This window comes from Amphiura filiformis, chromosome 2, assembly GCF_039555335.1.
Source record: "Amphiura filiformis chromosome 2, Afil_fr2py, whole genome shotgun sequence".
Taxonomy (NCBI): domain Eukaryota; kingdom Metazoa; phylum Echinodermata; class Ophiuroidea; order Amphilepidida; family Amphiuridae; genus Amphiura; species Amphiura filiformis.
The window spans coordinates 66,162,086-66,234,174 of record NC_092629.1 but is presented as its reverse complement, the minus strand read 5'-3'; the positions used below and the strand labels follow the sequence as shown (position 1 = coordinate 66,234,174).

General features: G+C 36.2%; 1 protein-coding gene across 3 annotated transcripts; it reads left to right on the top strand.

Moving 5' to 3' along the window:
* Positions 1–16,674: 16,674 nt before the first annotated feature.
* LOC140136598 (monocarboxylate transporter 6-like) lies at positions 16,675–43,923 on the top strand. Of its 3 annotated transcripts, none has more exons than XM_072158292.1 (4): positions 16,675–16,911; positions 40,199–40,339; positions 41,012–41,830; positions 43,089–43,923. In XM_072158292.1, the coding sequence occupies exons 1-4, from the start codon at positions 16,725–16,727 to the stop codon at positions 43,223–43,225; spliced, it is 1,284 nt and encodes a 427-aa protein (XP_072014393.1). In that variant the 5' UTR covers positions 16,675–16,724; the 3' UTR covers positions 43,226–43,923. The 3 variants fall into 3 exon arrangements, with proteins under 3 accessions (XP_072014393.1, XP_072014400.1, XP_072014386.1); XM_072158299.1 differs by lacking the exon at positions 16,675–16,911 and adding an exon at positions 29,763–29,877; XM_072158285.1 differs by lacking the exon at positions 16,675–16,911 and adding an exon at positions 39,559–39,899.
* Positions 43,924–72,089: the final 28,166 nt, after the last annotated feature.

Here is a 72,089-nt window from a genome sequence, read left to right as displayed (position 1 = left end):
TAATCCAATCCTGACCTTAAGCAGTTTGAAGGTCACAAAAACGTTTTTCCTTACTACTTGTCTAACCACAAAATGCATGCACAGGGTTACCTGACTTTTGTAGAGCAGTAGAAATGACCCAGTTGATGGTGACACGTTAAATGCCCGACTAAATGTTAGAATCATAGATTAATAAACACACAGATTGGAATTTCTCATGCCTGTGTCCTCTAAGCGTACTCGAATTCAGCTGACACCGGTACAATGTTCAGACCTCGCGACATCGCTCATCATACGTGAAAGTTACTTTTTTATTTTACTCACGCTTGTACCTGACTTAGCATCAATCTCCATAGGCAACATGCCAGGATTCCCCGGTATGAATGTTATTCAAAAGACCATGCTTGTCATCAGCTTCTGATGATTGATACAAATTATATTACAAGCTACCAGAGTTCTCAAGTATACTTGATTAAGTAAATACCCAATGGGTACATCACCTCACGATAGTCATCCCAAGACAGTGTCGTAATTAGAGAAGACAAGACCTCATAATCCATGAAGGTATCCTGTCTCTACCAAATCGTTTTTATGGTTTTTGTTGTAGTACACACAAAACGCAATGTTTGACTTTTCTTAAGGAAGTCCAGGTGAGAAGTGCGGGGAGAAACAAATCAATTGTATACTTGTAGCTATCTAGCTACTTTATTAAATTTTACATCACAATACATTAGAAGATTCTATAGTATGCAGTAATGCCTAATCATGATGGAAAGATATTGGCTTTGTTTATTTTTGAACGTAATAATCAATTTGTCCAGAGAAGTGAGAGGAGAAACTTAGCTAGCTACTTTATTAACTTTCACATTACATTACACATTAGAAGATTCTATAATATACAGTAATACCTGAACATGATGGACAGATATTGGCTTTGTTTATTTTTGAACCTAATAATCAATTTGTCCAGAGAAGTGAGAGGAGAAACTTAGCTAGCTACTTTATTAACTTTCACATTACATTACACATTAGAAGATTCTATAATATACAGTAATACCTGAACATGATGGACAGATATTGGCTTTGTTTATTTTTGAACCTAATAATCAATTTGTCCAGAGAAGTGAAGGAGAAACTGATCGATTGCAGCTATGTACTTGATTAAAGTAGCTGTCATGATGGACAGATATTGGCTTTGTTTATTTTTGAACATAATAATAAATTTGTCCAGAGAAGTGAAGGAAAAGTAATCGATTGCAGCTATGTACTTGATTAAAGTAGCTGTCATGATGGACAGATATCGGCTTTGTTTATTTTTGAACCTAATGATAAATTTTTGTGTCAGTTCCTGAGAACTGACACCTTCTAATACAGGTTTGACGATCATGTGAGAAATCGAATCTGTATAATATCAATTAGGCTGTTCCAGTTAAATTACATACCGGTACCAATTGGCCATTGGCTGTTCCATTTAATTTACATACTCCCTCTGAAATAGCTGTTCCATTTAATTTACATACTCCCTCTGAAATGGCTGTTCCATTTAATTTACATACTCCCTCTGGAATAGATTTCCCCTAAGCAAATTGCACATTGAGAACTTATCTATAAAATTCAGGTTTGACGATCATGTGACAAATCACATCTGTGACATCAATATAGCATTTGATATCAATTAGGCTGTTCCAGTTAAATTACATACACATTGGCTGTTCCATTTAATTTACATACTCCCTCTGAAATAATGGCCCCAAAATAGCTGTTCTGTTTAATGTACATACTCCCTCTGAAATGGCTGTTCCATTTAATTTACATACTCCCTCTGAAATAACGGCCCCAAAATAGCTGTTCCATTTAATTTACATACTCCCTCTGAAATGGCTGTTCAATTTAATTTACATACTCCCAAATATCAAATTGCATAGCTTCACTGTGAATTTTTTTTAATAACGTATAAGATAAAGTATAAACATTTCAGTTGAAACCCCTACGGTTAAATAAGAAATAAAATAAAAGGAAATGAATGCAAACCAGCCCTTCAATACAAATTCTGCAATACATGTATTTCCATTTAAAGTCTGTTCGTTATCTCACCCAATTGAATAATAATAATAACCGTGTCTGATTGAAATGACACCAATTTTTTTCCGGAATATCTTGTTTCCAGAGAAGTGAGGGGGAAACTAATCAATTGTAGCTATCTACTTGATTAAATTTTACATGACATTACATTAGAAGATTCTATAATTATACAGTAATACCTAATCATGATGGAAAGATATTTTTGAACCTAATAATCAATTTGTCCAGAGAAGTGAAGGGAGAAACTGATCGATTGCAGCTATGTACTTGATTAAATTTTACTTTACATTATATTAGAAGATTCTACAATATACAGTAATACCTGAACATGATGGACAGATATTGACTTTGTTTATTTTTGAAACTAATAATCAATTTGTCCAGAGAAGTGAGAGGAGAAACTTAGCTACAATCTACTGAAAAAGTCCTTGGAACGCTTGGTACACTCTGTCGAAATTCGTGCAGAATTTCATATGATCATGGAAATGACGTATATTTTGCCTGGGAACAAGCATGACATCTACAACAATGATTTACCTTCCCTCTCCCCATCAATCAATGTTGGAACACATTGGGAAACGGCTGAAGACTTTGGTATTTCTCAACATTGCACGGGGGAGAGGGGGTGACAGTTTTCCGTTATTTACACGCAAGCGTTTCAAGACTTTTTTCGTTGATTGTCTCTACCGAATGCAAAATATTTCATCTAAATTTCGTTTTTGTGTCATAACTCAAAAACGGAATGTCGTATGAGCTTCATATTGCACACGATTTGAGAGTGGATTATATGCTTTGAAATCATAACAAAATTGTTAATAAAGAAATTGGTTTATTTAGGGAGTGGTCACTGAAACCACCCCCTATGCTAAACAACACACGTTTCGTAATTATGGCTCTAAACTGCTCTAAAATGTCATTTTTGTCCCATAACTTAAAAACAAAATGTTGTATGATCGTCATATTGCACACGATTTGGGAGTATATAATATCCCTTTGAATCACAATAAAATTGTTGATAAAGATGTTGGATTATTTAGGAATGGTCACTGAAAACACCTCCTATGCTAAATTACACACATTTCGTAATTATGACTAAAATCTCGTGTTTGTCTCATAATTCAAAAACACTACAAATATAGTTTTAAAAAAAATATTACAATGTTTTGCAGCATGTTTTCCAAAATGTTTTTGAATTTTATTAAAACGTTCTGTACCCTTTATAATATAATCCAACATGTAAATGTTTTCTGTAAAACTTATTTGCTGAGTATAGGCTTATCCGAATCTAATCAGAAAGATTGTGATGTAACAATTTGAAACAACTCATTTCTGAATATTATTTATAATAAGATACGCTTTTATGGTGAGAAAAAAAAAAAAAAAAACAACAATTGAATACACTTAAAGAAAAAAAATTCGACCACCACGGGACTCAAACCATTCGCATCAATGAATAGTCAAAAGATTACCAGTCGAAGGATTAAGCCGTTAAGCCCACGCTGCCATTTCGCAATCAAGTAATCAGTTTTGGTCTTTATAGTAGTCAGGTATCGGGGAAAGTGTAAAGCTGCATAGTGCAAATGGCAAAGTGGATCAGTTTACCATAATGACAAAATGGTCCAAAATCCACATTTTATGGTTTTTAGGCAGATCTCATGGAGCCTGACGTTCGTTTACCTTGGCTACACCAATTGAGAATGTTTGAATACAAAAGGAATGACAAATTGATCGCATTTATGACATTTGTTAACAGTTTGCCATTTTGAATTGAAATAAATATCTATACGTATATATTAATATCAATGCAGGGCAAACTGCTCAGTATGCACGCTATTCAATGCAGCAGTTTACCATTACAGATTACCATTATGGGTTTACACTTTACACCCTTTGACTATTCGTGTTTTAATTGCGTGAATCATCGCTAAATTATGCATTCATTATTTTCTATGCTTCTTTTTTTTTCTTTCTTTGTATTAAAAAGAAAGAAAGAAAGAAAGAAAGAAAGAAAGAAAGAAAAAAGAAAAAAGGAAAGACATGTCTCTACCGAATGCAAAATATTTCATCTAAATTTCGTTTTGTGTCATAACTCAAAACGGAATGTCGTATGAGCTTCATATTGCACACGATTTGAGAGTGGATTATATGCTTTGAAATCATTAAAATTGTTAATAAAGAAATTGGTTTATTTAGGGAGTGGTCACTGAAACCACCCCTATGCTAAACAACACACGCTTTAAGTAATTATGGCTCTAAACTGCTCTAAAATGTCATTTTTGTCCCATAACTTAAAAACAAAATGTTGTAGGTATAGGTCTTGTAAACATGAGGTCCTGGGTTCGATTCCCAGGCGGTATTACTTTTCTGTTTCATTTATTATTTGCGACGGTGAACCCGGTGAAAATATTTGTTTATTATAAATACATGAAGTATACATTTTTGATTTATTTTTTCTGTCTTTCTTTCTTCCTTTCTTTCTCTATGTTTGATTAATTAATTAAATTATTTCTTTCTTTCTTTCCCAAAAGCCCCCAAATGAAGTACTTTCCGATTTAAATGTGATCTTATAATAGTCCTACAAACTCCCTCCGCCCTACCTCACATACATCCCACGCCCAACACCTCGCACGCACACACCCCCACATTATACACACACCCCATACACAAAAATGTGAAGCACAAATCTGCTGAAGATAGTTGTTACATCATGTCAAAAACATTTTAGAGCAGTTTAGAGCTATAATTGCGAAATGTGTGTATTTTAGCATAGGGGGTGATTCCAGTGACCACTTCCTAAAGAAACCAATTTCTTTATCAACAATTTTGTTATGATTCCAAAGCATATATATAATCCACTCTCAAATTGTGTGCAATGAGAAGCTCATACGACATTCCATTTTTGAGTTATGAGACAAAAACGAAATTTAGATGAAATATTTTGCATTCGCAGAGACAATCTACTGAAAAAAGTCCTTGGGCGCTTGGTACACTCTGTCGAAATTCCGTGCAGAATTTCACATGATCATGGAAATGACGATATTTTGCCTGGGAACAAGCATGACATCTACAACAATGATTTATTTTCCCTCTCCCCATCAATCAATGTTGGAACACATTGGGAAACCGCTGAAGACTTTGGTATTTCTCAACATTGCACGGGGAGAGGGGGTGACAGTTTTCCGTTATTTACACGCAAGCGTTTCAAGACTTTTTTCGTTGATTGTAGCTACTTTATTAACTTCCACATTACATTACACATTAGAAGATTCTATAGTATACAGTAATACCTGAACATGATGGACAGATATTGGCTTTGTTTAATTTTGAACCTAATAATCAATTTATCCAGAGAAGTGAGGGGGGAAAGTAATCGATTGTAGCTACTCCCTATTCCAGAAAAATACAGCACTAATTTTTTGGGATTAAAAAAATATTATCAAGTTCTGCAAAATGAAACATAGCTCAATCCTAATCCTTTAGTTAGTCCTAACTGGCAATAAAAGAAAAAATTCACTCTTTTACTAATTTCTAGAAAAAAGAGCCAAAAACATGCATTTTCTGCATATTTTCTGACAATCGAGTCACAAAAATCAAAGACTTGGAACAAGTCTAAGCAATCAAAATCTTGAGTATATGCTGAAATTTTGCTATAATTTTCACTTTTTTATGTTTCTTTAATTAAATTATCGGTTATCAGAATGGAACATGTCTTTTCCAACAATTAGACTGCATAAACTGAAATTAGTCTTGATACAAGTCTTTGGGCTTGATTGTCACAGTATACTGAAAAACACCCTAAAAACGCATGTTTTTGGCACTTATAACAAAAATTGACCAAATATTAAAATTTGACTTTTATTGCCAGTTAGGACTAACTAAAGGATTAGGATTTAGCTATGTTTTATTTGGCAAAACAGGATAATATTTTTTAATCCCAAAAAATAGTTCTGTATTTTTCTGGAATAGGAGTACATACTTGTTTAAAGTAGCTGTCATGATGGACAGTTATTGGCTTTGTTTATTTTTGAACATAATAATACATTTTTGCAGAGAAGTGAAGGGAGAAAGTAATCGATTGCAGCTATGTACTTCATTAAAGTAGCTGTCATGATGGACAGATATTGGCTTTGTTTATTTTTGAACATAATAATAACTTTGTCCAGAGAAGGGAGGGGGTAAAGTAATCGATTGCAGCTATGTACTTCATTAAAGTAGCTGTCATGATGGACAGATATTGGCTTTGTTTATTTTTGAACATAATTATATCTTGTTTCCAGAGAAGTGAAGGGGGAATCTAATCAATTGTAGCTATCTACTTGATTAAATTTTACATTACATTCATTAAAGATACATAACAATTCTGGAAATGTGTTAAGTTGATAATATGATAAAGTTTAAATCAGTACCTTTTACAAATGGGACCAAGTTTCAAAAAGTGAGCCAAGGTGGGCTTTTTAAACTTGCTGCTTTCTTTACATTGTCAACGTTTTTGGGTAGATTAGCTATTACTATATACTATAGAATCTTCTACTTGATCTGAAATAATTTTTAACATTCTGGAACGACCAGAAAGGTTATTATCTTGTTTTTGCTTGGTAATTCAATATCCTATAGCCTATATGTTTTGTTTTATAATATTAATTTCATGATTAATGATTGAATTAAACAAATCACTAGTATGCACGTATTGGCAGTGATGCTTTGGTTAAAACGTTATATCTTGTTGGAAATGCTGTATTTTGTTGAATATAAAATAAAAACACCAATTTACTGTTGATGTTAAAAATGGGACCAAGTTTCAAAAAGTGAGCTGAGGTGGGGCTTTTTAAACTTGCTGCTTTCTTTTTACACCACCTCTCCACTCCTGGCATGCCGCTCCATGGTCTGGGAGCGGAGCCAACGCACATAGACGTTGGTACCGCATGGCTGTCCCACCTAGGCGGGCTATGTTGTTCCGTGTGCCGGGTGTGGGGTCAGTGGTCCCCCTTTTTCATTAGATTTTGGTTATTTTCAATTTTCCCTACCCTTGTTGATTTCCCCTTTTTGTGACCTGCTTGGCCTACCATATATTTTTGTGCCTTTCTCCAGTCTTTTGTCCCATTTGGCTCTCCATACTTTGCCTGCTGTTATGGTTTTTCACACCTGTCCCAACCCACTCAAGCCTCCACTGTTATTCAGACTTCTTTAAATTTTTGCTGTTATAATCAATGCTCCAGTCAATGCAGCTTTTTATCTTCATTTTTTGATCAGAGCTGGTCTCCACTATACTGAGAGCAGGTCTCTTATTTTATCCCTTGAGAAAGAAAAGTTTTGTCTTTTCAAACGTCGGTTTTTAACTTTGTTTATATGTCTTATGTTACTCCCCCATTGGATGTTGTGTCATATTTTCCCTGTTTTTAATTTCTTTACATTGTCAACGTTTTTTGGTATATAGATTTCCTTTCTTTTTTATGAATGTAGCCAAGTAGCTCCAAGCGTCGAAGTACTCCATAAAACGAATAAAATGAAAAATAGATGTTTGAAATTATGTTATCCTTGATTTATGACAATAAATAAATAATTAAATAAAACTTTATCAGTTGTTTATTTTTGAAACTTGCTGGTCACAGCTACCGTGTGACTGTAATGTTAAAAGGGATACATATGATCAATATACATTTTAAAATACTTATTATTCAAGACAACTAAGAAAATGTAAATATGGACAATACATACCCAATGTTGACAATGCCAGAGAGACACAGAGTCAGTTTGATTTACTTCAAATTGGAACTGGGAAATACACGTATTATGTAGCATAGGGTATGCAGTATATCTTCATATTTGAAGGGGTGTGAACTTATTTTTGGACACGCCTCTATTATAATGATACCCACACAGTGATCTGTCTATACACAGATTATATTTTAAAAAGACTATGGTGTATCACAGGAATGTATTGAATGGCCAATCATAGGGGATGTAATCAAATTGCAGTGACTGTTTCCTTTGTTACCACACGTCAGTCATCTGATGGTTATTGGACCATGTAAACCTGCCGAAAATGTGATACACTGCTACGCCCTATGCTAGGCTTATACTACGGAAGCATCTAAGTGCCATGACTTGGCAAGATAATTATGTTTTTAAGGTTTGTGGTTCTTTGTAGCTTTGAGGGGCAAACTAGTTGGATATCCAAATTTCATGGTTTGTGGTTCTTTGCAGCCCTGTGGGGCAATCTAGTAGGATATCCCTTTATTGTGGCGGTTGTTGGCGGTCTTTTAATGTTTGTTGTTTTAATTTCCCTAATTTTTCAAGCCCTGCACACTATCGGGGGGCTAATTTATAGCTTAAGCTTCTTGGATATCCAAATTTTGTGGTTTATGGTTCTTTATAGCCGTGAGGGGCAGTCTAGTTGGATATACCTATTGGGCGGCAGTTGTTGGGGGTCTTTTGTGGTTTCAATTTGTTGGATATCCATATTTCCCAGTTTGTGGTTCTTTGTAGGCCTCATGGGTAATCTAGTTGGATATCCAAATTTCACGGTTTCTGGTTCTTTGTTTGTAGCCCTCATGGGCAATCTAGTTGCACATCCCTATTGAGCGGCGGTTGTTGGTGGTCTTTTCGGAGTTTGAGGTTTTAATTTCCCTCATTTTCAAGCCCTGCCCTCTATCGGGGCTAATTTATAGCTTAAGCTTGCTGGATATCCAAATTTTGTGATTTGTGGTTCTTTGTAGCCTTGCAGGCCAGTCTAGTTGGATATCCCTATTGGGCGGCAGTTTTAATTTGTTGGATATCCATATTTGGCATTCATTTTATTGGATATCCATATTTCAAGTTTTGTGGTTCTTTGTAGGCCTCAGGGGCAATCTAGTTGGATACCCAAGTTTCAAGTAGTTTGTGATACTTAAGTTGCACATCCCTATTGAGTGGCGGTTGTTGGCTGTCTTTTTGCGGTTTATGGTTTTGATTATGGCTTTAATTTCCGGCCACCCCCTCCTCTACACCCCCTGGATGCTTTAAGTGTCATTTTTTGAATTAATGAGTTGTTAAAATATTACACTTGGGACAGTAAATAAGTTTTAGCATGGTTTAAGATATATTTTGTACCCAGCGAAAAATATCATAGAACAATAGATCTGAAGTGCTTTAATGTTTCGTTTAAATGTAGTCTCACAGGAGCATCTGTTTATTCTTCTTCTTATCAGTCTTTTTTTTTTTTTTAACTTGTTGGTGTTGGCTACTGCATTACTCAGTCATGATGGAAAGATATTGGCTTTCTTTATTTTAGAACTTAATTAATTTTTCCAGAATGTGAACATTACAATATTCAATGTAGCATAACTATTGCTTCATGTTATTGACCATTTTATATGAATTTGTCCCTGTGAGGTTAAACACAATAAAAGCAAATATTGTTAAATATTTCCTGCATACAAAAGCAGGGTTCTTGAAATGGTTATTAAATGATAAGTCAACTTCAAAAGATGACTAAAGTTAACTTTTTGAAATGGTTATTAAATGATAAGTCAACTTCCAAAGATTACTAAATGATAAGTTAACTTCTTGAAATGGTTATTAAATGATAAGTCAACTTCAAAAGAGGACTAAATGATAAGTTAACTTCTTGAAATGGTTATTAAATGATAAGTCAACTTCAAAAGATGACTAAAGTTAACTTCTTGAAATGGTTATTAAATTCTAGTAAAGTGCTTTGATCAGGTTGGAAAAGAGCTATATTAAGTGCTGTTATTATTATTATTATTATTATTATTATTATTATTATACCGCATGCGAAGCATGGACGGGTATATTGCCATCCTATGGTTATACCCGCATGCGAAGCATGGACGGGTATATTCCCATCCTGTGGTTTCTTCTCCTCCTCCTTCTCCTCCGTCCATCAAACACATCATTCTGTCAAGGCTAGCGCTAAAACTACAAGGGCCACAGGGCCCATATGTGGTACACTTATGGGCCCTACCCGTAGAAGTGCCTTTTGCCCATCTTGGCCCCAGAGGTCAAAGGTCACGGGCCCCAGGGGCCCAAATGTTAAAAATACAAAGCACGCCGTTTCTCATCAAATGAAGCAGCCTCAGGGCCCTGAGTTGGTACACTGATAGCCCTAGGGGTACTCTATAATTAAAAATATACAAGAGCCCCATATGTTATATATTATGGGCCCCATGGGCCCAAATGTTAAAATATGGTGCAACAGATTGACAAGCCTTGCTCTAAAAGTACAAGATCACTAGGACTCATATGTGGCATATGTATGGGCCCTAAGTTGTAGATGTGCCTTTTGCCCATTTTGGCCCCAGATATACAAGGCTAGGGGCCCCAGGGGCCACATTCTTAAAACAAAGGGCCGGCCATTTCTCAGCAAATAAAGTAGCTACAGGGCTCAGATTTGGTACACAGATAGGTCTTCAGTATTATATTGTCATATGTATATATGACCCCCATATGTCACATAATATGGGCCCCAGGGCCCCAAACGCAAAAACATAGGGCCGGCCGTTACTTTGTAAATAAAGCAGCTATACAATGCCCAGCTTGAGTCTACTGATAGAACTAGAGAATTATACTTCAACATATGTACATGAGCCTCATAAGTCAAATATTATGGGCCCCAGGGCCCCAAATGCTAAAACAAAGGGCCGGCCTTTTCTCATCAAATAAAGCAGCTTTAGGGCTCAGAGTTAGTACACAGATTGCACCTGAAAATTACATTGTTATATGTACATGTGAGCCCCATATATTACATAAAAAGGGCCCCAGGGCCCCAAACGCTAAAACATAGGGCCGGCCGTTACTCAGTAAATAAAGCAGCTACAGTGCCCAGCTTGAGTCTACTGATAGCACTAGAGAATTAAACTTCAACATATGTCCATGGGCCTCATAAGTCAAATATTATGGGCCCCAGGGCCCAAATGTTAAAACAAAGGGCCGGCCGTTTCTCATCAAATAAAGCAGCTTCGGGCTCAGAATTTGTGCACAGTAGCACCTGAGAATTATATTGTTACTAACACCCACATACCCACCCACCCCACACACATAGGACTAAACAGACAGATCCAGTATTATAATATAATAATTGGAAATACCAGCGTGAAGCATTAAGGCTGTTCCAGTTAAATTACATACCCATTGGCTGGTCCATTTAATTTACATACTCCCTCTGAAATGGCCCCAAAATAGGCTGTTCCATTTAATTTACATACTCCCTCTGAAATGGCTGTTCCATTTAATTTACATACTCCCTCTGGAATAGTTTTCCCCCTAAATCATATTGCATAGCCTCACTGTGAATAAGAGAGACTGACAACAGCAATCTATGGAGAGACGACTCCCTGGGAGGGACATTTTACAATTTCTTTATTTTAAGTGCTACGAGAGTGCAACCTGCATTAAATTAAAGCTTGTGACTTGGACTTTCACTTTTTACACATTTTCCACCCAATTAGGAGACTTTTTACAATTTCTTTATAATAAGTCCTCAGCAAATAAGGACTGTAAGTTTGGGTACACCGATAACATGCGGGTATAGCCGTATTTGTGTACAAATATATAGCCTTCTAGTTTCTTCTCCTCCTCCTCTTCCTCCTCCTCGTCCTCCTCCTTCTCTCATCAAACACAACATTCTGTCAAGGCTAGCGCTAAAACTACAAGGGCCCCAGGTCCCATATGTGGTACACTTATGGGCCCTACCCCGTAAAAGTGCCTTTTGCCCATCTTGGCTCCAGAGGTCAAGGTCACGGGCCCCAGGGGCCCAAATGTGAAAATACAAAGCATGCCGCTTTCTCATCAAATGAAGCAGCCTCAGGGCCCTGAGTTGGTACACTGATAGCCCTAAGGGTACTCTATATTTACAAATATACAAGAGCCCCATATGTTATATATTATGGGCCCCAGGGCCCAAATGTTAAAATATGGTGCAACAGATTGACAAGCCTAGCTCTATAAGTATAAGATGACTAGGGCTCATATGTGGCATATGTATGGACCCTAAGTTGTAGATGTGCCTTTTGCCCATTTTGGCCCCATATGTACAAAGCTAGGGGCCCAAATCTTAAAACAAAGGGCCGGCTGTTTCTCAGCAAATAAAGTAGCTACAGGGTTCAGATTTGGTACACAGATAGGTCTTTAGTATTATATTGTCATATGTATATATAACCCCCATATGTCACATAATATGGGCCCCAGGGCCCCAAAAGCTAAAACATAGGGCCGGCCGTTACTCAGTAAATAAAGCAGCTACAATGCCCAGCTTGAGTTTTCTGATAGTACTTGAGAATTATACTTCAACATATGTACATGTTAAAACAAAGGGCTGGCCGTTTCTCATCAAAAAAAGCAGCTTCAGGGCTCAGAGTTTGTACACAGATTGCACCTGAGAATTATATAGTTATATGTACATATGAGCCCCATATGTCACATTATATGGGCCCAGGGCCCCAAACGCTAAAACATAGGGCCGGCCGTTACTCAGTAAATAAAGCAGCTACAGTGCCCAGCTTGAGTCTACTGATAGCACTTGAGAATTATACATCAACATAATTATGTACATGGGCCTCATAAGTCAAATATTATGGGCCCCAGGGCCCCAAATGTTAAAACAAAGGGCGGGCCGTTTCTCATCAAAGAAAGCAGCTTCCCGGCTCAGAGTGTGTACACAGATAGCACCGAGAATTATATTGTTACTAATACCCACACACCCATCCACCCCACACACGTGAGACTAAACAGACAGATCATATTATATCATAATTGGAAATACCAGCGTGAAGCGTTAAGGCTGTTCCAGTTAAATTACATACCCATTGGCTGTTCCATTTAATTTACATACTCCCTCTGAAATATCCCCAAAAAGGCTGTTCCGTTTAATTTACATACTCCCTCTGAAATGGCTGTTCCATTTAATTTACATACTCCTTCTGGAATAGTTTCCCCCTAATCATATTGCATAGCCTCACTGTGAGTAAGAGAGACTGACAACAGCAACCTATGGAGAGTAAGAGAGACGACTCCCCTGGGAGGGGACTTTTTACAATTTCTTTATTTTAAGTGCTACGACAGTGCAACCTACATTCAATTAAAAGCTTGTGACTTGGACTTTCACTTTTTACACATTTTCTGCCCAATTGGACGACTTTTTACAATTTCTCTATTTTAAGTCCTCAGCAAATAAGGACTGTAAGTTTGGGTACACCGATAACATGCGGTATAGCCGTATTTGTGTACAAATATATAGCCTTCTAGTTATTATTATTATTATTATTATTATTATTATTATTATTATTATTATTATGATAAGTCAACTCCAAAAGATGACTTAATGATAAGTTAAAGCCATATTATAACATTTGCTGAGGAAGACGCCCTCACTGAATTTTTAAAATTCCTTTTTTACACGATTAAATTGTGCTTTATTAAACCAATATACCCTGCAAAAATCAAGACTCTAGGTGCTGTAGTTTTGTCAAAATCCGAGATTTTGAATAAAGCGCCGGAACCGGCGCCTTATTATTACGATGGAATTATTAGTCGAACGCATACACGATGTTCATAACACACAGACGCCACGGCGTGCGGGACGGTGATATACACAACAAAGGGTCGTACCACAACATGACCGAAGGAGTGGTACGTATTGGCACATATATGTGCGCTGGTAGTAAATTCCAATTTTCTTTGCTTTGCCGTAGTTGTTCGGCTCAAAAATAAAAGGGATATATCTGACAGTAAAAGCTAACATTTTATGGCAAAGAAATGCTAATCTATTATGTTTGAAAATGTTATAATATTGCTTTAACTTCTTGAAATGGTTAGTAAATGATAAGTCAACTTCAAAAGATGACTAAATGATAAGTTAACTTCTTAAAATGGTTATTAAATGATAAGTCAACTTCAAAAGATGACTGACGATAAGTTAACTACTTGAAATGGTTATTAAATGATAAGTCAACTTCAAAAAATGACTAAATGATAAGTTAACTTGTTGAAATGGTTATTAAATGATAAGTCAAGTTCAAAAGATTACTAATGATAAGTCAACTTCTTAAAATGGTTATTAAATGATAAGTCAACTTCAAAAGATGACTAAAGTTAGCTTCTTGAAATGGTTATTAAATGATAAGTCAACTTCAAAAGAGGACTAAATGATAAGTTAACTTCTTGAAATGGTTATTAAATGATAAGTCAACTTCAAAAGATGATTAAATGATAAGTTAACTTCTTGAAATGGTTATTAAATGATAAGTCAACTTCAAAAGATGACTAAATGATAAGTTAATTTCTTGAAATGGTTATTAAATGATAGGTCAACTTCAAAAGATGACTAAAGTTAACTTCTTGAAATGGTTATTAAATGATAAGTCAACTTCAAAAATGATTAAATGATAAGTCAACTTCTTGAAATGGTTATTAAATGATAAATCAACTTCAAAAGATGACTAAATGATAAGTTAACTTCTTGAAATGGTTATTAAATGATAAGTCAACTTCAAAAGATGACTAAATGATAAGTTAACTTCTTGAAATGGTTATTAAATGATAAGTCAACTTCAAAAGATGACTAAAGTTAACTTGTTGAAATGGTTATTAAATATGCATAACATATTTTTTACAACTGTTATTCATTTCATAAACCGTATGATTTTATATAGGAGAAGAAAATATAAGTAAATACGAAAATTTTGTATTTCGTGTCCTCTTAATTACAAACACAACAAAATATACATTTGTCTTCACTAATCTGATCAAAAACCATTCATAAAGTAGCACATTCACAAAGGTTCATTGATCAGAGAACGGGCAAGTTTAGTACAGCAGATTTCGGGAACTATCATGACAAGACTAGCACACTCGTGTTTTTCCCTGTTTTGGTTTTTAAATACTAAGTACAAGATAATTAACAACAAAATTGTAATTGGAAAAATGACAAAGTTATACACTAAAAGTACTTCCTTGTATTATTTTCTATAAATCATCATTTTTGATAAACTATGAAATTTTGGAAATATCAGCACCGCACAGTGTCGTCGACCCTATATCTTCATGGCAGGAATCGCCATGGTAGGTTGAATCCACAGCCACGATTAGCCATTTGGTTCAAACCTTTAAAGCTCTTTAAAACTAATAATTAGTCGAGGGACATAACTAAGGCTACTCACAATAGCCAGGTAATTGATCTTGGTTGTGCGTGAATAAGCTTGTATACACCATTGAGGTCAATGGTCATCGACTTTTATACTGCAGTGAGTGCAGCTGTACTACACGCTGCACGCTGTAGTCCATTACAGGACCAACGCAATATAAAATTGTCAAATTTTGAGTTCAAAGCGCACGGCCAATTTTCAAAGCGCATTCTAGCGACTATCATATCTGTTCAACAGGTATTTTCAAGCGTATGAGACCACATCTGGTTTCTTGAGAAAAATTCATTTGCGGGAGATATTCATCAATTTCTAACCCAGTATCGGAAGATTTTCGTCTGATATCAAAATCGTGCATAGCCATTCACGTGTATCGATCCCGTGTATTCATTTTAGTGTCTCTGCTCCACCAAATAATTATTAGCCAGGCGGTGTCGGTGTGCACCGGTAACATTATTTTCCAACAGCTCTACGTAATTTTAAACAATTCAGAGTTATAACATCATTTTTCTACGATAATTAAGAAACATTATTAAATGTTGACTTTAAAACAGCAATGCTTTTATTTGAACTAAACTGTGGTGGCGTGTCAGGGGGTGGTGCTGGATGATGAAGCCCCCCCCCCAGCACTTTGTTAAAAATCATGTAAATTCAGCCGTTTTTTTGCGATTTTAGCCATTAAGCACCCCGCAAAACTCTGAAAGCCCCTCTGAGCCCAGCCCCCCCCCCATTATAATCTGTTGACCCAAATTAAATGTCTAACTTTCTAATCTTTATTAAACTGTTATTTAGTATGCCAAATATGGAATGTTTATCACCTTTGTCACAAGCGAGCCATGTTTTGCCCTAAACATGCTCTACTACTACGGCTCTTGGTTTTAACAATTTAAAATAGTCACATATCTCCCTCCAATAAACAACCTACCCTAGCAATATGCATGAGGTGTCACAAGATTTGAATTCGCCATAAAAGTGACGTAGATAAGAGGATTAACTACCATAGCAATAGATGAATACAATTTTGAATATATCACCCTGCACTACATCAATCACACAGTACCTGTGCATTGAACCATCGATATCAAAGAAATGCTGATTGCTTGCACCTGTAAGATTAGTATAGCTTTCAAAAGAGCGGTATTGTATTCAATCTATGTTTGCATGCAGACATACACAGGTGATTAATGCAATCTGTTTGTAGTGCAGGGCGATCTATTCAAAATTGTATTCATCTATTGCTATGGTAATGTATTTAATCTGATTATTACATCACTTCTAGACCAATAGATAAATAATAAGTACTTGGTCCCAAAGTGGCATCTCAGTTGACTGTTTGCCTTATAGTCAGAGAATCAGCATTACTAAACCTGTAATTTGGTAGCTCAATTCAATGATTTTTGTTGGACATCTACCACAATTTTGGGCAATTTGTTTTATCTCAAATTATTTTAGTGATTTAGTTGATTTGTTGAGCCTGTCTTCCTGCAAATTTTGGAGCCGGTTATTTTTGTCAAAATTGAAGTAAGCATGATTGCCAAAGATACCAAATGGTCATGGGTCATTCTGGCAGCAGTGACTTTTATCATGTTTCTTGAGGCGGCCATTTTAAAAGCTTTCAGTGTTCTACTTCCTGATCTGAAGGAACAACTTTCAAGTCAGACATGGGTCATTGGATCATTCATATCAATCATAACTGGATGGGGTTATGTACTTGGTGAGTGAACTTATGCATGGGTCATTGGATCATGCATATCGATCATAACTGGATGGGGTTATGTACTTGGTGAGTGAACTTATGCATGGGTCATTGGATCATTGATATATCGATCATAACTGGATGGGGTTATGTACTTGGTGAGTGAATTTATGCATGGGTCATTGGATCATGCATATCGATCATAACTGGATGGGGTTATGTACTTGGTGAGTGAACTTATGCATGGGTCATTGGATCATGCATATCGATCATAACTGGATGGGGTTATGTACTTGGTGAGTGAACTTATGCATGGGTCATTGGATCATGCATATCGATCATAACTGGATGGGGTTATGTACTTGGTGAGTGAACTTATGCATGGATCATTGGATCATTGATATCGATCATAACTGGATGGGGTTATGTAGTTGGTGAGTGAATTTATGCATGGAGGCACTGTCTTAATAATTAACCATAATACGTATATAAGATAGGCCCAGACGTGGTCTAATTCTGCATAAAACCGGGCAACGTTATTTTTATAGATCTGCTGCGCATTCAAATTGCATTGTATTGCATCGTAATTTCATTTGTGTCCATGCTTATTATGTTTACACAACATGAACTCACATATGTTTTCAAGCAAATTACCGATAATAGGTGATCAAAAGCGATCGGAATGTTACAAAAGTACAGATCGCATTCAGTGGCGCATCCGTGGCCGCCCCAACCCGGGGGCGAAGAAGAAACAATTTTGCCGCCTTCCTTAACAGTCCGAAAAGGTTGACCCAATTTTTTTCACGGTCGTTTGAAAAAGTGAAGAGCAAAAAAAAAAAAAAAAAAAAAAAAAAAAGGATTTCAGGCGCTAGCGCCCTAAAAGTAACCTTTTTTCAAAATTTTTTAGGCTTTTTCAATTTTTTTCGCCCTTTTTTCTTTGCTAATTAGTTTTGTCGCCCCCCTTCGTTTTTGCCGCCCCTGTTTTGGCCGCCCTTCTTCTTCCGCCGCCCTTCGCTTTTGCTGCCCCTACTTTGACCCGGGGCTGGCGCTAAAGCCCCCCAAAATACGCCATGGCATTCAGCTTACTTCATATGAGATGATCTTTGGAAAAATACGGCATAATTTGTCATGGTGCTTGCGGAATGCCATCAGGAGGGTGAAAGTACATAGGAACAATGCCGGAAACTACGCCACGCTATTGTTCGACTTACACTACATATTTTTGGCGCATGCGTGTTCGTCAATACAGCTTTAGTCTCCTCCTCCTTCTCAACACGGTACATGAGTGTCTGGAATCACACTGACGGCGGAGGAGAATACTAGCTGGTCAGACAGTTTAATTTTTACAAGCATATAATACCTGAACAATCACCGTCATTTGATCGATTTACTACAGAATATATTGTATATTCAAAATATAATTTTAATATTGTAAACCTGTTAACTTGTATATTTGAAGAGCTTATTTCCAAACCGTGTTAAGTCCACCCACCTTCAAAATTGAGATTTTGATGAAAATGGGTAGTGAGTAACTAGGGCTATCCAGCAATGTGTTTGTTTTTTCCCAAAATTAGTCAAGTTCAAAATTGACACACAAAGTATCAATTTATTTCCAAAACGTGTTAAGTCCAATTCAGTTTTGTAGCAAACTGTGTTAAGTCCACGAACACTGCCCTTGTGGGCAGCTTGTAGGCAAGTAGCACGGCATAGGGCTTCCAATAGTTAATCGCCAACGTTCTTGTTTGGTTCTGAGACTAGTATACATGAATTTGGTCTGCATAAAAAGTTGTTGTTGTTTTTGTTTTATATTAGTAGGCTTAGTTTGTATGGGATTTCTGAAATATTTGATAGATACCTCCAGAAAGACATGAATAGGGTGGAAAGGGGAGAGGGAGAGGCTGTGATGGTAGAATTAATGTTAGAGGATGGTGGTAGAGTTAGTTTTGATATTATTATTTTGTATGATTATCAAAATGTGCTACTAAATTCAAGGTATAATTTTAAAGTTAAAGGTATAAAAAACTTAGGACTTAAAAACTTACGACTGTCAATATGAGATTAGGGTGGCAGCATGGGGAGGGGGAAATATTTGTGATAATGTGTTAAAACAAGTGGATATTTCAGGTCATCACTTATTGTCAGTGAAATGATGTTTATTTAATTCTGAGAAATGCAATTCAACTAAGTTTTGAATTTTGAACTATTTTAAACGTCGAATTTTGGTAAAAAATGGGCATCAGGAGGGGGTTCGAGATGCAATGTGTTTTGTGGCAAAATTGTGTTTTATAGTAGAGAGAAATCACATTTTGTATGTTTCTAATAAATTTGTTATCTTTTAAGACTAGTTTGAGAAAAATATGGTTAGTTCTGTGTTACAGATACTACGTTTTGTGTCAAAATGTGTTAAGTCCATGCCAGAAATTGCGTTTTGTGTCAAAACGTGTTAAGTCCATGCTATTTTTAAAACATATTAATTCATTAAAAAAAATCAAAAGTCTCTAGAGATTTTAACTTAACATGTTTTTATGGTCCTATATATGTCACCTTCACTTCACTGTAATTTTATAGAAATCGAACTTTTTTTCATTGCCATAAAGAAAATTCCTGATTTTCTTCAAAGTGAATCTTGTGGACTTAACACGGTTTGGAAATAAGCTCTTCATTTGTGTACTAGAGTACTCTCTAAATGTGAAAGAGTGAAAAACAGCTCAAAAAGAGTGGTTTTTCCACTCCTCCTTGGAGCTGTATGAGTGACCACTCCTTTTAGAGTGAAATTCACTCTTCAAAAAGAGTGAGGAAATTCACTCGTAAAAAAAGAGTGAATAAAATCACTCTTTAGGGAGAGTGAATTTCACTCCAAAAGGAGTGGTCACTCATACAGCTCCAAAGAGGAGTGGAAAACCACTCTTTTTGAGTTAATAGCTCTGAAATAAAGAAGTGAATGAGACTGACAAAATAATCACAGAAATAGGCACAAAATGTTCATTCATTCATGTATTTTTGTGAGCAAAGAAATTACAACACAATAAGTATTTTTACATTTTAATTAAGATTAAAATGGTAATCTTGGCATGCTTAAACGCTTAGTGACGTAGGACCATAGGCCTAGCATCACACATGCAGGTAGACTGGTCAGACATAGAGGCCTATTAGTCCTCTGTGACTTTTGGCATCACACATGCAGATATAACATGCTGCAGTATATAAACATGATAAATTAGAGACTGGTCAGAGATAACATGCCTATGCTTTGGCCTGGCCCTATGGCCTAAGCCTAGCTAGGTATGGCCTGGCCTTGCTGCATGTGATCCTGTGGCTACTGGTATGTATAGCACGACTAGCGCATCGGACTTGGAGATGTGATCGGGTACATACTAACAATAAAAAGGCTGACGCAGTATAACAAACATTACAATTATTACACAAGTACACTCAATCATTTACAGGTTTATGAAGTAATACATGTACCAGGTATGCATATAGCACTCCATGAGTGTGCCACCGTAATGCCGGACCGACAATGTGAATCAATGTGTTCAACAAATGAAGAAGCTTCATGGGTACAATTATCACCTTTGAGACAGTAACATCAGATTTTAGTTGTCGATTACAATCTGCAATGATTCAACATATAAATAAAATAGTTCAAAGTATACTTACCGACGAAAATATTGGCTATTTCTTCGCCAAACTGCCTCGCCCATTCCTGACTACTGACAACTCCACCGCCATTGCTGCAACGATTAATTTGCCGAATGAATAATCACAATTTTTTCGATGCGAAAATCCGCTTTCTGATTGGCTGTACGAACTGTGGATTCACTCCGCAAAGAGTGATTCTGATTTCACTCTGAAATTGAGCGGTAATTTTGGATCACTCTGTAAGGAGTGAATCTAGATTGACCGAGTAGAAGCTTTTTTCACTCTAAAAGAACGACTAACCACTCGAATAGAGTGAGAATGAAATCACTCCAAGTTCCGAGTGAAATTTTCACTCTTTTACATTTAGAGAGTATAAGGACACATGAATAAAGTCACGTCGAAGACAAAATGGCCGCTAATCCGCCTATTGTCTAGACCTAGGATACATATTTCAACAGAGGGCAGCAGTCTAGGATGCCTATCCCTTTGTCTATTATTCCTGATGCCATGCAGTAAAATACTAAAACGTTGCAGCAATTGATGATTGACAACTAAAAATCAGCGTGTCGTTCAGATCCTCCGCTGTCAATTTCTTATCCACTCACTAGTCCTCACAAAAGCTTTGTGATGATTACGTAATGTGTGGAGGCAAATTGCAATAAGTACAATGAAATAATGAGTAGGGCGGGCTCCTGGGTGGGTTTCTTCTTCGTCTTACGTAACAGTATTGTTCTTCAAAAAAAAAACGGAAGCTTGTTGTCTGGTGCTCTAGCTGAAATGCAGCAAGATAAAGATAGTAAATGTAAACCTGTATTTTAGCTAGAGTATCTCGAGCTAGATAGGCCATAAGGAGTTTATATCATGACAACAAAAATTGTTGCTGCCAAACTGACCTGACCCGTATGCTGAGATGTTTAACAGGTCATTGTGTAACCTGTGCTTACAGGCCAGAGTGCCCACCTCGCTTTCAACAGTCCGGGCAGATTACCTGATTAGGAAATGTGAAAAATCTGGTGATTACCTGATCAGGAAATGGGTCCTTGTGCATGTCTGAAGAATTCAGCAACCTTAGGGGCTGTGCAATAATTATGAGCCCCCGGTAAAATTTCCAAACGGCTTGCCAAAATTGCTTGCCCCCCTCCTCTCGGCCCGCCAAAAATCGCTTGCCCCTCCTTCTCACCTCGCCAAAAATTCTTTGCCCCCCCCCTTTGAACATGCCAAATTTTTGGGATCCCAAATTGCAAACCTTAAATGTTCTAGATGTGTGTTGTGAGCGCAGCGGGCAGGAAAATTTGCATATTTAGCGTTTCCGATCTGTTTTCCTAAGCCTTTTAGAGCGTTTTATTAAAAAGCGCCCCATGAATGCGTGCCACAAATCGCTTGCCCCCCCCTCTTGGCTTGCCAAAATTGCTTGCCCCCCCCCTTTTGGCTCGTCAAATTTCTTGTACCCCCCATTTTACCCTCCCCCACGGCTCATAATTATTGCACAGCCCCTTAGGTAATTTTCTTTGTTCATGGACACTTTATTTTATCTTGGATCATGAATCACGTTTTGGACATTTGTTAAAAATGCAATATCACACAAATCTGTTGTGAGAATTATTTGCTGAGAGGTTTGTATATTAATCAAAATATTTAATTAATTTTCACAAATTTAATTAATAAAAGTCTTCAATCATTGTTTTTACTATAAAATTATTGTTTCAGCATTCCTAGATATTTTCTGTAAAGAAATATTAATAAAAAAATCATACTTTAACAGTCAATTTTAAAGGAGGATTTTGTGATCCTAGCATCCTCTTTTTATGACATTCAGTAGATATCCACGAAAAAAGCTTATTCATGAAATTTCAGTTGATTCTGATTTTGCGTTTTGCGAGTTATGCATGATTATTTGTATTACACTGCTCCATAGGCCACTGTTGTAATTTCGTTCTGGTATACCAGAACGAAATTGAAATTTGACGATATTTTTTCTTAACTAATTAATCTGCAAGAAATATTTGGTACATAAACATTATGTAGCCAGAGGTTTCCAGTGGTCTAAAAATCTCACCTTTATTTGAGAAAAGTGGGGGGGGCAGTGAGGCTGTGGATCACGAAATGCCCTTTTAAGCTATAAATTTGAATTGAGTAAGCCTATGTGCAATGCATTATGGGATCGACATTTCCTGATCAGGTAATGTGTTACCAGATGTGTTTCATTTCCTAATCTGGTAATTTGCCCGGACTATTCAATGTGACTTGGGGCAGATCTCCTCTGTGTTGCTGTAGAAGACCGCACCACTCCTCTCGCACAACAAGTCTGTTATCTTCCCAAAGTATTTTGCATGCCCCTGCAAGGACATGACTTTTTGGCTGCAATGTGATTGGACCCAGCAAACCCTATGATCAGGGACAAATTTTGGAAGTTATTTTTGTCAAAATTGAAGTAAGCATGATTGCCAAAGATATCAAATGGTCATGGGTCATTCTGGCAGCAGTGACTTTTATCATGTTTCTTGAGGCGGCCATTTTGAAAGGTTTTAGTGTTCTACTTCCTGATCTGAAGGAACAACTTTCAAGTCAGACATGGGTCATTGGATCATTGATATCAATCATAACTGGATGGGGTTATGTAGTTGGTGAGTGAATTTATGCAGACAATGTCTTAATATTATCTAAGCTTTAATATAAAGGGCACTAAGGAGTTTATGGTAAAAAAATTGTTGCTGCCAAACTGACCTCGACCCCTACTATGCCGAGATGTTCAACAGGTCATTGTATAAAGGTTGTGTTCAGTGCTATAATGCATCTTTCTTTCAAAGTGACTGGGGCAGATCTCATACATAAGAATGTCTGGTAGTAAGGTCATCTTAATTTAATAGTTCGTCTCAATGCCCATCCCAACTTGAAATTAACCTTATGTGGAATGAGGTTTTTAAGGGCTTTTTTTTTCGGGGTCATCTCGATATTCCGAAGGTCCACCATTCTGAAGGTTTGCTATTCCGAAGGTTCGCTTTTCCGAACGTGCAATTGCAATTTAACTTATTTGCTTTTGACGGGCCCTCCGAGGTCTCTTTTTATGGGTCCATTTAGGTATCCTTTCTTTGCTTACTCACCAAGCTTTATTTTTCCTTTACGGGCCTCATTTCAGAATAAAGAACCTGTTTTAGATTTTGGAATGGAGAACCTTTTTTTCAGATTCAGAATAGAGAACCCTTTTTCATATTCGGAGTAGAGAACATTCACGGTGACTTATTTCAGAATAAAGAACCTTCTTTTGTTTTCGGAATAGAGAACCCATTTTTTCATATTCGGAATAGAGAACCCTTTTTCATATTCGGAATAGAGAACCTTTTCTGTTTTGGGAATAGAGAACCTTCATAATAGAGAACCTTTTTTAATTTTTGGAATAGTGAACCTTCGAATAGCGAACCTTCGAATAGCGAACCTTCGAATAGCGAAGTTTGCCCTTTTTTCCACTTCAATTTTTATTTATCTGTGGCACATGCTTTTTGACAAGAATAGACAACCTTTTTATCTCTCAAGGAGGTTTCACTGTGGTCAAGATGAAGAATTTGATTGAAATTTACGATTTAGGCTATTTTTACATCTGACAATGTCATACATGATATTTTTGTGTGGTGGATTTGGAAAAAAACAGCGGGAAAAAAACCCTGAAATTAATTACTCAACCCAGCGGGAATAATGTGCAAAAGCCGGCGAATTTACTATTTCGTGCAGGGACTTTGAGACAAATTATTAATTTAAGATGACCTAATATGTTATTGATTTTATATTGTCAAACATTCAATAGAAGTTTTAAAAACAATTCTGGAAATAGAATGAGAATAGATTAAACAATAAAAACATATTATATCAAATATTCTACATCCATTAAAAAGTCTGTAGGAGCCTTTAGAGTATGTACTCTATAGTATTATCCCGGGGGGCCACTCATATATGAAAGTTGTGAGCATCCGCGTGAAAGAAAGCACGGATTTAGGGTGGTTTTGAAAAGCAAAACGAGGATCCGCATGGATCCGAGATTAGGGTCTCAAAAAAACTCATTTTAGTAAAAGAAGGGGTGTTTTTTTAAGGATGATCCTTGCTTCGGGTAATTTTGTTTTTTAATTGCCCAATTAATGGACATTAGTGGTGACATATTTATCCAATTATTCGGCACAAACGTGTGGTTTCTGAGCAATTTTACCAACCAGATTTTTAAAAAAATCTGAGCCGATTTCAACAGTGCCAATTTTAAGCTTACTGATATCACTGTACCAACACTAGTCTGTGTTACAGACGTGTACCTATTATCCATAGGGAGAGAATGTCTATTGTTTTAGGGGTAAATTTCAAAACAATTCCTTGCTTAGGATGTTTTTATTTCAGTACAATCCTTCTTTAGGGTTAGTTTGACAATTTTCGACATCCTAGCTTAGGGTCATTTTTGAAAGTCAATTCACCGGATGCTTACAACTTCTATACATGAGTGATCCCCCCGGGAGTATTATACCATTCAATGGACAAAGATATAGTTGTGTGATCAGGCTGTGTAATGACATTGAACAGAAAGTTATTGTGTGATCAAATCAACAATTATTTAATGAATGCTCTGAATGAATGCTATGAATGAATGAATGCTATGAATGAATGCTCTGGGAACTGAACTGTATAGATTGGTACAAGTAATTTTCAGACTTGGGTTATTTAACTCGAGTGAAGGACTATTTACCTTGAGGTAAGTACTCAGTCGTGGTAAGCTAGTGATAATTTTAGGTTGAGATTGTGCCCATCTGGACAATTATAAGAGTCGGGCACCTTATCCCAACCAATTTACCTCTGAAAAAAGTCAGAGGTAAATCCTTAACCTGACCAGACAGAGCGGTCCAGGTAGATCCCGTGTGAATTGCACTAGAGGTAACAGTCTATATAAAAATTTTAAAAATAAATAAAAATAAATAAATTTAAAAAAAAGAAGAAAAAAAAGTTCCAAAGCCTTTATCAATCGAAATTTACAGCTTAAAAAGTAAAAAAAAAAAATCCCAACCTACCTACCCTAAAAATTTTTTTTTATTTTACGCCAATCAAACAATTTTTTAGGCCCTAGATAAAGCAAGGCATAAAATGCATTTTCTTCTTTGCCGATATATGAGTGTAATGAGCACACAATTGCACTCGTCTTGCTGTATTCTCTTCTGCTTCCTGACGGATCGCATTTGTACTAGTTCCACAGTGGCGTAACTAGAGAGGGAAGAGGGTTGGGACCCGGGGGTTGGGAGCCTCCAATTTGAACCCTTGCCTCCTGCTTGCCCCCCCCCCCATGAAAAAGGTAAAGTAGGCCTACTTCTGAAAGATATTATATATTAATTAACCTCATATTTGATCATTTTAACCTAAAAAATCCAATTTTTACATGCTTTTGTATCATATATCACCAATCAGTTCCAACATCATCAGTCCCAGAACAACGCCAAATATGGATTAAAAGACCTTTGACCTTGGATGTACAATAGCATGTTATGATCTAATGGGAAACTGTGCACATCAACAAACACCATTTCTATCAAAAAGGCAACGTCCGATATAATTTGAAACCACATAAATTACTAGAGTTGGTTCTTCTCTTGGATTTGGACCAAGCTTTAGAATATCGAATGTTGCGTTTTGAAATAAAACAAACCAGAAATTTATCACCCATTGTAAAAGATATGGTACATGTACCGAATACATGTACATACATTGGCTGACCTTGTGGATTTCCTAGCCCAGCCATGCTAACCACATAAGGAGATTATACGATTAACCTAGTGCAGCTATTGTCATAGCAGGGTATTATTATGTAATACTCCTGATCCATATTTGGCGTTCTCTTGGACTGATCATAGGCCTAATTATTGGGATTAGATGTTGCTGCTTATTATTTCCATCACCAATTTGTCGATGAAGCAAAAGGAGAAACGAAAGCTTCAAATTTACATTCATTTTTCATTGCGATTTTTACTCACGAAATTTGTTTACGATCAGACTACGGATTTATTTTTAGAACCCACATGCAATATTTTTTAGCACATCATGTTTGTAACCCATATGGTAAAATCAGTTGATTTTTCGGAAAATCTTTCTTTTTTCAGTCACTTTTGCTTTATTGAGTATTAAATTATGAAAAACCGTAAGTGGCGGTACAACGTCTGGATATTATTCCTGGGTACAAAACGGTTGTGGTAAATTCACGCCGGCGGGTTGTTCTAAAAAGTTGGGGTAAAGCTATGGACAATCAGTCAAGTTAGTGTGAAAACATTTGTGGTATTCTATCACGGGTTGTACAAAATTGACTCGAGGAATAATTCAGGTCTGAACGTACCTATAATGTATGACATAAAGTTGTCCACAATGGTAATATTTAACTTCCAAGCAATTTTGCAGTTTGCTATATTTCACAGTGTCATAGCTTTATGTACATTGAACCCAATCATGGGTGAAAAATAATTTTCCCAAACTTTTAGGATTCACAGGTCAGAATTTAACCGTATGAAAATTAAAACCACACCAAAATGTTCAACTATTCATGCAAAGTGCCTGTTAATGTCTATATTGTATTGTAATCAGTGTACTAAACTTGTAATTTGGTAGCTCAATTCAATGATTTTTGAATGTCTACCACAATTTTGGGCAACTTTTAGCTCAAATTACAGCTCAAATCATTGTTAGTGATTTGGTTAATTTTCTGAGCCTGTCTCCCAGTGAATTTTGGAAGTTATATTAGGCAAACTTGAAGTAAGCATGATTGCCAAAGATATCAAATGGTCATGGGTCATTCTGGCAGCAGTGACTTTTATCATGTTTCTTGAGGCGGCCATTTTGAAAGGTTTTAGTGTTCTACTTCCTGATCTGAAGGAACAACTTTCAAGTCAGACATGGGTCATTGGATCATTGATATCGATCATAACTGGATGGGGTTATGTAGTTGGTGAGTGAATTTATGCATGGATCATTGGATCATTGATATCGATCATAACTGGATGGGGCACACCGTCATCATCCCTATATCTTCGTGTTAAAAATTGCCGTGGTAGTACGATAAATCCTCACGTTTTTCAACAACTACGCATGGTGATTTTGTTCGAGATAGGCCGTGCGACTCAGGCTATGCATACAATTTGAGATTTTGAGAGCCGGCCACACTGTTTCTATTCTATGTTTTACGATTTTCGCATGATCAGTATATGGCTGGCCGTAACCGCCATAGCGATAACGGAGCTGCTACGCGTAGCTTACTTTTAAACCGGAGCTAAATTGACCAATCATGTTAGATCTTTTCATTACGCGGAGCCAGTTGATGCATCATCGTTCCAGAGAGAAAACTCTTGCCAAAATTAATGTTTACTATGTGGATTTTAAATGAATCGAATGTAAATAAACCACCAACAGTTGTACAGGATCAATACCATTGTTTGATTAGTGTATAGTCAATGTTACCTTGCATGCATGTGCCATGTGTGTGGCGTGTTTGTTTGTTTGTCTACTGTGTCAGGCCAGGATCACTGACACCCACGGTACTGATACTGTCATACTATCACGGTGATCATATTGTTGAATGTTGTTGACTTTAAAATAATCATGATGCAGTCATGTCTACAGTAGAATTCACCACGACCTTTGAAGGACTTAAACCCCATTAAAAGCGATTAAACCAAGATAACACTCAATGAAAACAGCTCAACTATGTTACATCAGATCTTCTCTGGTTAAATACACACTGCACTTGTGTCTGTTTTATCTGTGCAATGAACAATGAGCTGGTATTATAGTTTCAGTTGGGTGAATGATTATAAAGCGAACGCAAGGTAACAATACTGTCTAGGCTTTTGTTTACGAAATGAGACAATAGTCTGCTTATTGTTAACCAGCGTTCTTGAAAATGAGAAGCATAATGATTTGCAGACTTAATACGGTTTAGAAATAATTTGTTCATATTTTTTGGTGTTATCTGTCGTTTACATATCCTTCCTAAAACACAAAAGTACCAATATTTCCAAACACCTAAATTAGCTAAAAATTTAGGAAATGTTACAAAACTATATTTTCTAGAATTTCAGAGAATACTTTTTACACAGTGACGTCATATAGGCAATGGCATAATACTTCTAACATACACTAGGTCACGCGTCAATGGTGAGCGCACTGAGTATGTGTATAGGAAAACGGGCAGTACCGTAACTACAGTATGTATGGCCTACTACTAGTATATAAAGTAAATCCGAACTGGTTTGCTGAAAGTCGAATTCCGCAGGCCACGCTGCTCAAGATGTACAAATCAGCTCCCGGCGATACACTGCAGATCGCAGAATTGTGTGCATGGTTTACCACCACTCTGCCTAGCTATATAGTTGTGTACAATACTGTATGAGTTTCTTGTGAGTGCATGTCCATCTTAATAATAAGTCGGTTCGTACTTTTCATAAATTACTTTTTGAATCATAACTATCGTGACCGAGGATATCTTGCAACTCACGTGAAGCTCGTCTGGCAAATTCTTAATGACTAAATTCGCTTCACGTAATGAGTAAGTCGTACTTGATTGGTCAGTTTTACCTCCGAGTAATGAAAAACTCTAACATGATTGGTCAATTTGGCTCCACGGAACAAAAAGTCAGCTACGCGTAGCAGCTCCACGTTGTGGCGGTTGCGGCCTACCATATCAGTATCCCATATGATATTTCTATTGTAAGAAAATTTTATTTGTTGTCACGTAAATCACAGGTTTCGTTTAAATGTACTAACTGGAAATTAAATGTACTAATTAGTGAGGACCGGTATTTTGCTGTGGATATGTTTAACTGCAATTTTGATGTAAAACATTTGAAATCCTGGGTAAAAATTTTGATAATATTTAACTCTTTGAGAAAATTATTTTATAAAGGAATGCTGGTAAAACCAGGTGCAATACAATGTACATTATTGACACACTATCACGCTCTTTATCTTCGTCAATAATAGAATAATCGATTTCAATCGAATTGAATGCATGAGTTTGTAGTTGACTACTGAGCGACCTAAGCGATCGATTGCTAGCCAATCAGATAGAACTCCTTTTCTTGCGTTCAGTGAAATACCACTCGCCTGTCGCTCACTACAACTCGCCCGTCGCTCACCAACGGAGTATTAAATTTATATTTATCGTATAGGACGTCGACGGTGTGTGGGGTTATGTACTTGGTGAGTGAACTTATACATGGGTCATTGGATCATTCATATCGATCATAACTGGATTGGGTTATGTACTTGGTGAGTGAATTTATGCATGGGTCATTGGATCATTCATATCGATCATAACTGGATGGGGTTATGTAGTTGGTGAGTGAATTTATGCATGGGTCATTGGATCATTGATATCGATCATAACTGGATGGGGTTATGTAGTTGGTGAGTGAATTTATGCATGGAGGCACTGTCTTAATAATTAACCATATACGTATATAAGATAGGCCCAGATGTGGTCTAATTCTGCATAAAACCGGGCAACGTTATTTTTATAGATCTGCTGCGCATTCAAATTGCATTGTATTGCATCGTAATTTCATTTGTGTCCATGCTTATTATGTTTACACAACATGAACTCACATATGTTTTCAAGCAAATTCGCCGATAGGTGATCAAAAGCGATCGGAATGTTACAAAAGTACAGATCGCATTCAGTGGCGTACCGTGGCCGCCCCAACCCCGGGGGGCCGAAGAAGAAACAATTTTGCCGCCCCTTCCTTAACAGCCCGAAAAGGTTGACCCAATTTTTTCACGGTCGTTTGAAAAGTGAAGAGCCAAAAAAAAAAAAAAAAAAAAAAAAAAAAAGGATTTCAGGCGCTAGCGCCCTAAAAGTAACCTTTTTTCAAAATTTTTTCGGCTTTTTCAATTTTTTTCGCCCTTTTTCTTTGCTAATTCGTTTTGCCGCCCCTTCGTTTTTGCCGCCCTGTTTTTGCCGCCCTTCTTCTTCCGCCGCCCTTCGTTTTTGCTGCCCCTACTTTGACCCGGGGGCTGGCGCCCCAAAGCCCCCAAAATACGCGCATGGCATTCAGCTTACTTCATATGAGATGATCTTTGGAAAAATACGGCATAATTTGTCATGGTGCTTGCGGAATGCCATCAGGAGGGTGAAAGTACATAGGAACAATGCCGGAAACTACATCACGCTATTGTTCGACTTACACTACATATTTTTTGACGCATGCGTGTTCGTCAATACAGCTTTTAGTCTCCTCCACCTTCGCAACACGGCACGCGGAGTGTCTGGAATCACACTGACGGCGGAGGAGAATACTAGCTGGTCAGACAGTTTAATTTTTACAAGCATATAATACCTGAACAATCACCGTCATTTGATCGATTTACTACAGAATATATTGTATATTCAAAATATAATTTTAATATTGTAAACCTGTTAACTTGTATATTTGAAGAGCTTATTTCCAAACCGTGTTAAGTCCACCCACCTTCAAAATTGAGATTTTGATGAAAATGGGTAGTGAGTAACTAGGGCTATCCAGCAATGTGTTTGTTTTTTCCCAAAATTAGTCAAGTTCCGAAAATTGACACACAAAGTATCAATTTATTTCCAAAACGTGTTAAGTCCAATTCAGTTTTGTAGCAAACTGTGTTAAGTCCACGAACACTGCCCTTGTGGGCAGCTTGTAGGCAAGTAGCACGGCATAGGGCTTCCAATAGTTAATCGCCAACGTTCTTGTTTGGTTCTGAGACTAGTATACATGAATTTGGTCTGCATAAAAAGTTGTTGTTGTTTTTGTTTTATATTAGTAGGCTTAGTTTGTATGGGATTTCTGAAATATTTGATAGATACCTCCAGAAAGACATGAATAGGGTGGAAAGGGGGAGAGGGAGAGGCTGTGATGGTAGAATTAATGTTAGAGGATGGTGGTAGAGTTAGTTTTTGATATTATTATTTTGTATGATTATCAAAATGTGCTACTAAATTCAAGGTATAATTTTAAAGTTAAAGGTATAAAAAACTTAGGACTTAAAAACTTCGACTGTCAATATGAGATTAGGGTGGCAGCATGGGGGAGTGGGAAATTTCGATAATGTGTTAAAACAAGTGGATATTTCAGGTCATCACTTATTGTCAGTGAAATGATGTTTATTTAATTCTGAGAAATGCAATTCAACTAAGTTTTGAATTTTGAACTATTTTAAACGTCAATTTTGGTAAAAATGGGCATCAGGAGGGGGTTCGAGATGCAATGTGTTTTGTGGCAAAATTGTGTTTTATAGTAGAGAGAATCACATTTTGTATGTTTCTAATAAATTTGTTATCTTTTAAGACTAGTTTGAGAAAAATATGGTTAGTTCTGTGTTACAGATACTACGTTTTGTGTCAAAATGTGTTAAGTCCATGCCAGAAATTGTGTTTTGTGTCAAAACGTGTTAAGTCCATGCTATTTTTAAAACATATTAATTCATTAAAAAAAATCAAAAGTCTCTAGAGATTTTAACTTAACATGTTTTTATGGTCCTATATATGGTACCTTCACTTCACTGTAATTTTATAGAAATCGAACTTTTTTTCATTGCCATAAAGAAAATTCCTGATTTTCTTCAAAGTGAATCTTGTGGACTTAACACGGTTTGGAAATAAGCTCTTCATTTGTGTACTAGAGTACTCTCTAAATGTGAAAGAGTGAAAAACAGCTCAAAAGAGTGGTTTTCCACTCCTCCTTGGAGCTGTATGAGTGACCACTCCTTTTAGAGTGAAATTCACTCTTCAAAAGAGTGAGGAAATTCACTCGTAAAAAAGAGTGAATAAAATCACTCTTTAGGAGAGTGAATTTCACTCCAAAAGGAGTGGTCACTCATACAGCTCCACAGAGGAGTGGAAAAACCACTCTCTTTGAGTTAATAGCTCTGAAATAAAGAAGTGAATGAGACTGACAAAAATAATCACAGAAATAGGCACAAAATGTTCATTCATTCATGTATTTTTGTGAGCAAAGAAATTACAACACAATAAGTATTTTTACATGTTAATTAAGATTAAAATGGTAATTTTGGCATGCTTAAAAGCTTAGTGACGTAGCACTATAGGCCTAGCATCACACATGCAGGTAGACTGGTCAGACATAGAGGCCTATTAGTCCTCTGTGACTTTTGGCATCACACATGCAGATATAACATGCTGCAGTATATAAACATGATAAATTAGAGACTGGTCAGAGATAACATGCCTATGCTTTGGCCTGGCCCTATGGCCTAAGCCTAGCTAGGTATGGCCTGGCCTTGCTGCATGTGATCCTGTGGCTACTGGTATGTATAGCACGACTAGCGCATCGGACTTGGAGATGTGATCGGGTACATACTAACAATAAAAAGGCTGGCGCAGTATAACAAACATTACAATTATTACACAAGTACACTCAATCATTTACAGGTTTATGAAGTAATACATGTACCAGGTATGCATATAGCACTCCATGAGTGTGCCACCGTAATGCCGGACCGACAATGTGAATCAATGTGTTCAACAAATGAAGAAGCTTCATGGGTACAATTATCACCTTTGAGACAGTAACATCAGATTTTAGTTGTCGATTACAATCTGCAATGATTCAACATATAAATAAAATAGTTCAAAGTATACTTACTGACGAAAATATTGGCTATTTCTTCGCCAAACTGCCTCGCCCATTCCTGACTACTGACAACTCCACCGCCATTGCTGCAACGATTAATTACACCGAATGAATAATCACAATTTTTTCGATGCGAAAATCCGGCTTTCTGATTGGCTGTGCGAACTGTGGATTCACTCCGCAAAGAGTGATTCTGATTTCACTCTGAAATTGAGCGGTAATTTTGGATCACTCTGTAAGGAGTGAATCTAGATTGACCGAGTAGAAGCTTTTTCACTCTAAAAGAGCGACTAACCACTCGAATAGAGTGAGAATGAAATCACTCCAAGTTCCGAGTGAAATTTTCACTCTTTTACATTTAGAGAGTATAAGGACACATGAATAAAGTCACGTCGAAGACAAAATGGCCGCTAATCCGCCTATTGTCTAGACCTAGGATACATATTTCAACAGAGGGCAGCAGTCTAGGATGCCTATCCCTTTGTCTATTATTCCTGATGCCATGCAGTAAAATACTAAAACGTTGCAGCAATTGATGATTGACAACTAAAAATCAGCGTGTCGTTCGTATCCTCCGCTGTCAATTTCTTATCCACTCACTAGTCCTCACAAAAGCTTTGTGATGATTACGTAATGTGTGGAGGCAAATTGCAATAAGTACAATGAAATAATGAGTAGGGCGCGCTCCTGGGTGGGTTTCTTCTTCGTCTTACGTAACAGTATTGTTCTTCAAAAAAAACCGGAAGCTTGTTGTCTGGTGCTCTAGCTGAAATGCAGCAAGATAAAGATAGTAAATGTAAACCTGTATTTTAGCTAGAGTATCTCGAGCTAGATAGGCCATAAGGAGTTTATATCATGACAACAAAAATTGTTGCTGCCAAACTGACCTGACCCGTATGCTGAGATGTTTAACAGGTCATTGTGTAACCTGTGCTTACAGGCCAGAGTGCCCACCTCGCTTTCAACAGTCCGGGCAGATTACCTGATTAGGAAATGTGAAAAATCTGGTGATTACCTGATCAGGAAATGGGTCCTTGTGCATGTCTGAAGAATTCAGCAACCTTAGGGGCTGTGCAATAATTATGAGCCCCAGCGTAAAATTTCCAAGCGGCTTGCCAAAAATTGCTTGCCCCCCCTCCTCTCGGCCCGCCAAAAATCGCTTGCCCCTCCTTCTCACCTCGCCAAAAATTCTTTGCCCCCCCCCTTTGAACATGCCAAATTTTTGGGATCCCAAATTGCAAACCTTAAATGTTCTAGATGTGTGTTGTGAGCGCAGCGGGCAGGAAAATTTGCATATTTAGCGTTTCCGATCTGTTTTCCTAAGCCTTTTTAGAGCGTTTTATTAAAAAGGCGCCCCATGAATGCGTGCCACAAATCGCTTGCCCCCCCCCTCTTGGCTTGCCAAAAATTCCGTCCCCCCCTTTCAGCTCGTCATAAATTTCTTGCCCCCCCCCGGCTCATAATTATTGCACAGCCCTTAGGTAATTTTCTTTGTTCATGGACACTTTATTTTATCTTGGATCATGAATCACGTTTTGGACATTTGTTAAAATGCAATATCACACAAATCTGTTGTGAGAATTATTTGCTGAGAGGTTTGTATATTAATCAAAATATTTAATTAATTTTCACAAATTTAATTAATAAAAGTCTTCAATCATTGTTTTTACTATAAAATTATTGTTTCAGCATTCCTAGATATTTTCTGTAAAGAAATATTAATAAAAAATCATACTTTAACAGTCAATTTTAAAGGAGGATTTTGTGATCCTAGCATCCTCTTTTTATGACATTCAGTAGATATCCACGAAAAAAGCTTATTCATGAAATTTCAGTTGATTCTGATTTTGCGTTTGCGAGTTATGCATGATTATTTGTATTACACTGCTCCATAGGCCACTGTTGTAATTTCGTTCTGGTATACCAGAACGAAATTGAAATTTGACGATATTTTTTCTGAACTAATTAATCTGCAAGAAATATTTGGTACATAAACATTATGTAGCCAGAGGTTTCCAGTGGTATAAAAATCTCACCTTTATTTGAGAAAAGTGGGGGGGCAGTGAGGCTGTGGATCACGAAATGCCCTTTTAAGCTATAAATTTGAATTGAGTAAGCCTATGTGCAATGCATTATGGGATCGACATTTCCTGATCAGGTAATGTGTTACCAGATGTGTTTCATTTCCTAATCTGGTAATTTGCCCGGACTATTCAATGTGACTTGGGGCAGATCTCCTCTGTGTTGCTGTAGAAGACCGCACCGCTCCTCTCGCACAACAAGTCTGTTATCTTCCCAAAGTATTTTGCATGCCCCTGCAAGGACATGACTTTGGCTGCAATGTGATTGGACCCAGCAAACCCTATGATCAGGGACACATTTTGGAAGTTATTTTTGTCAAAATTGAAGTAAGCATGATTGCCAAAGATATCAAATGGTCATGGGTCATTCTGGCAGCAGTGACTTTTATCATGTTTCTTGAGGCGGCCATTTTGAAAGGTTTTAGTGTTCTACTTCCTGATCTGAAGGAACAACTTTCAAGTCAGACATGGGTCATTGGATCATTGATATCAATCATAACTGGATGGGGTTATGTAGTTGGTGAGTGAATTTATGCAGACAATGTCTTAATATTATCTAAGCTTTAATATAAAGGGCACTAAGGAGTTTATGGTAAAAAATTGTTGCTGCCAAACTGACCTCGACCCCTACTATGCCGAGATGTTCAACAGGTCATTGTATAAAGGTTGTGTTCAGTGCTATAATGCATCTTTCTTTCAAAGTGACTGGGGCAGATCTCATACATAAGAATGTCTGGTAGTAAGGTCATCTTAATTTAATAGTTCGTCTCAATGCCCATCCCAACTTGAAAACCTTATGTGCAATGAGGTTTTTAAGGGCTTTTTTTTTCTGGGTCATCTCGCTATTCCGAAGGTCCACCATTCTGAAGGTTTGCTATTCCGAAGGTTCGCTTTTCCGAACGTGCAATTGCAATTTAACTTATTTGCTTTTGACGGGCCCTCCGAGGTCTCTTTTTATGGGTCCATTTAGGTATCCTTTCTTTGCTTACTCACCAAGCTTTATTTTTCCTTTACGGGCCTCATTTCAGAATAAAGAACCTGTTTTAGATTTTGGAATGGAGAACCTTTTTTTCATATTCAGAATAGAGAACCCTTTTTCATATTCGGAGTAGAGAACACGGTGACTTATTTCGGAATAAAGAACCTTCTTTTGTTTTCGGAATAGAGAACCCATTTTTTCATATTCGGAATAGAGAACCCTTTTTCATATTCGGAATAGAGAACCTTTTCTGTTTTGGGAATAGAGAACCCTCATAATAGAGAACCTTTTTAATTTTCGAATAGTGAACCTTGAATAGCGAACCTTGAATAGCGAACCTCACGGAATAGCGAAGTTTGCCCTTTTTTTCCTCTTCTTTTTTTATTTATCTGTGGGACATGCTTTTTGACAAGAATAGACAACCTTTTTATCTCTCAAGGAGGTTTCACTGTGGTCAAGATGAAGAATTTGATTGAAATTTACGATTTAGGCTATTTTGACATCTGACAATGTCAGACATGATATTTTTGTGTGGTGGATTTGGAAAAAAACAGCGGGAAAAAAACCCTGAAATTTACTCAACCCAGCGGGAATAATGCGCAAAAGCCGGCGAATTTACTATTTCGTGCAGGGACTTTGAGACAAATTATTAATTTAAGATGACCTAATATGTTATTGATTTTATATTGTCAAACATTCAATAGAAGTTTTAAAAACAATTCTGGAAATAGAATGAGAATAGATTAAACAATAAAAACATATTATATCAAATATTCTACATCCATTAAAAAGTCTGTAGGAGCCTTTAGAGTATGTACTCTATAGTATTATCCCGGGGGGCCACTCATATATGAAAGTTGTGAGCATCCGCATGAAAGAAAGCACGGATTTAGGGTGGTTTTGAAAAGCAAAAGCGAGGATCCGCATGGATCCGAGATTAGGGTCTCAAAAAACTCATTTTAGTAAAAGAAGGGGTGTTTTTTAAAGATGATCCTTGCTTGGGTAATTTTTTTTTGAATTGCCCAATTAATGGACATTAGTGGTGACATATTTATCCAATTATTCGGCACAAAAGTGTGGTTTCTGAGCAATTTTACCAACCAGATTTTTAAAAAAATCTGAGCCTATTTCAACAGTGCCAATTTTAAGCTTACTGATATCACTGTACCAACACTAGTCTGTGTTACAGGCGTGTACCTATTATCCATAGGGAGAGAATGTCTATTGTTTTAGGGGTAAATTTCAAAACAATTCCTTGCTTAGGATGTTTTTATTTCAGTACAATCCTTCTTTAGGGTTAGTTTGACAATTTTCGACATCCTAGCTTAGGGTCATTTTTGAAAGTCAATTCACCGGATGCTTACCACTTCTATACATGAGTGATCCCCCCGGGAGTATTATACCATTCAATGGACAAAGATATAGTTGTGTGATCAGGCTATGTAATGACATTGAACAGAAAGTTATTGTGTGATCAAATCAACAATTATTTAATGAATGCTCTGAATGAATGCTATGAATGAATGAATGCTATGAATGAATGAATGCTATGAATGAATGAATGCTATGAATGAATGAATGCTATGAATGAATGAATGCTATGAATGAATGAATGCTATGAATGAATGAATGCTATGAATGAATGAATGCTATGAATGAATGAATGCTATGAATGAATGAATGCTATGAATGAATGAATGCTATGAATGAATGCATGCTATGAATGAATGCATGCTATGAATGAATGAATGCTATGAATGAATGAATGCTATGAATGAATGAATGCTATGAATGAATGCTCTGGGAACTGAACTGTATAGATTGGTACAAGTAATTTTCAGACTTGGGTTATTTAACTCGAGTGAAGGACTATTTACCTTGAGGTAAGTACTCAGTCGTGGTAAGCTAGTGATAATTTTAGGTTGAGATTGTGCCCATCTGGGCAGTTATAAGAGTCGGGCACCTTATCCCAACCAATTTACCTCTGAAAAAAGTCAGAGGTAAATCCTTAACCTGACCAGACAGAGCGGTCCAAGTAGATCCCGTGTGGATTGCACTAGAGGTCACAGTCTATATAATTTTTTTTTAAATAAATAAAAATAAATAAATTTAAAAAAAAGAAAAAAAAAAAGTTCCAAAGTCTTTATCAATCGAAATTTACAGCTTAAAAAAAAAAAAAAAAAAAATCCCAACCTACCTACCCTAAAATTTTTTTTATGTTACGCCAATCAAACAATTTTTTTTAGGCCCTAGATAAAGCAAGGCATAAAATGCATTTTCTTCTTTGCCGATATATGAGTGTAATGAGCACACAATTGCACTCGTCTTGCGGTATTCTCTTCTGCTTCCTGACGGATCGCATTTGTACTAGTTCCACAGTGGCGTAACTAGAGAGGGAAGAGGGTTGGGACCCGGGGGTTGGGAGCCTCCAATTTGAACCCTTGCCTCCTGCTTGCCCCCCCCATGAAAAAGGTAAAGTAGGCCTACTTCTGAAAGATATTATATATTAATTAACCTCATATTTGATCATTTTAACCTAAAAAATCCAATTTTTACATGCTTTTGTGTCATATATCACCAATCAGTTCCAACATCATAGGCCTAATTATTGGGATTAGATGTTGCTGCTTATTATTTCCATCACCAATTTGTCGATGAAGCAAAAGGAGAAACGAAAGCTTCAAATTTACATTCATTTTTCATTGCGATTTTTACTCGCGAAATTTGTTTACGATCAGACTACAGATTTATTTTTAGAACCCACATGCAATATTTTTTAGCACATCATGTTTGTAACCCATATGGTAAAATCAGTTGATTTTTCGGAAAATCTTTCTTTTTTCAGTCACTTTTGCTTTATTGAGTATTAAATTATGAAAAAACGTAAGTGGCGGTACAACGTCTGGATATTATTCCTGGGTACAAAACGGTTGTGGTAAATTCACGCCGGCGGGTTGTTCTAAAAAGTTGGGGTAAAGCTATGGACAATCAGTCAAGTTAGTGAAAACATTTGTGGTATTCTATCACGGGTTGTACAAAAATTGACTCGAGGAATAATTCAGGTCTGAACGTACCTATAATGTATGACATAAAGTTGTCCACAATGGTAATATTTAACTTCCAAGCAATTTTGCAGTTTGCTATATTTCACAGTGTCATAGCTTTATGTACATTGAACCCAATCATGGGTGAAAAATAATTTTCCCAAACTTTTACGATTCACAGGTCAGAATTTAACCGTATGAAAATTAAAACCACACCAAAATATTCAACTATTCATGCAAAGTGCCTGTTAATGTCTATATTGTATTGTAATCAGTGTACTAAACTTGTAATTTGGTAGCTCAATTCAATGATTTTTGAATGTCTACCACAATTTTGGGCAACTTTTTAGCTCAAATTACAGCTCAAATCATTGTTAGTGATTTGGTTAATTTTCTGAGCCTGTCTCCCAGTGAATTTTGGAAGTTATATTAGGCAAACTTGAAGTAAGCATGATTGCCAAAGATATCAAATGGTCATGGGTCATTCTGGCAGCAGTGACTTTTATCATGTTTCTTGAGGCGGCCATTTTGAAAGGTTTTAGTGTTCTACTTCCTGATCTGAAGGAACAACTTTCAAGTCAGACATGGGTCATTGGATCATTGATATCAATCATAACTGGATGGGGTTATGTAGTTGGTGAGTGAATTTATGCAGACAATGTCTTAATATTATCTAAGCTTTAATATAAAGGGCACTAAGGAGTTTATGGCAAAAATATTGTTACTGCCAATAAACTGACCTGGCCAGTATGCCAAGAGGTCCAACAGGTCATTGTGTAAAGGTTGTATATTTACAGCCCAGAGTGCCCACCTCTCTTTCAATGTGACTTGAAACAGATCTCCCCTGTGTTGCTGTAGAAGTCCCACCACTCCTCTCGCACAACAAGTCTGTTATCTTCCCAAAGTGTTAATTATATCTCCATGATTGCCTTTCAGGTCTGTCTGCTGGACCACTAAAGAAGAGATTTGGTGCTCGAGTCTGTCTCATGGTATCTGGCTTAGTATCAAGTTGTGGACTTATTATTTGTGCATGTGCTACAAATGTTAATTTACTGTTGTTGGGAATGATACCAACAGGTGGGTTTGTTTTCTTAATACTAAAATCAAAACTTCTCACTAAGTTCAGCTAGCATTCTACATTTCCCTAAAAATTTCAATATTTTTCCACCAAAATTTTCTCTGAGACACTGAAATTCTAGAAAAATCATAGAAATGTTTGCCGAATTTGACATAACGTTACAAAATATTGGAATATTTTGATGATTTTTCTGTATTCTGGAGAGGAACATGAGTAAATAATAGGCATACATTACACCATCGGAGTAACTTGCATTGCAAAGAGGTCGTCAAAGATACCCTGATAACAATTCAGTATCAAAGTTACGTAATGTTACTATGTCAACGCTCTTGAGTAATGAACCACGATCGAAACGATCACCACACAAAGTATATGGCACTCGAAGACACGCCAAAATAGCGTGATCCGGTAACCAAGAGAATTACATAACCACTTTGATGCTGAATAGCCATCTATAAGCTGTTTGCAGTCCCTTCATTACACAACAGCCTTAGCCTCAATTAAAGCATATCAGGATTAGTCTCTCAAAGGGTATTTATAAGTACATCAATGAGTATGCCCTATTACAATCATGCAAAAAGTAGAATTTCAAACAAAATTTGGTACGTCGCTGTGAGCAAATTGCACATGGTGGTTTTAACATAACATAAAGTTTGTAACTTTTGTTCTAGGTTTTATGCTGTTTCAAGAAAACGTCTCAGTAGGAATCATACCGGAATACTTTGAAAAGTATTATGACCTGGCAGTCAGTATATACTGTTTTAACACTTCTTCGGCCATCATAATCAGCCCGCTGTTCACTCAAATGTTTCTTGACATATACGGATGGCGAGGCACTGCTCTCATGCTTTGCGGATTAAATATGCACTCTATTCTGTGCGGAGCTCTTGTGACACATCAAGAACACCAAATTCCGAGACAACTTGAAAAACATGAACTTTTACCTACTCGTCATGATGACATCAGTCATAAAGATGACCAGTCATCAAAGTCTGGTTTTAAAATATTTAAAACAGTTTTCAAAACATTTTCTTTTAATTTGCTCACATCTATTCCATTTATCGCTCGAGTTATACTGCCGGCTATAGTCTACGGTTGGACTTTTGCATCATGGTTGATATACATAGTATCATTTGCATTATCTAATGGTGCGTCGATGAAACAATCTGCTGTTGTGGCCACCTGCGGCGGAATCGGTAATGCAATAATCAAGATTGTACTACCATATCTGAATAGCATCCTAACATATAGACAATTGATGTACATAGCATCATTTGTTATGGCTGTATCATTGGGACTGACAACTGTCTTCTATGGCGTAATTGGTATGAGTTTGGCTTCGTTCTTCTTTTGCTCCGGTATTGGTATTATTGGGACTGTACTTTACTTTGCTATCAAAGAAGTAGTTGATGAAGACCAGTACACCAATGCGGTGGCATGGTATCATGTATTCTATGGTTTTGCTATGATCGGCGGAGCTTTAGTAACAGGTAAGAATTCTGTTCTATTGATTTATACAGTCCACAACTTATAAGTTTCGCCTTAACACTTTTTAAAATAAGTCGAAAAATATTTTACAAAATGTAAAAAGACATGTATAGCCCTATTTGTTTAACCCTGTGAACCAATTTATAGCATCACACATTGCAGCCACAATGGTTAATTGTGTAAGAAAAGAGGCCGTTTTATAAGTTGTACCTGAGTCAGGTTTTCTTTAACAAACACATGAAGAGGCCTGGCCTACTGTATTGTTTGAGATCTGTTTAAAATGGTCTCTTTTTTACATAATGAACCATTGTGATTGATCGCAATGACGTGTGATGCTATAATTTGGTCCATATGACTGTGTAAAACAAATAAGGCTACCTATATCTTCTTACACATCTGCATTTCGTCTTATTTTAAAAAGTATTTAGGGGGGAACTTATAAGTTGTGGACCCTATATTTTGTTAATGTCAAGACATATCAAGGCATTACCAGCTTTTATCATTATGGTAAACCTGACAGGTTGGTGGCTAGATAGGTGTTAACCTCCTTGATAGCTGTTAACCCCCTGAGCACTACCTGCCAATCTAACATTGCCTTTGATTGGTCAATTACATGATACCTTCATTTTAATCACCAAGTATATATAGTTACTATTTCTTTTCTACTGAAGACTTTGAAGCTCTATAAAGAGACATCTTAAAAGTAAATGTTGCCCCTGGCCCACTTAAGATTTGGTGGCTCTGAAAAGAGCCCTTCAAGTATTAAAGGTTGGTGGACTGATTTTAACACCAAGTAGAAATTTTTGTGCTACATTTATTTTTGCGCTTCTCACCATACATATTCTTTGTATGAAACTTTTTGGCCCCCTGCATTAGGCTATTCCAGAAAATAGATGCACACCCCCTATAGAGGAGTTCGGATTTCCAGACTTTTTGTCCAATCGTGACTGTTGGAAATCCAGACTTTTAAAGTGTCCAAAGGTGAAAAAATCCAGCAGAAAAATCAGAAATCCTCATTTTGAGAGCTCATTTTGGACATTTCCGTAATTTTTCCTTAATTTAATTGGATTTCCAGGCTTTTTCAAGTGACATTTGCAACTGGAATTCCAATCGTTTTCAGAAAGCAGACCTGGAAATCCAGACATTTCTTTGATTTAAAAGTTACTCCTCTATATAGGGGGTGTGCACTTATTTTCTGGAATATCTGCTTGTAGTTACAAAATGACTTAAGGTTTTTTCTTCTTCTCTCTTACTTGACAGGATTAATATTTGACACAACAGGGAGTTTCATCCTTTCTTTTACATTGTTAGCAGCAGTGTCTCTACTTATTGCAGTTTCTCTGGGATTGGAAGAAATATGGGCAGCAGTCAACAAGAACAAAAATATTCAAATTTAACCCTATGGGTTCCAACTGCTGATTGGTTAAAAGTAGATTATTATCATTTATTGAACCAATCGGCAACATGGTAAGAATGGTGGTAGGCCTTAAGAAGATTGAGATTTAAATATTTAAAAATCTTTATTGTAATTGGTCATTCAGTCTAATCCAATATTTTAAAATTCATAGCTAGACCAATATGGACTCAATCAGGGGCGTAGCCAGCATTCTTGGACAGGGTGACAAGATAAAAATTTCAGGGGAAAAGACGGACAAAATTACCGGTTGCATCATTTCGACATGGTATTATCAATGGGATATATACATATACTGTATTTTTTGCCTAGAGAATGAATAATCAGTCAACATTAATAGGTAAATGTTCACGGGAAAATTTTCTGGACACGTGACCAATATGCGTATCAATGTGAGTGTAACCTCGAGCCTGATCTCTGACCCCCAACGGTGACCTCGCTATTCAAGTCTTAGTAATTTTGAATTGGAATAGTATTTTTGACCGCAATTTTGATAGAAATTTGTGCATTGCAAATTTATTGAATATTGTGTAATCTTAATTTCTTCACAATATCATCAAAACGTAATTTCAAAAATATCTATATACGGAAAAAAATATTTATCTACGGAAACTCTTACCTTAATATTATTAACTTGCGACAAGTAACTTATTTTGCATCAAAGGAGGAATTCTTCCTATTGAAATACATTGGAAGAACACCGCTGTGCTCGGGTGACATTCCATAATGCTAATCTGCGCCCATGGGTGTCACGTGTCCAGAAAATTTTCCCGTAAAAATTTTCCTATTAATTCTGACTGATAATGTAAAGTCTTTGAGCTTCCAAAAAAGGGCTTCATGCAGGGTATACCAGAATTATTATTCCAAGAGAAGAAAACAGCAGTGCAGTGAAAATGTGACATTTCTTTGGGCTATTCCAAGCTATGAAATAGCCCAATGGAGTTTCACATCTTCACTGCACTGCTGTTTTCTTCTCTTTTGTAGATTTTTCATGACAAAAATACTGACTCAGACTACCTGGGGACTTTTATAGCGATTTATCCTTCCTTCACTTACTAGCTATTTATACAAAATATCAAATATTTTGAGACTCTCATGAGAATCATTGATAGTGCCTTGAACTGATAACAGCTTTTAAAGTTGCAAGACTTCATCTTTGATAACATTAATGTGTGCATACATATCAAAAGGATGCACTTGTCAGCTGCTACATGTGTCTCATTTCAAATAATAACTAGGAATAAATACCAGACTCATTTCAAGTGGAGGTCACTTCAAATCATCCCCAAGTCACATGGCTTATTAATATAGAGAACATTCCATAACCATGTCACTTGGGGATGATTTGAAGTGACCACCACTTGAGATGAGCCTGGTATTTATTCCAAGCTATAATATGTGAAATGAGGCACATGCAGCAGACAAGTACATCCTTTTGATATGGACCAGATGTACACATTTTGAGAATCAGGTTACAGGAATACAAACAGCAAAATACATCATGGTATAAACTAAAAATACCAAAATATACAAACAAGGCAGCCTTTTGATATGACACATGTTGCATATGAACTCCTCATGTACACTGATACAGAAATGAGTTATAGCCAATACCTGTTTGTAAGGATATCATAAACTGTAAATGTTTAACAGAACTATCTTCTGAAGATAGCAATAAGATGCAATAAATCGAATCATTAAGCCTGCTACATCTATTACAGTTTGAACAGATGACATGTGTAGCCTGAGCAACAAGCTTGTATGCAATGAGATCTTGATGTGAGGCTCTTACTATGTTTTCAAAATTGAGATTTGTGCACAATTTGTAATGTACATCTGTGATTTAATATCATACGAAATAGTTCTCAAAATCTAAGATTTGTAAATGTATAAATCTTGGGATAACAAGTTTCTTTTTCCAGTTTAGTTTATTTGCTTCCCAGACAAATAAATAAATAAATAAATAAATAAATAAATAAATAAATAAATAAAAACAGTAACTGATGTGTTATTTTATTAAAGTTAGTGCCTTTTGACTTTTAGATCAAGACTAATCCAAGAACACCTGCCATCTACATAATAAAAACCAGTACTAAAGTACCTCGTTATCTACTGTATTTACAACAATGTTTTAACTGGAGTGAGCAGCCAGCTATCATCTGAAGATAGCAGTATGTACATGACTCCTATACAGTGGCGTAGCCAGTGGGGAGCCAGGGGCTGGTGCCCCCCCTCGTCATGGCCGTCCAGTTCATGTAAGGCTGTCGGTGAGACGGAAGGCGTTAGTAGAAAAAAAATGGTTTAACAATAGACTATTTTTTACCCAGGACAACAGAAAAAAAAGGATTATAAAAAAATTATGAAAAAATGTTAAAAATTGTGAATGAAATTGTAGATTACATAAAACATTGTGTTTTATGTTGGTACCGCCTATTTTTTTTTTTTTTCTTCACTTTTTCAAACCATGCAAAAAAATTTGGGGTCAACAAATCACAACTTCCGTCGGCCAAAAATATTTCCTTCCGTCGGTACATTAACAAGTTGTGCCCCCTCGGTTCCAAAATCCTGGCTACTTTTCTCTATGCATACTTGCGTAGTCACTCCTACATGCAAATCATCCTTTCCCAAATAGTCCCATCATTTATTTGAACCACTAGCCATGGGGCACTTTTTCGTCCTATACAAATTTGATATGCTCTTGAAACTGGACCTTTGCTAAGTAGTTCAATTAAATTGCTCCTTAACAGTTTGTGACACTGCAAAGGTCATCCTGATTTCTAAACTCTTAAGCTTAATTTACACTTGATTGCTGAGCGACTGCGATGCACTGCTTTTGGAAAGCAATGGGCAATCGCAGAATTTTACATCACTGGTTGCTCTTTCCATTCATACTAATCACGGTGATCATGATTACAGACAACATTTAAAAGATATTCAAAAAGCCACAAACAATACCTATTGATGTCAATAATTATTGCATTGAATTATTTGTGCCCAAAAGTTCAATGAATGAGAAAGGTAAATTATTTGGCAAATAATAGATCCAGTTGGCAGGAAATGATGCATTCACATGACAAGCAACATCGCTCTTGAATTGAGATTTCTTCAACTTGCAAAAGCAATGTCGTTTTTGCCTCAGCGATTTGTAGCAATTGATCAGCTTGACACATGAATACGGAATTAAAGGGGGTCTCCGGCAATCATAACATTGTGCCTTATATGTTAGAAAAATAATTATCAAGCACGAATCGCATGGTTTTATTTAAAACAAACTCATATTGACCATAAAAACGAATCAAAACAGTCGGCTCTCAACACGCGATATTCAAAATTCCCACACCACAATTATCTAAGTGCAATGGCGTAATGGTTACTTGTGCTCGATTGTCGTCAGCCTTCATTGTATTACTGGGGCGTCATTGCACTCAACAATTTCGGTAGCCGGAATTTTGAATATCGCGTATTGAGAGACGGATGTTTTATTCGCTTTATAGTCACTATGAGTTTGTTTTAAATAAAACAATGTGATTCGTGCTTGATAATTATTTTCCTTACATATGAGGACTAATGTTGTGATTGCCGGAGACTTCCTTTAAGGTTGGTCTTAATTCAAATTCAAAAAAATAAAAAATGGATCTTAGATATTTTTATCTAGTTTTTAAAAATTAACAAAAAACATTTTTTGGCCCAAGCATATTTTTTTGTTATGTTTAACGAAAAAGAAGTAGGCCAAAAAAACATTTTGGGGGATTTTGGGCAAAAAATGAGCATTTTAGCCCAAATTGACTTGATGAATTTATCAAGTCTTTGCCATTCTTAATATGTATACTTTTATATACTTTAGACCAACAATTTAGTTTCCAAAGTTTCCATAATTCCAGGGTTCAGACCAACCTTAAACACTAACGATACATGAGAATCTCCTACTGCAAGAGCTTTTAGCACAATCCTACAAATTCTATTTGTTGTCTGCACAGTACCATACATCTTATTTTTATCATTTTCTTTAAATCTTGTACAAAAATGTATCTAGGATAATAGTGATGGGGCTTTGCTGTGACTTAATCTATGGAACATCATTCTTGGCACAGGTGGGGCTATTATCATCTCCAAGAAATATCATTTTACCTAAGGTGTATATGGTGTAGAATTCAGTATGGCCAATTATTGGACACTGTTTGCAACACCTAATCTCTGAAATGTGACTATCCACTACAATGGGGTGTAATGATGACATTTTCACTTTTTGAGATATTGGACAGGCAAATTCGCCTCAAAATAAACTTTACAATGATATATCATATGTCCCTATTGTAAATACTTTGTTTTATATTGCTTTTTTCAGAAGTTCAATAGATTAATTTAATTTTATAATTCTTTTATGCTAAAATGGTCATTTCACCCACATTTCCCATGTTCTCTTTTTTTTTTTGTTGTTGAAATTTTAGAGGGTTTGATATGATTGAATCCCTGGAACCCCCATGACTATTGGGCCTGCAACAGAAATCACCTACAATTCAAAATGAATGTAGAGCAAAGTAAATACAAATTTAACATCACTTCAACCCCTTTACATAGCCTCCATTAAAGTAAGAAAAAAATCAGGTACCCCATCATTGGTAAGTTGATAACTGCAGATAGCTACTTCAACTTGTTTCCGGCTTGGACATCAAGCCACTTGGTACATCAGTTGACACATCTTACATTTTCTCTTAGTTGACACTAGAATCTACAAGGACACAGTTCCTTCACCTCAATATGTTTGCACACTCACAAAATGACCTTTGAAATGGGTTGGGTATTAAAACTCATAGCCATCAATTTGAGGTCAACTTTTACGCTATGTAGTGTTAAGTGGAGGTGCACTGAACTCTGCCATTGGAAATGAGACCATACCATAAGCCAAAATAACCTCATCTCATTGTTCAATAACCTGTATTCAACAACCATACCTTGACGTTTGACCTCAAGTTGTGGAGTGTGAGATTTTGTACCCAACACATTCAGAGGTCATTATATGAATGTACAAGCCTTCTGGGGTTAAACAACTGTGCTCTGACTATGAGCATGTTCGAGATCCTAGCGATGGCGTCACAACCATGAATGTTGACCTTGTTACATTACAAGTACACATCTTCAATAGGCCTATAGCATTGAATGTCACTACTTTGAAAGGTGTTTTGTTACTTAACAATATCAGGAAAGAGAATCAAAAACTTCCCATCTAAAACAAGTTGTGTAAGCTTACTAGACTATGACTTTTACAAAAAGATGGCCCTTTGAATTATTAGCCTGCATGGAAATTCATTTTTTTTTAATCAGCCCGATGATTATCACCTACTTTTTAGTTGTATGCGATTCTCTTTCATTTTCTTCACGTTTTTTTATTACCAATTTTTGTGCTCCTGTTATTTCCTGGGGTGTTTCATTCCTTTTCCTTTCTCTTTTCTTTATTTTTCTTTCTTCCTTAACCTTTTTTTATCATCCTTTCTTTGAAGGTTTAACAAAAATATTCTATCATTAAATCCTCACTCTTTATTCTATTATCTCAGGAAAATCACATCATCTGAAATACTTTTTGTCAATTTACAATTTTTTCTGAACAGAGAAAATGAATAGTGCCATCTTGTGTCCAACAATAGCAACACAAGGACATCTTACAGCACAACATTTACATCCTGTGTATTCTAGTATCTTTATATTTCTGTATCAAATGTTGCTTCCAAAATCTTTAATGTAATTTATCTTATTGATTCCAAGATATGAGCAATCTCCTTTTTTTGTAGACAACCAAGTATTGTAAAGCAATATTGTAACATTTTCATACAAAAAATAGATTTTTTTATTAAAAAGACTGCAAGCATATATTTTTTGCCACAGGCGTTAATGTGTACCCAGCAAACACAGAAGATTTATAATTATGTTGAGTTATATAAAGGGGTATAAAACTGAATATTAACCATTCAGAAAACATATTTGAAAACGTAGTGTTGACAAAAATGTTTGCCAACAAATATTTTGTAATAACATTTTTGCGGGCATCTGTAAAATACTGTTGCAGTGATTTTTCATATTACAACGTTTTAAAAATGTCCATCAGTCTATATAACCTGACAATTAAATGTTATGAGAAACACGTTCATAATGTTTAAAAAATACGTCTGCTGGGCAGCTGTTTAAAACTGTGAATACAATAAATGGCAAAACTGCTCAGCACACTAATAAAAATCACTCTGTTCAGCTTTTTTACAAAAGAAATCTTAGAATTAGATTAAAAGCTTATTCAGTGAGCTCAGTGAAAGTGTAAAAAAGTTAAAACTGAGTACAAGTTACTAAAAACTGAAGGATAAGTCATTAAAATTGTTATTGGGTATTTTCAAAATGGAAATTTGGCACAAAAAAACAAGGAAAATAATAGTATTGACAAAGTTTAAGTCCCATTCAAATACATGGAGCTAAATTACATTTTCATGTAAAAATGTCCTATTTTGTCTTTAATGCATGACTTTTGGCTCAACCACTTGCATGCTATGCTATGAAATTTGATGAAAAAAAATGAATTTTGATGATTTGCTGATTTAGCAAATCACTGAATGAGCCTTTAACTTAAAGGAAATCTGTACCATAAACTAATCAATGGCTATATAGTTGCTGTAATAATAAAAACGACAAACAGTAAGAGTCCCAAGCTTATATACGTCCAAATAAAGGAGAAATTCTTAATTCCTTATGACAATCAGCGATTGATACCCGATGTATTTTATTATGCTGTAACGGTACCCCGATTTTGAAACCAGCGAAATCTGTGCCACCAGCCTCGTCCCTCGTGAACTTTGGTGACACGAAGCGAATACTACCAAAGTTCAGATTCAACATTCGTTCAAAAGAAAACGCGACAATTTTTACCCATAAAACTACAGAAGAACATAAAAAATTTATTTTAAGTTATATTTATGATCAACAATGTCTTTTGAGAACGAAAAGTAAAAACAGCACTAAAACCAAAATTAAGCTGTGGGGTCGCGAATGCCATAGCAACCTACACTGCGCCCAGCGGGTCTGTGTGAAAGGTTACACTACCGCTTGTGGCAGAAAGGATTCGCAGCAGCTATCATAGCGGCTTCCATGAATCGAAGAAACGAAGGATTAAAAGTGCTTTTTCTTTGTTAGGAATATTCTGAAATTCATATAGACCGTCTGGTATGTTTAATTTAGGGGTATATAACTATATTAGCCATTGATTAGTTTATGGTACAGATTTCCTTTAAGAAATGTATAAATAGGGTCACCTTAACTCAAAATCTGTGAATCTTTGTAAGTTTATTATTGCCTCCTCCGAACCCCACTTTGTCAATGCAATTGTCACTACAACTGCCTCAAAGTGACATTCAAATTAAAGATGTGTACTGTAAAAGCATTTCCCAGTCCCAACATAATGCATTGCTAAGATCACAACCTTGATATCAACGTTCGTCTACTTGAGTTAACAACATTACTTCTACTGCCACGAGACTGCATTCAGCCACTAGAATTGAAATGCAGGCGCCTCAACTGCACGATTTTACACTCTGGCTGTTACAAATTTGATTTCCAGTTAGAGAAGATATAAAGCATTGTCCTTCACACACACACACACACACCTGATTTGGAGTCAACAAAATTTAGATTATTTTCTTTCTCTGTGAATTGATCTCACCAACTGAACTTTTGTTTGTGGTTCACAGGAGAGCGGGATAAAAAATACTAGGAAAAAGTGACAAACATTAATACATCCATATCAAAAGGTCGGCTGCTATATGTGTCTCCTTTTACATAATAACTAAGAATAAATACCAGACTCATCTCAAGTGCAGGTCACTTCAAATCATCACCAAGTCACATGGTTCAGGAATACATAGAACATTCCCAAATCATGTGACATGGAGATGATTTGAAGTAACCTCCACTTGAAATGAGTCTCTTGTATTTATTCTGGCTATTTTGTAAAATGAGACACATGTAGCAACTGACAAGTGCATCCTTTTATTTTAGATGTACACATTTGTGATGCACTTCTCTTTGGCTTAATTTAGACCAAAAGCAACTTCATTTTGGGTAAGCATGAAAACCGCAAATTTGTGCACCCTTTGCATGTATTTGTGGCAGTAATGTCATTTTGGTAAAGTGTCACTTGGATGATCTTGCAATCCCCCTCCCTATTGGAAATATTTCCCAGTATGCCTAAAAAGCATCTCAGTGAAATAATAGAAAATTTCACACTCAGATGAAAGCATTGTCTGCAAATTGGTTTATTTGGTCATACAGGCTGTATCAAAATGATTGGTACCCATCAGCTTTGTTTTCTAATGAAATGCCTGCTTCTTTCACATTCAACATTAGATTCTCTTGGAATGATTATAATTGTTTGATGACCTTTCATGACATAAATTTACAAATAAGGTGGCTGTGTTTTGATGTGACAGTCTTGGCCATGCTCACTGGATATTGATGGGTATCAATCATTTTGATACACCCTGCAGAAAACATCTGTTTCAAAATTATTATGGATTATGTATGTAAGGCTGTATTAAGGCTGTAATACCAAGAGATTTCCTTTACTAAAGCACACATTGTCATTCATTCATATGCTTTCATCTTTACATTGAATGCCAGTAGTAGTTTCTGCTGCATGCAACAAAACCAATAACTAAAGGCTTATTCAGTGATCCCAGCAAAAGTTTAAACAAAAAAATCAGAACTCTGTATAAATTTCCTAAAAGTGAAGGATAAGTCATTAAAATTGTCATTTGGTATTTTTGAAATGAAAATTGGGCAAAAAAACGGCACTATTGACAAAATTGAAGCTCCATTCAAATACATGTACCTAATTCCTCTACTTCAGTAGAGAAACATTACAGATTCATGTGAAATGTCTTATTTGCCTTAAATACATGGCTTTCAGCTTCATCACTAGTATGCTATGTTAGCACATCTATGACGCTTATATTCATAGGTGCCAAAATTTGAATTTTCATGATTTTTTTTTAATCCTCCGGATGTACAAATCATTGACTAAGAAGCTATTAAGCTAAATTTGCACTTATTTCAAAGCATTTCCGGATAGTTCTTAAAAATTAGCATAGACTAGCTGTATGAGTAGAGGTTTCTGAAAATATCAGTAATTTCTAGGTATAAATGTGGATATAAAATATCTTCAGTTGTTAATAAACACTTATATGTGTTTAAAAAGTGTTACGGAAACCTACACATTGATCAAACCATTACTTCCACCATGTCTTTTTAGCCCAATGAAGACGGTCAGTCCACTGACTTGTCTCCAATCATTTTTTTTTTTCATCCATTGAAAAAAAATTCTGGACAAAATAACAAGCGGATGAAAAGTTGTACTACACTAACAATAGCCACAGAGAGAAGATTTGTAACCAAATATATGTCTTACAACTGCCATGAGATGTAATAATGTGCTTAAGGGTTGTGTAAAGCTATATCAGGTTGGTAGGGGTAAAAGTAAGATTATTGCCATTTTGACCAAAACACGTACGCATTTATGATTTGCCAAACAGAAACTAACAGAATAACACCTAAAAGTATCATTTTTTGATCATTTTGCATAAATACGACTTTCCACGATTTACAAAATGTTTGTACCGGGTATGCCTGTTGTCAAGTCGATGCCAGACACGCGTACCAACCTTGAATAATTATACTGATGTAACATTCCGTACAGAGGGTATTCAATACGGCGTGACAGAGCCATTATCATTCAAATAAAAGTCTGACCTCCATAAGGGACGCACCATTAGACTTCAAGGGGGGGTGGAGGAAGTTGGGGTCGGGGCAAGATTTTTTTTTCACCGCCGCGGCGAAGGTTGGTTTTTTTGCCGCCAAAGGCGACAAGTTTTTTTTTTTTAATTTTCATGCATTTAAATACAGTTTGGTGAGGAAAGGTTTTTTTTGGTTTTTTGGTGTTGGTAGGAATTTTTTTTTTTGCTCATGTAGTGGGGGAAGTTTTTTTTCAAAAACTTCCTCCCCCACCCCCTTGAAGTCTAATGGTGCGTCCCTAAGGTAACAATATAACAGGTAATAGGTATGGCTGGTCGTGAAATCGATCTTGAAACCTGTCTCGCTGTCATCTTAAGCTACAGGGTGTCACTTGCATTTATTATGGAGTGCAGAATTAACCATCCATTTGTTGCCGAAATGAGTAACATGTAATTGTGGACATAGCTCATGATGCAGTCATGTCTACAGTAGAATTCATCTCGACCTTTGCAGGACTTAACCCCATTAAAAGCTATTAAACCAAAATAACACTCATTGAAACAGCTCAACTGATTAAATCGGATCTTCTCTGGTTGTGCACAAGTGACTGTTTTCATGTGCGATATCGCAATAAAGCTGGTATTCATAGCTTCAGTTGGGTAACCGATTATAAAGGAAACGAAAGGAAACAATGTTATGTGTGGCTTTGTTCACGAAATCAGACAATGTCGTGCTTTTTGTAAACCAGCATTCTTGAAAATGAGCAACATAATGATTTTTGACTTAACACGGTTTAGAAATAATTTCTTCATATTTTTGGTGTTATCTGTCGTTTACATGTCCTTCCTAAAACACAAAAGTACGACCCTCTCCAAACACCCAAATTAGCTAAAAATTTAGGACATGTTACAAAACTTTATTTTCTAGAACCTATTTAGAATAATTTAAATGTAGCTTTTACCGGTTTTTTGTGGCATCCTTCAGAAGTGAGCGGTCCGATACCAATATTTTCGGTCAAATCTCCATTCAAATAACACGGGGAGTTGGCTAGCTATGCCTTGCCCTCACTCATATTTTACAAAAGTACGACCATTTCTGAACATCTAACCTAGCTGTAATTTTAGGTCATGTTAGAGAAATATATTTGCTAGAAGTTTTGGAGAATAAATAAAATATTGGCTGGTTATTTTTCACACAGTGATGTTAACTAGGCAAGTGTCCATTCTCCCAACATACATCATTTGTAGGGGTCACGCGTCAATGGTGAGAGCACTGTGTATTGTGTATAGGAAAACGGACAGTAACTGCAGTATGTAGTTCTTGCTCTGAGCCCTCGTAATATTGAAAACACATGAAAAGGTCACTTAATCCAATATCAAGAATTATTCAGTGTTTCAAGCTCTACATCTGTGCCAAATTTGGTGTATCTCCTATGACAACTGTATGATGTCTACACATAATTGCAAAGTAGGCCTATGCGATAGTGATAAAGCAGCAATGTCTTGTGCTTATGAAGCCTTTGCGCTGTAAGTTACACACATGCAATTTTTACACGTGCAAAACATCCAGTTTTAAGAATATCAATATCACGCCAAAACGAATGAAGTTTTTGCAATGAAAGTAACACAATAAGTAGGTGACATTTATGCCATTGTATTTCACGTGCCGTACTCAAATTAAATACAATGTTGATTAATGTTTTCAAACACGGTATATCATTCTGGAACACCCTGTATCTTAGAACCGTCCTTCAACACAGGTGACAGTATAATTGTTATATTGTTCCGGTCCATTTACGACATAGCCTTCCTGATTTTAATACACGATGATACAATAAAACATGAGCTCGGTTTGAATGGTTGTGGAATCAAACTACAGACCTGTTCCTTTGTCACATTAATAGACCTGATAAATCAAGCAGAACGATTCATGACAAATCCTTTCACAGAATTGACCGTGTTTCCAGCGCTGCAGTGTTGGTATTAACTTTGGGCTTCTTATGAATTGATTGTCAATACATTACAGGTATATACATTAAAACTCAAACGGGAGAAAGAATCGCGCATACGGACGTTAGAACATTTTAAACATTGTTTTAAAATTGTATATTACAATTTATTTACATTAACATTGTACCCTAAATAACATGGACATTTGGGTGATATATTGATGTAGTTACGGGCCATATTTAGTGCCGATTTGTCCCAATTTGCTTTTGACTTGCCTGGCAACACATGGCTTGTCGTGTGAAGAAGCTTGAAGACAAAGTTGGAGACCCATAAGGAATTATATTTGTTCTAAAACGGAATCATGATAAAAATCGTAAGTAAAAGTAATTAAATAACATAGCGCTATTAGCTCGCCTATGAACCTTGGTATTCGTTAGTTAACCGGATGAATAACTTTGGCAAAACTGACAAATTTGTACCAAAATTAGCGTTAACTCGTTACTAAAAATGCACAAAATATGGCTTCCGTGAATCTAAACAAATTGATATTTAAAATTGGTTAATTGTATTACCATAAATCGAACATGGACATGCAGGATGGTATCTCTAGAAGTCTTTTTGCCTAAAAAATTGGAATTTTGTTGAATTTAAAGTAACAAAATAACATGCGCCAGACAGTGGTCGACGAGAGTGTACAATCAGGTAGTATTTTGTGTATTGACGAGCTTCGAACATGCCTTCGTTGCATTCCGAAGTCGCAAATATCTATCATAATTCTTATTTCAAGGTCCTGTAAATACCTCAGCAAAAAGATAGGGTCATCGTCCAACACGGACTGCTCGAAAAGAGTTCACCTATAAAAAACTGCGTGGGCTGTTATGCGTCGTTATATGTACAGGCATATTTGAAGAATTTCCTATCAACTAATAATATTAAGATTGCTAAAATATTAATCTAAAGACTTCAATCTTAAATGTGCACCATAAATTTTGCACCTGAGATAGATATTGCTAGGCAAAATTTCACAGCAAACATGGCAGTTTTCTCCCATTTCGGAGATATTTGAGACAATACAGCTCGACCCCTTAAACAGTACTCATGCTGACCATCACCTGGGAATTTGACATTTTTATAAAGAAACGATCGATGAGTGAGAGGACACACAAATGCAATCCCATGATGCATTGCAACAATGTTGTGCGACACTAATATCATTGGGCTGATGATGCAGTGGCATAGCATAAGTCATCCTAATCAGGGGAGGGGCATTGACCATGATTGGGCCACCGAGCCTGATTGAGGGGGCACAGGTTGTTTTTTTGGCAAGTTTTCTACGTGATTTTCTAAATTTTCAATCGATTAGGGCAAGGGGGCACTATGATGCTACACCACTGCGGGGGGCATAGGTGTAGGTCCGGGGTGGGTTGGGGGTGGTGCGGGGAGCAGCATAGGTGTGGATCTGGGGGTGTGTTGGGGTGGTGCAGGGTTGTTGTGGGTGGTGGTGGTGGGGTAGGCATGGAGGGTAAATCCCTCCCATTATTTTGATAGGGGAATGGTCCATACAATCATCGTCCCAATGTTGATGCCTGTGTGTGGGTTTTTGACCAAATTAACCTCATATTTGGTATTTTAGCCTAAAAGGTGGATTTTGCTATATGAAGGGGTAGTGCGTGCAAAGCTAACAAAATTTTACAATTTCTCTACCCAAACCATGGGCTAAAAAGGAAGAAATTTGGGGTACCCAAATTTTTGGGGCCCTATAGGCCCAGGCCCACTTGGCCCAATGGTAAATCCGGCCCTAACCAGATGCCTGAATATATGACCCTAATAAGTAGCACATCCCTGCATGGTTTCGCATAAAGGATTTTGTAACCAAATCTATTTCTTAATAATTGTCACAAGATGTAATTATGCATGTAAACTGTAGCCACCAACGCTCTGCAGGGTCTATTGTTCTATTGTTTCCGATTAGAACGCTGACATATTGGAAAATGTTGCCAATCAATATTCATGAGAGTGTACATTCAACGTCCAGTTTGCGAAATTGGGTGAGTTGTGTTCGGTAGGTGTGAAATACATCTCCTTCTTAAAATAATATTGAATGGAAATTTCTTAAAAACAACCTTTATAGGCCTATACTTATACTTACATGTATACGTATAGCGATTACCATTATAGTGTAATATAGATATATGGACTGGACATGGCAGCTTTCATACATTCTAATGTGTAATCGATCAGCGAGAGCATTCAATTTATTTAAATGAAACGCCTAACGTCAGGTGGGTGGTAAAGATGATTGCATCGACAGCTAAAGCCTCCTTATATACTTCAGACCCACACAAGCACACATTTGGGATACGTGAGTACAATGGTACCACTTTACACATGACTGCCCTTACACATGACTGTAGTGTGGTCACTTATTGATACTCGCCTGTTGTGTAGAGCGTTAATATGATGCCGGATCAGTGACCAATTTAATGGTGGAACCCTTTATTCAAAACAATGGTACCACTTTTATGAATAGCCTGTCGCAACTTCTAATCGGCATCAAACGAACAAAAGATTATATAATCTATTGCAACTCTATTTCTATTTAAAAGCTCTTTGGTAGCCACACTGACCATCACATAATGGGCACTTGACCATTTCATAAGAAGCAAATCAATGTGCGGAATCAAGAATGAATTCAATCCCATGGTGCATTGCAACACTATAACACTGTACTAATATTCAGCAATGACCATTTGCACGGTCATCTCAAAATGAGGTTCTACCTGCAAAGTGCGTGTTGTGTGTGCGTACACTGTCATACGTGTGCTTTTATAATTGTCACAAGATGCAATGTGCGTAAATAGTAGTCACACTGACCACCACATGGGAACTTGACCATTTCATAAGCAAATCAATGAAGGGAAATTAAGAATGAATTCAATCCCATGGTACATTGCGACAAAACGTACTAATATTCAGTATTATAGAGAGAGTCTTGTAAATAAATCAATGCCTTATAATTGTTACAAGGAGTAATATGCGTAAACAGTAGCCACACTGACCATCGCCAGGGTAATTGACCACTTTATAAGGAAACGATTGACAAGTGAGAGGAGGCACAAATGCAATCCCATGATGCACCTGTTTACATCACACATATTCGCTGCCGTATAGTGCATGTTAGTAACCATTAGTTACTGGTTCAAGCATGGAGCTATTATAAGATGGAGAGGAAATAGATTACGTAACGCATTGAAACCTTGTGCCGATTTGAAATCTGACAAGCTATTCATCGAAAGGTACCTTTTGTTTGGGACAAAGGGCTTCCACCATTAAATCGGTAAGCTGACCCGACAGTGTATTAACGCTTTACCTAGGAGGCTACTGTCAATAAGTGATCAAATGCAAGTCGCGTGAAAGCGCTTAACGGAATGAAAAGTACCTATTGTTATACATAAACCCAAGGGTGTGATTGAGTAGCCGTAAGCACAAAAGGCACACATTAGCCGCTAATGCATAGTTCGTTGTCACCCCACTGACATTAGGTGCTTCATTTAAATAAATTGAATGCGCCTGCTGAATGATTACACATCATGGCTGCCATGTCTATAATGGTATTAAATAGCTACGTCCCGGAGCTACGTATACATGTAACATATAATAAGTATCCCGGTATAGGCCTATATAAAAGTTGTTTTACAAATTGAGATTTTATTTTATTTTATTTTAAGAAGGAGAATGTCATAATCAGTGGCGTACTGAAGGGGGGGGCAGCTCTTCTGTGAGAGGTCTTGGGAGGGGATGAGGTTGAAGGAGGGGATATGAAGAATGAGAGGGGACTGGAGGAAGAGAGAAAGAGGAAGAAATAAAGAGAAATAAATAAATAGACGTACATAAATAAAAAGGTAAGGAAAATGATAGGAATGAGAGGGGACAAAACGTAAGAGGGGATGGAGAAGGGAAGGGAGATAAGAAGAGGGAGTGATACTTTAGCAAGTACAGAGAAAGGAAAAGAAATGAATGACAAATAAATGTAGGCCTTATAATAATTATTATAGAAACTAAACACAGCCCCCCCCCGCCCACACACACACACACACACCCACACATGCCTAACACTAACAGCACTATAGGCAGCCATTCGATGATGCCAATGCCTTTTATGCGTTACGTATTTAAAACGCCCAGTCAGATGTATTTTACACCTGCCAAGCACAAGTCACCCAATTTCGAAAATTGGACGTTGAATGTACACTCTCATGAATATTGATTGGCAACATTTTCCAATATGTCAGCGCTCAAATCGGACACAATAGAACAATAGACCATTCAGTGCGTTGGGTTCAAGCCTGGGCTCATACACCTGTTCCGAAATAGGATATACCATAGGCTTTGTGTTGTGATTATTTTGATCAGTGGTTCATAACAATTAAAACATGAGCGTGAGCCAGTTGACCTAGCAATGGTCATATTTTATCATGCACTACGTCAGCAAATTTGGGGGTGGGACATCAATATTGGTGGTGACACACAAGTTATGTGCATATTAGGTTTTTTCTGCATTTTGCAATTGATAAATTTCCTGTATGATTATGTTGGGGTGATTTGGCCGCTGTATCAGCATCAATATCAGCCAAACGGCCAATATTTTTGATAAGCCCATGCTCTCTCACCCAAAGACCCAGTAGCGTAGCCAGCAGGGGGGCAGGGGGCACTCTGCCCCCTGACAAAAAATGAAAGAAAAAGTGCCCCCTGACAAAAAATGAAAGAGAAAATCAGGAGGGCAAAGGAAAAGAAAAAGGGCAAGGAGCCCTTTTCTAGCAAAATTCAGGGCCAAAATAGTGTAAAATACAAAATGTTCAAGCGCTTCGCCACAGCATTGTAACAATAAAGCCCTTTTTTGCCGGATAATGGGTGAAAATAGTGTAAAATACCATTTTTGTTCACGCTACGCGCGCACATTATCCCAATAAGACCCTTTTCGGGAAGCTCAAGACATACAGTCTCTATGTATTGTATGATGCAACTGCAATTTTTTCGCTGTGCCCCAAAAATTTTATTTTGCCCCCCCTGACCAAGAAAGCTGGCTACGCCCCTGCAAAGACCCCTTATAACGCATTGGACCTGTTCCCCAATGGCCACATATATGATGCAATCAAACAAAATGAGTCATGAATCAAACTCGGTTTTTAAGTTCATTATAAGGCCATCAGAAAGTCCATCATTGAGAGGAAATTGCGCTATTTTGGCCACATTGTAAGAAAGAATGGAAACACCTTGGACAAATGATGTGAAGAACGTTTCATCACACGGAATGTATGGTGCAACACGTTTGGCTTTGATCGAAGTAAATGGCGTACTCTTGTGAAGACCACAGCAGCACAATCCTGCGCCATCTGACCCAGAGAGAGAGAGAGAGAGATAAGGCCATCTTAATTTAATATAGTTCGTCTCAAAGCCCTTCCCAAGTTAAAAACCTAATACGGAATGCGCTGTTTTTAGGGGTTTTTTGTACTTTAATTTTGTTTTATCTATGGGATGAGCGTTTTGACAAGAATATACCACCTTTTCATTCCTCAAGGAGGTTTCACTGTGGTCAAGATAAAGAAGTTATTGAGATTTACAATTTAGGCTATTTTGACGTCTGAGATTTTTGTGTGGTGGATTTGAAGAAAAAAAAATAAAACAGCCAAAAAAATGAAATTTACTAAATCCAACTGAAATAATGCACAAAAAACAGATGATTTTACTAATGCACATGGGGACTTTGACACAAACTATTAAGATGGCCTAATGTGCCATTTTCAGAGCTTTATTTTGATGAAAACTCAATCATATCGTCGCTGTTTTGGCATACTGTCGTATGACGAAAAATGCTGTTTTGAGAAAATTGCATTTAAAGTTTTTCCAATTTTTGAAGACCCACTGGAGAGCACCAAAGTATAATATGTTTATTATTATCAAAGAATATAATCAAGAATATATTTGTCTTTGTTCTCAACATAAATATACAAACTTTTTATTCATTCACTAATTAGAAGTAATTAATCTGCAAACTCATACAGCAGTATGCCAAAATATGCACAATTTGACAACCTCGCCATGTGATATTGACAGCCTGCCAAAACAATAGGCAACTGCCATTACACGGTGGCCTATGGCCTATGACAGACTATGATATGACTGTATGCCAAAATACAGAATGAAGATTTAGGGGGGTTACATAAAAACCATGTCGTATCATACTAATTAGTGCTATATCTCATTAACTAATTACATTTAGGTCTCAAAACTTTGTGAATATATAGAGTTTCATTCATAGATTTTGAAAGTTTATATATAATCTCATTTTGCCCAAAAATTGTCATACGACAGTATGCCAAAACAGCGACGATAATAGTTCCAGAGATATGGTAAGTTTAGTGTTGCTCAGAGTAATAAAACACAAGGAAAGTTTAATAATGTTATTGGATGTACCTCAAAATCAATATTAGCGACAAAAGACAAATAGCTTGATCACATCATTTGAATGGCAGCCCACTGTTTTTTTTAATAACAAAGCCTGCCCGGTTGTTATTGACTTATAATGTGAAGAGTTCTGATGCAAAATCTGATACATTGATTTTCCTCGATTTGAGATATAGGCAAATGAGTCGACAAATAAACATCTCAAAAAAAGTAACTAACCCACCTTAAATAATGGCCATTATTCCAAAATGGGCTATTGTATTACAAATCTGTTAAATGTGTTGGAAGCAGAATTTATTTCTGCGCATTTTGACACCTCATTTAGGCCAGAAAACAATAAAACACAGGTCAATTTAATGTAGTGAGGTCCAGATTTAAAAGTTTCAATTACAACAATACAAAAACACTCAGATATCATTACACAGATTTCCTTCCGTTATACTGAATACAAATCAATAGAATAATTTACTGCAACTTTTAAATCTTGGGTTACATTGATTTAAATGTACGATGAGATGTCAATATTTAGTCAATTGCTACAAATGAGGTGTCAAAATGTGCAGAAATAAATTCTGGTTTCAACACATTTAACATATTTATAATACAATTGCTCGTTTAAATGGTCATTATTTAAGGGGGGTTAGTTACTTTTTGAGATGTTTAAGACCATAGTAAGAAATGTGTGCTGGTTTGATAGTTTCCAAAATATACATCTAATTTTTAAAGTAGGGTGTTAATTAAGTGACAAATGTGTCATTGAATAATCAGAACAAAATGAGGACTGCCTCAACACACCAAGTGACAATATCAAGTTCCCTTCATTTACACATTGCATGATGGGAACACATTCAATGCACCACTGCTCAATGACAATCCAATCTAGAGACAAATATGTTCGTGAATACTTGATGAACAGAATGAGGACCGTTTCAAGTTGTTACTCACAGATGGGGTACGAGCGTGCATACATACATGTGGTTAGCTAGGCTGCATTTAATCCCGACTAATAACTACTTTAGCTAAGTTCAAAATAACTCATTAGGTGAGAGCAAAAATGTTATACATGTAATAGCTCCCTTTTGAGTGAATGATCTTAGTCATCCAGTAGGTTCAAACAGAGTTTTGGAATTAAATCAAATACTGAAACTTAATTTTTGCAACTTTATAACATTTTGTTTTGTATTTTTTTTATCTATTTGTCCTCACTTGTGGCAGATTTTTGCATAAAATAATAGAACGTATGTGTTTTTTAGGGAGAAACTAGGGGAAACATTATTTTTTGTGGAAATGCCAGTGTTAGTTCTGCCACTACATAATTTGGCATACCGAGGCCACCGAGCCAGAGGTTGCAAAATTTCCATATCGTCCCACTGACCTGCTACTAAAAAGACTGAAACCAGGTCAAATCTTGAAATGATATTCTGCCTTATTCAGAAGTGGTGCCGTAGACAGAACTTTTTCAGAGGGGTGCAAAGGGGGGGGGGGGGGGATGGGAGCAAGGCAATCTTCAGGGGGGAAATTTGACTAATGGTCCAAAATGAACTAAAAAGTGAAAATGATGGGCACTTGTAATATCCTGCATGTATCTAAGATTTTTTGACGCACAAGTAGCTTCAAAAGAGAGATGGGCACTGTGGCCTGGGTTGGTTGACATTGACCTTCAGAATGCTGTGAAGACCAACAGACAGACGAGAGGACATAACCAAAAATACCAGACTATGAGATGGAAAGTGGCAGCTTGGAGAGACTCCTTCTTCCCTACGACAATAAAATAATGGAATGAGCTCCCTCCATCAGCAGTAAACTGCAACAGCCTTGAGAGTTTTAAAATAGCAGTAAAAGATCACTACCAAACCAAATCCAAAAATTAAAATGTAATGCAAGCATCATTCAGTGGTTATTATTCAGTTAGCGTGATGCGTCGAGTAATGATGTCTTGCTGACTATACAGATGAGATGAGATGAGATGAACACAGGTTGTCCCCTTTACCTGCTGCCAGGGCCACCGCTAGAGGGGTGTTTGGGGGATGAGACACCCCCAATTCTTAATTTCGTCATCAAAAAGTGAGAGTTGTCAGCAAAACTCTTGGATTGTCAGTAAATTACAAGAGTCCCAAGAAAAAATTAAATGTGCGGTTGTTACAAACGTGGGCTGTTTTTGATATACAATATTGTTGATGTAGCCTAAAAGTAGTTACTAATGAAAAGAAAATGTTAAGGAAAATGTTGATACTCCCCCCCCCCCTCCCAACACCCCCCTCTAATACCCATCAGGAAAACAAATCAATCAAGTCTGAAAACAGTCTTGTTTTTCTCTTCTTGAAATAAACTGCAAACAATTCAAACATAGAGCAGCTATTTTGCTTCAGCTTTCATGACAATTTTTTGTTGTTAAGAAGTGCAATTGGGCAGAAAACGACAGGATAAGACCGCAGGACTAATTATTTGTCTGCTCTCGTCTGTAACCTTTAGCAGTGGCTTAATTCTATTGTATTTTCAGACAAGATAATGTCACAAGATTAGGAATGCACTCTCAAATAGACATCCCATTAAACAATACATACAAAACAGTCTAGTCAAAAATAGTCTTTCAAAACACCTGACATTGGACTACTGTATAACTGGGAATTTTCGCAAGGGTTTTATTTTCGCAAATTTTGTGATTAGAGCTCCATCCGCAAAAATAACCCCTCGCGAATAATGCAATAATGTATTCCAAGCAAGTCCGGTCGCCAGTGGCGAGTAAAATTGTGACCGGTCGAGTAAAGTTTCAAATTCACCAGCCCGACTGGCGAGTAACATTTCACGGCCGGCCTAACCCAATACCAGGCTCAGAGTACAATCTGACCTCATCAAATGACGATTGTTCAAATAAAATAAAAGTGCACTTTCGCCGTGGTATTTTATCATATTCCATCTCTAGTCGCTATGATATTTTTTCTTCTTTTCATTTCTATGTCAGTTTTGGTCCGAAACGTGGTCAGAAACATGTGCAAAAACATGCGCATACTCGGCCAATTTTCCAATAATTTTGGTACTTCCGCACGTTTTGTTGTCATATGCTAAAAATGCTTTTATTCATCGTAACAATAATATTAATAAAGGAAACATAGATTATTCAGGAAAAAATAAACTTAATATAAAACTGTAAATTTTCAGGTTGTGATAAATAAATAAATATACATTAACCGCACGTGGTCACTCTGAATTTCATCAACCGGGATTTCCCCATAAAACCAGGGAATACAAAAGATTACTGTTAATCCTCTGATAAAACCGTCGTTTCGTTATGGAAAACATACAAAAGGTGCAAGATTTCCTGACATTGCATTTAAAAATATTACTTCAATTCTTAGCAGGTTGGTTAAAATTTTTGGGCTTTTATTATTTTAAAAATAAAAAATGGAAATTTTTGTTCATCAATTAATGATTACATTTATGGCTTCATGCACAAGACATGGATTTTTAAACACACGGCGGCTGTCGCGTATTTCATGCTGAGGAAATGGACCCACAAAAAACTGCACTGATCGCGATTTGGCGGCCGTGATTATCGGACGAGTACAATTTTGTTCGGACGGGTACATTTTTTGAACTACTCGCCCATGAAAAAAAAAAAAAAGTTAAGTTCCATGCCTGATTCCAAGTATAGGGAAGGACTGGGCAATTATAAAAAATAACATTTGCGAAAATGTGTCTCTCACTCTAAATCGTGAAAATAACTGTATGCAAAAATTACCACTTGTATTCTATTTAAAATCCACACTACCCATGTAGAAGATTTTGGAAATATCTTCTTCAGGAGGAGTATGAATTTCAAATGGAATTAGCACATTAACCAACTCTATTTGAAACTCACCCTCCCTCTGTGGAAGATTCAGGTTTAATCTTGAGGGTGTATGAAATTCAAACCAAGCTGCCTAATGTGTTCATTCTATTTGAAATTATATTCCCCCGGGAAGATATTTACAAAATCTTCCACAGGGGTAGTGTGGATTTTAAATGGAATAGCCCATTAGACTTAAAAAAATAATCAGCAATCAGCTCATTAACCAACTCTATTTGAAAGTCACACTCCCTTTGTGGAAGATCAGGTTGAATCTTTCTCAGAGAGTGTATGACAAGAACACATTTTTAGGCTAGTTGGTTTTAAACTTCTCATTTTCTTTTTTTTTACAAAGAGAGATATTTTGTCAAGAAAAATGGGCATAGTGGTACAGCAAAGTGTTGTTTCTGGATGGCAGACCATAATGCAATTCAAGTGTACCAACATATTGACTTGCTAATTATGCTAATTATTCACATTTATGCTGAAAATGTTCTCATTTTCTCACATAGATGCATAAAGGGGATGATATTTGAAATTGTATGTAAGTTTGAAGACAATCCATATCCTAAACCAATAGGGTCACCCCACTTTAAGGCACATTTTGAAGTGCAATGAGATGTGATGAATTAGAGGGCTGTTAGGGACCAATCGATAATAACATCAGGAAAGGAATAGGGGAAGTTTTGAGGGTAATACCAGTGGCGTAGCCAGGATTTTGGAACCGAGGGGGCACAACTTGTAAATGTATCGACAGAAATATTTGCCGACGGAAGTTGTGATTTGTTGACCCAAATATTTTTTGCATGGTTTGAAAAGTGAAGAGCAAAAAAAAATTTCATCATTTTTTTTACAATTCTCCCCTTTTTTCTGTCACCCGGAGTAAAAAATAGTGTATTGTTAACCCAATTTTTTTTTTTTCCAACGCCTTCAGTCTACCGACGACCTTACATGAACCGACAGCTGCCCCCCACTGGCTACGCCACTGGGTAATACAAATTTAATTTTTCAGGATAGTATGGAACATAATTTTGATATTTATGTATTTTTCTGTTGGGGATTTGTATGGTTTTTTTTAAAAAAAAAAAGGGGGGTGGGGCATGATATCTTAAATGTATACATCTGAGGAAAAATTGGGTAGGCAATAATTTTTGAGCAAATTCAAAGGGGAATGTGACATTTTTCATTGTAAATTTTTGTAATTCCCATGCCCATAGCAACCCCATCCCCAGCGTAAATGTTGATCGATCCAGTACGTGATGTTGGAATGTTAAATGAGTTAGATAGATATTCAATTTGCACTTTACAGTACTATTAAATTACATATAGAGTGGACACTAGAAGACTAGAGGACACTTCCCACAATGCATTTGTTTTCAATTTCAGTTTTCTGTGCAACAAATAAATAACTCCATTAACAGAGCATATATCCTAATGGAAATCCTGGTACTTTATTGACTATAATTAACAACCCCTGTTTAGCCAGTTTATTCTCACCGAGACTATGCCATAGTCGAATTTTGATAAAAAATATATTATTATTATTTAATCATGATGAACGCATTCCGTTGAACTCAAAATTATACTGATGCTTATAAAACATGTTAAAATTAAAGTGTTCAATAGTAAAATGGTCATAAAGAGTTTATATAATTAGATGATTAGTGACAATAAAAGTTATTGAATGCAAAATATCTTGCATAATTATAATGGCTCACTTCAATACTTAACAATTTTGATTTTGGAATCTACCAGTTTATTGATCGCGAAAGCCCGAGTAAACAATGCGACTATGTACTTTGATTTCTAAGCAGAACTTTACCCCGGGACTTTGGTCTCTAAAACACACTGTCAATCATACTTGTTTATCAATCTAATTAACCGCAAGTACTAAGCATGGTAGTATATGACGCGCTAAAATGTATGTCTATGCATTACTGAGAGTTTGACTTTCACGCCACCACAAAAGGTGCCGCAACTTCCATAGATTGTTGTGTACGATGTAGTTAATGGTAATGGCACGCCCTAGCAGAAATTCTATACAGCAAGAAGTGTATCAAAAGTGTATCAAAGTGTATTAAAACTGTATCAAACAGCAATTTAATACAGTTTTGATATACAAAGGGTGTATTGAAAATGTATCAACTGAAAATATAAGGTATCAAAACTGTATCAAATACCACCTAACTGTATCAAAAATGTATCAAAAGTGTATCAAATTTGAACTTAGTTAATTTTGGCCATGCTTGTGGTGTATCAAAAGTGTATCAAATTGAACTTTGCAGTTTTTAGTGTATGTAAAGTGTATCAAAGTGAACTTTTTGGTGCTAGATGTATATCAAAAGTGTATCAAATTGGACTTAGTAAAATTCTGGCTGCATACAGTGTATCAAAAGTGTATTAAATTGGACTTTGCCTGTTTTTTAGTGTATGTAAAGTGTATCAAATTGAACTTAGTTAATTTTTGGTGTCTAGAGGTATATCAAAAGTGTATCAAATTGGACTTAGTCAAATTCTGGCTGCATACAGTGTATCAAAAGTGTATTAAATTGGACTTTGCCTGTTTTTTAGTGTATCAAAAGCGTATTAAATTGGACTTAGTTTATTTTGGGTGGCTAGAGGTATATCAAAAGTGTATCAAATTGGGCTTTCATAAACTGACCTTTTGTAGTGTATCAAAACTGTATCAATAACTGATCACATGTCTAGATAATGACTCATCATTTTCAAATTTGCCCATGTGGCATGTATGCAGTTAACACCAGGATTTGCATTTGGAAATGTACTGTATTTTAGAGCAAATTATGGTGTTTTATTTATCATGATGAAGATACAAACATGCTTGTAGACTGCACATTAGGTTACAATGTAGTTGTAATCAGGGACTGTGATGAAAGAGGAAATATCTGACTTTGTTCTGATAAGGTAAGCTTACTATATATTATATATAGGGCCTCAATGTATATGTATTAAGCATGAATATAGCACATGCCTGTATAGTAGATGTTATTGGTAGCCTTTTTGTCTCTTTATTGAGGGTAACAACTTCAGTGACAAGCACTGCATTCCAAGCAGGCCCTCTGATGTATGTATGTTTCATTTTGGTTGGGTTTTGCTTCTTTTTTGCAAGACTTTCTCACACGTTTATCCTATTGCGTTGTAATTTTGAACGTTGATAGGGGAAAGTGCATCGAGCTGCTCCGTGATGGGGGAAAGTGCTAGAGGTCAGCATTAGCAGTAGAGGGCAGTGTTGAATTTGAGCTTGATTAGACTAATTTCAAAATTTGACCTTTGACCCCTTCACTTTGGGGTCATTAATGTTTGCAAATATGTTTAGATCATGTAAGGATAATTCTTGTTGAATTTGAGCTTGATTGGACCAATTTTGAAATTTGAAAAACTGTATCAAAAGTGTATAAAAAACTGTATCAAAAGTGTATCAAAACTGTATCAAAAGTGTATAAAAAACTGTATCAAAAGTATACGTGTATAAAAAACTGTATCAAAAGTGTATCAAAAAACTATATCAAAAGTGTATCAAATGGCATGTATCAAAAATAGGGCGGTCCCGCTGGCCAGCATTAGAATTGGAACGCTGATTTGATACAGTGACATATTTGATACACTTTTGATATAATTATGTATAAAATGTGTATAAAATGAAAGGATAAGAATTTCAATGCTAATTTGATACAGTTTAAATTGGAACGCTGATTTTATACAGTGACATATTTGATACACTTTTGATATAATTATGTATGAAATGTGTATGAAATGAAAGGATCAAAATTTCAACGCTAATTTGATACAGTTTAAATTGGAACGCTGATTTGATACAGTAACATATTCGATACACTTCTGATATAAATTATGTATGAAATGTGTATGAAATGAAAGGATAAAAATTTGAAAGCTAATTTGATACAGTTTAAATTGGAACACTGATTTGATACAGTAACATATTCGATACACTTCTGATATAAATTATGTATGAAATGTGTATGAAATGAAAGGATAAAAATTTCAACGCTAATTTGATACAGTTTAAATTGGAACCCTGATTTGATACAGTTACATATTTCATACACTTTTGATATAATTATGTATGAAATGTGTATGAAATGAAAGGATAAAATTTGAACGCTAATTTGATACAGTTTAAATTGGAACGCTGATTTGATATAGTTACATATTTCATACACTTTTGATATAATTATGTATGAAATGTGTATGAAATGAAAGGATACAAATTTCAACGCTAATTTGATACAGTTTAAATTGGAACCCTCACTTGATACAGTAACATATTCGATACACTTTTGATATAAATTATGTATGAAATGTGTATGAAATGAAAGGATAAAAATTTGAACGCTAATTTGATACAGTTTAAATTGGAACCCTGATTTGATACAGTAACATATTCGATACACTTTTGATATAAATTATGTATGAAATGTGTATGAAATGAAAGGATAAAAATTTCAACGCTAATTTGATACAGTTTAAATTGGAACCCTGATTTGATACAGTTACATATTTCATACACTTTTGATATAATTATGTATGAAATGTGTATGAAATGAAAGAATAAAATTTGAACGCTAATTTGATACAGTTTAAATTGGAACGCTGATTTGATACAGTTACATATTTCATACACTTTTGATATAATTATGTATGAAATATGTATGAAATGAAAGGATAAAAATTTGAACGCAAATTTGATACAGTTTAAATTGGAACCCTCATTTGATACAGTAACATATTCGATACACTTTTGATATAAATTATGTATGAAATGTGTATGAAATGAAAGGATAAAAATTGAACGCAAATTTGATACAGTTTAAATTGGAACCCTCATTTGATACAGTAACATATTCGATACACTTTTGATATAAATGATGTATGAAATGTGTATGAAATGAAAGGATAAAAATTTCAATGAAAATTTGATACAGTTTAAATTGGAACCCTCATTTGATACAGTAACATATTCGATACACTTTTGATATAAATTATGTATGAAATGTGTATGAAATGAAAGTATCAAAATTTCAATGCTAATTTGATACAGTTTAAATTGGAACCCTCATTTGATACAGTAACATATTCGATACACTTTTGATATAAATGATGTATGAAATGTGTATGAAATGAAAGGATAAAAATTTGAACGCTAATTTGATACAGTTTAAATTGGAACCCTCATTTGATACAGTAACATATTCAATACACTTTTGATATAAATTATGAATGAAATGTGTATGAAATGAAAGGATAAAAATTTCAATGCTAATTTGATACAGTTTAAATTGGAACCCTCATTTGATACAGTAACATATTCGATACACTTTTGATATAAATTATGTATGAAATGTGTATGAAATGAAAGGATAAAAATTTGAACGCTAATTTGATACAGTTTAAATTGGAACCCTGATTTGATACAGTTACTTATTTAATACTTTTGATATAATTATGTATCAAATATGTATGAAATGAAAGGATACATTTCATTTGATACTTTTTTGATACATTATCTTGGCATTTGATACACTTTTGATATGTATAAAATGTGTATGCAATGTTAATTTGATACAGTTTTGATACATAAAAGTGTATGAAATGAGGGTTCCAATTCAAAGCCTTTTATTTCATACATTTTTCATACGTATCAAAAGTGGTGTATCAAAAGTGTATCAAATTTCAGCCAGGGCGTGCCCGGAGGATTTAAACAATAGCGTGATCTGGGCAACCAATCACAAGCCAGATCCATTTAAAGATGCATTACATCATGGCCAATTTTAGTTAGGCTAGAAATTGGCCTAACTCTCCATAGACTCCTGTGTTAAGAATCTTAACCGCAACCCAAAGTAAGTAGTCCACTTGGGAAGCTAACAAACAGAGGGAGTATGGTGACTGAAAATATCAGATGTGAAAATCTATCAATTGCACACAAATTAATACAAATCAGCGTTTTATGCTTAAAAGTAATAGCCAGAGTATGCAAAATGGGCAAGTGGGCTACGGAGAAGTCTAATTCTCACCATGAAAAATAAAAGTTTTTCAGTGAGTCTGTAATAAGAAATATGAGTATAACATGTTGCAAAGGATCATGGGAAGGGTATGACATCTTCTCTGGAGTTTACATTATGCATTTTACTGAAAGCAAAATTGAGTCATTTATTCCTGAGATACAGGCACTCAAAGTGTTGCTTGAAAATTGAAGAAACTACCTTCACAGTACAACCTCACTTATATCTGACCATGACCAAACACTGGACGAATACACGAAAAATCAAATAGTATAAATATAAATATGTAATATGGGGTCCATTTCAATAAACCTTATGAAGATTTGTAAGTCTCAAAATTGTTCGTAACTTACGACGAGTTGTAAGTTCCCTTGTTTTTTTTGGATTTGATTTGTTCGGGTTTTGACAACCCTGGATAACCCAAGAAAGCCTCTATTGAAGCTTATTTCCATTGGGGTCCATTTGAACACCGGGACAGGTTAGGAACAGTCAGGGGTTAACACCCTACTCTTTTTTCGAAACTGGCTGCGAGATACATGTACAGGTATGGCTCTCTGTACACGGGACCGACGGCTTAACGTCCCCTCCGAAGGATTTGAGTACTTTCATGATTCATTTACCCAATTCTAAATGAACCATGGGGAGAGCGGAAGTCTGAATTTAATCTACAGAAGTTGCCAATTAATTTCAGACTTTTTTTTTCCAAGTCAATATCCCAGCAAATCGCCACCGCCTGGAATCGAACCCGGGACCTCATGCACTAAAGGCAAGTACCCTAACCATTGCGCCACTGAACTTACTTAT

What these genes read in the sequence shown, in the direction of transcription:
- LOC140136598 (XM_072158292.1), top strand. Translation starts at nt 16,725, where the DNA reads ATGATTGCCAAAGATACCAAATGGTCATGGGTCATTCTGGCAGCAGTG. An exon ending in TGGATGGGGTTATGTACTTG is followed by an intron (nt 16,912 to 40,198) that starts GTGAGTGAACTT and finishes ATTGCCTTTCAG; the next exon opens with GTCTGTCTGCTGGACCACTA. An exon ending in GTTGGGAATGATACCAACAG is followed by an intron (nt 40,340 to 41,011) that starts GTGGGTTTGTTT and finishes CTTTTGTTCTAG; the next exon opens with GTTTTATGCTGTTTCAAGAA.